The sequence below is a fragment of the Tribolium castaneum genome, chromosome 1, assembly GCF_031307605.1.
Source record: "Tribolium castaneum strain GA2 chromosome 1, icTriCast1.1, whole genome shotgun sequence".
NCBI classification, from domain to species: Eukaryota; Metazoa; Arthropoda; class Insecta; order Coleoptera; family Tenebrionidae; genus Tribolium; species Tribolium castaneum.
Genome location: NC_087394.1, coordinates 19,054,733 through 19,126,821, shown reverse-complemented (window position 1 = coordinate 19,126,821; position 72,089 = coordinate 19,054,733).

Here is a 72,089-nt window from a genome sequence, read left to right as displayed (position 1 = left end):
ATTGGACCCATTAAATTAAGTGTATTTTAAATCACAAGACATTTTCTGTTAAAGCACTTTTTTTTAATATTAATTATTTTCAAACTTATATCTCGCTTATGGTTAGTCCTACATGAAAAATGCAAATAACTATTTTGTAGGAAATTTTATCAGCTTTAGTTTTGAAAGAAAGATAAAAATTGATAGGAATAATAGTTTTCGAGATATAAGCAAAAAACCAAAGTGAAAACTGTTACAGTTACTAAACAAAAATGTAATTCAGTTTTCAATGTTTGAGACGAAGACGAAAATGCAGCATTTAAAAACGACTCTGAAGACTTCTGTGACTTTTAAGTCACCTCCTTTTTCTTCCAATAATGTATTGGACCCAATAAATTAAGTGTATTTTAGATCACAAGACATTTTCTGTTAAAGCACTTTTTTTTTAAATATTGATTAATTTCAAACTTATATCTCGCTTAAGGTTAGTCCTACATGAAAAATGCAAATAACTATTTTGTAAGAAATTTTATCGGCTTTAATTTTAGTAAACAGATAAAAATTGATAGGAGTAACTGTTTTCGAGATATAAGCAAGAAACCAAAAAACTGTTACCTTAATAAAGCGCTTGCATATAAACAAATTTAGTACTATTAGTATTATTATTATTAATGTTATTGTTATTAATATGACGACTAAAAACGACTCTGAAGACTTTGGTGACTTTTATGTCTTCTCCTTTTTCCTATACTAAAGTGTTAGACACAATTAATTTAGTTTAATTTCAGTATTTCAAACATTTTATTTTAAAGCAAAATTTTGTTAAAGATTATTTATATCCAACTCTATAACTCGCTTATGGTTGGTCCTACAAAAAAAATGCCAATAACTATTTTGTAGAAAATTTTATCAGCTTTGATTTTGAAAAAAGACAAAAATTGATAGGAGTAATTGTTTTCGAGATATAAGCAAAAAACCAAAGTAAAAACTGTTACAGTTACTGAACAAAAATGTAATTCAGTTTTCAATGTTTGAGACGAAGACGAAAATGCAGCATTTAAAAACGACTCTGAAGACTTCAGCGACTTTTATGTCACCTCCTTTTTCTTCTAATAAAGTATTGGACCCAATAAATTAAGTGTATTTTAAATCACAAGACATTTTCTGTTAAAGCACTTTTTTTTTAAATATTAATAATTTTTAAACTTATATCTCGCTTATGGTTAGTCTTACATGAAAAATGCAAATAACTATTTTGTAGAAAATTTTATCGGCTTTAATTTTAGTAATAAGATAAAAATTGATATAAGTAACTGTTTTCCAGATATAAGCAAGAAACCAAAAAACTGTTACCCTAATTAAGCGTTTGCATGTAAGCAAATTTAGTACTATTAGTATTATTATTAATGTTATTGTTATTAATATGACGACAAAAGACGACTCTGAAACCTTTAGTGACCTTTATGTCTTCTCCTTTTTTCTCTACTAAAGTGTTAGACACAATTAATTTAGTTTAATTTTAGTTTTTCAAACATTTTATTTTAAAGCAAGTTTTTGTTAAATATTATTTATATCCAACTCTATAACTCGCTTATGGTTGGTCCTACAAGAAAAATGCAAATAACTATTTTGTAGGAAATTTTATCAGCTTTAATTTTGAAAGAAAGATAAAAATTGATAGGAGTAACTGTTTTCGAGATATAAGCAAAAAACCAATAAGAAAACTGTAACTGTTACTGAACAAAAATGTAATTCAGTTTTCAATGTTTGAGACGAAGACGAAAATGCAGCATAATTATTATTATTAATGTTATTGTTATTAATATGACGACTAAAAACGACTTTGAAGACTTTGGTGACTTTTATGTCTTCTCCTTTTTCCTATACTAAAGTGTTAGACTCAATTTAATTTCGGTTTTTCAAACATTTTATTTTAAAGCAAATTTTTGTTAAAGATTATTTATATCCAACTCTATAACTCGCTTATGGTTGGTCTTACAAAAAAAATGCAAATAACTATTTTGTAGGAAATTTTATCGGCTTTAATTTTAGTAATAAGATAAAAATTGATATAAGTAACTGTTTTCCAGATATAAGCAAGAAACCAAAAAACTGTTACCCTAATTAAGCGTTTGCATGTAAGCAAATTTAGTACTATTAGTATTATTATTAATGTTATTGTTATTAATATGACGACAAAAGACGACTCTGAAACCTTTAGTGACCTTTATGTCTTCTCCATTTTTCTCTACTAAAGTGTTAGACACAATTAATTTAGTTTAATTTTAGTTTTTCAAACATTTTATTTTAAAGCAAGTTTTTGTTAAATATTATTTATATCCAACTCTAAAACTCGCTTATGGTTGGTCCTACAAGAAAAATGCAAATAACTATTTTGTAGGAAATTTTATCAGCTTTAATTTTGAAAGAAAGATAAAAATTGATAGGAGTAACTGTTTTCGAGATATAAGCCAAAAACCAATAAGAAAACTGTAACTGTTACTGAACAAAAATGTAATTCAGTTTTCAATGTTTGAGACGAAGACGAAAATGCAGCATTATTATTATTATTAATGTTATTGTTATTAATATGACGACTAAAAACGACTTTGAAGACTTTGGTGACTTTTATGTCTTCTCCTTTTTCCTATACTAAAGTGTTAGACTCAATTTAATTTCGGTTTTTCAAACATTTTATTTTAAAGCAAATTTTTGTTAAAGATTATTTATATCCAACTCTATAACTCGCTTATGGTTGGTCTTACAAAAAAAATGCAAATAACTATTTTGTAGGAAATTTTATCAGCTTTAATTTTGAAAGAAAGATAAAAATTGATAGGAGTAATTGTTTTCGAGATATAAGCAAAAAACCAAAGTAAAAACTGTTACAGTTACTGAACAAAAATGTAAGTTTTTGAGATATAAGCAAGAAACTGTTACCTTAATTAAGCGCTTGCATATAAGCAAATTTAGTACTATTAGTACTATTATTATTATTAATGTTATTGTTATTGATATGACGACTAAGAACGACTCTCAAGACTTTGGTGACTTTTATGTCACCTCCTTTTTCTTCTAATAAAGTATTGGACCCAATAAATTAAGTGTATTTTAAATCACAAGACATTTTCTGTTAAAGCACTTTTTTTTAAATATTAATTATTTTTAAACTTATATCTCGCTTATGATTAGTCCTACATGAAAAATGCAAATTACTATTTTGTAGGAAATTTTATCAGCTTTAATTTTAGTAAAAAGATAAAAATTGATAGGAGTAACTGTTTTCGAGATATAAGCAAGAAACCAAAAAACTGTTACCTTAATTAAGCGCTTGCATATAAGCAAATTTAGTACTAAAAACAACTCTGAAGACTTTGGTGATTTTTATGTTTTCTCCTTTTTCCTCTACTAAAGTGTTAGACCCAATTAATTTAGTTTAATATCAGTTTTTCAAACATTTTATTTTAAAGCAAATTTTTGTTAATGATTATTTATATCCAACTCTATAACTCGCTTATGGTTGGTCCTACAAAAAAATGGAAATAACTATTTTGTAGGAAATTTTATCAGCTTTAATTTTGAAAATAAGGTAAAAATTGATAGGAGTAACTGTTTTCGAGATATAAGCAAGAAACCAAAAAACTGTTACCTTAATAAAGCGCTTGCATATAAGCAAATTTAGTACTATTAGTATTATTATTATTAATGTTATTGTTATTAATATGACGACTAAAGACGACTCTGAAACATTTAGTGACTTTTATGTCTTCTCCTTTTTCCTATACTAAAGTGTTAGACCCAATTAATTTAGTTTAATTTCGGTTTTTCAAACATTTTATTTTAAAGCAAATTTTTGTTAAAGATTATTTATATCCAACTCTATAACTCGCTTATGGTTGGTCTTACAAAAGAAATGCAAATAACTATTTTGTAGGAAATTTTATCAGCTTTAATTTTGAAAGAAAGATAAAAATTGATAGGAGTAATTGTTTTCGAGATATAAGCAAAAAACCAAAGTGAAAACTGTTACAGTTACTGAACAAAAATGTAATTCAGTTTTCAATGTTAAGACGAAGACGAAAATGCAGCATTTAAAAACGACTCTGAAGACTTCAGTGACTTTTATGTCACCTCCTTTTTCTTCTAATAGAGTATTGGTCCCAATAAATTAAGTGTATTTTAAATCACAAGACATTTTCTGTTAAAGCACTTTTTTTTTAAATATTAATTATTTTCAAACTTCTATCTCGCTTATGGTTAGTCCTACATAAAAAATGCAAATAACTATTTTGTAGGAAATTTTAACAGCTTTAATTTTAGTAAAAAGATAAAAATTGATAGGAGTAACTGTTTTCGAGATATAAGCAAGAAACTGTTACCTTAATTAAGCGCTTGCATATAAGCAAATTTAGTAATATTTGTATTATTATTATTAATGTTATTGTTATTAATAGGGCGACTAAAGACGACTCTGAAACATTTAGTGACTTTTATGTCTTTTCCTTTTTCCTCTACTAAAGTGTTAGACACAATTAATTTAGTTTAATTCCGGTTTTTCAAGCATTTTATTTTAAAGCAAATTTTTGTTAAATATTATTTATATCTTACTCTATAACTCGTTTATGCTTGGTCCTACAAGAAAAATGTAAATAACTATTTTGTTGGAAATTGTATCGGCTTTAATTTTGAAAGAAAGGCGAAATTTGATAGGAGTAACTGTTTTCGAGATATAAGCAAAAAACCAATAAGAAAACTGTAACTGTTACTGAACAAAAATGTAACTCAGTTTTCAATGTTTGAGACGAAGACAAAAGTGCAGCATTTAAAAACGACTCTGAAGACGTCAGTGACTTTTATGTCACCTCCTTTTTCTTCTAATAAAGTATTGGACCCAATAAATTAAGTGTATTTTAAATCACAAGACATTTTCTGTTAAAGCACTTTTTTTTTAAATAATAATTATTTTCAAACTTATATCTCGCTTATGGTTAGTCCTACATGAAAAATGCAAATAACTATTTTGTAGGAAATTTTATCAGCTTTAATTTTAGTAAAAAGATAAAAATTGATAGGAGTAACTGTTTTCGAGATATAATCAAGAAACCAAAAAACTGTTACCTTAATTAAGCGTTTGCATATAAGCAAATTTAGTATTATTAGTATTATTATTATTAATGTTATTGTTATTAATATGACGATTAAAAACGACTCTTAAATAAATGCTACATTTTTGTCTTCGTCTCAAACATTGAAAACTGAGTTACATTTTTGTTCAGTAACAGTTACAGTTTTCTTATTGGTTTTTTGCTTATATCTCGAAAACAGTTACTCCTATCAAATTTTATCTTTCTTTCAAAATTAAAGCTGATAAAATTTCCTACAAAATAATTATATAAATAAAAATAAATATAATAAAAGGAGAAGACATAAATGTCATTAAAGGTTTCAGAGTCGTCTTTAGTCGTCATATTAATAACAATAACATTTGTTAAATATTATTTATATCTAACTCTATAACTCGCTTATGGTTGGTCTTACAAGAAAAATGCAAATAACTATTTTGTAGGAAATTTTATCAGCTTTAATTTTGAAAAAAAGATAAAAATTGATAGGAGTAACTGTTTTCGAGATATAAGCAAAAAACCAATAAGAAAACTGTAACTGTTACTGAACAAAAATGTAATTCAGTTTTCAATGTTTAAGACGAAGACGAAAATGCAGCGTTATTATTATTATTAATGTTATTGTTATTAATATGACGACTAAAAACAACTCTGAAGACTTTGGTGACTTTTATGTCTTCTCCTTTTTCCTATACTAAAGTGTTAGACTCAATTAATTTAGTTTAATTTCGGTTTTTCAAACATTATATTTTAAAGCAAATTTTTGTTAAAGATTATTTATATCCAACTCTATAACTCGCTTATGGTTGGTCTTACAAAAGAAATGCAAATAACTATTTTGTAGGAAATTTTATCAGCTTTAATTTTAAAAGAAAGATAAAAATTGATAGAAGTAACTGTTTTCGAGATATTAGCAAAAAACCAATAAGAAAACTGTAACTGTTACTGAACAAAAATGTAATTCAGTTTTCAATGTTTGAGACGAAGACGAAAATGCAGCATTTAAAATCGACTCTGAAGACTTCAGTGACTTATATGTCACCTCCTTTTTCTTCTAATAAAGTATTGGACCTAATAAATTAAGTGTATTTTAAATCACAAAACATTTTCTGTTAAAGCACTTTTTTTTTTAAATATTAATTATTTTCAAACTTATATCTCACTTATGGTTAGTCCTACATGAGAAATGCAAATAACTATTTTGTAGGAAATTTTATCAGCTTTAATTTTGAAAGAAAGATAAAAATTTATAGGAGTAATTGTTTTCGAGATATAAGCAAAAAACTAAAGTAAAAACTGTTACAGTTACTGAACAAAAATGTAATTCAGTTTTCAATGTTTGAGAGGAAGACGAAAATGCAGCATTTAAAAACGACTCTGAAGACTTTAGTGACTTTTATGTCTCCTTCTTTTTCCTCTACTAAAGTGTTAGACACAATTAATTTAGTTTAATTTCAGCTTTTCAAACATTTTATTTTAAAGCAAATTTTTGTTAAATATTAAAAACTATAAAATGGTTTAGATTGCCTAAAAACACACATCACACATGATCTTTTGCATAGAAATGAGAAAACGCTCATGTAACACACAAAATAAGCTCCATTTTTCCTTATTAAAAGTATTATTATTATTATTACTTTTGTTACTATTACTATTATTATTATTATTATTATTATTGTTATTATTATTATTATTAACTTTTGTATAGTAAATGATTTTATACCAGTTTTAAAATGAGTTATTAATTTTAGACAATTTCTTGCCTAAAAACACAGATCACAGATGATTTCTTGCATAGAAATGAGAAAACACTCATATAACACACAAAATAAGCTTCATTTTTGCTTAGAAAACTAAGCTTACTTTTATTACTATTATTATTATTTTTATTATTATTATTGTTATTATTATTATTATTATTATTATTATTATTGTTATTATTATTATTATTATTATTATTATTATTATTATTATTATTATTATTATTATTATTATTATTATTATTATTATTATTATTATTAAAAACCGATTTTAACTTTTGTATAGTATTGTTTTTATACCAGTTTTAAAATGAGTGATTAATTTTAGCCAATTTCTTGCCTAAAAACTATAAAATGGCTAAGATTGCCTAAAAACACTGATCACAGATGATCTTTTGCATAGAAATGAGAAAACGCTCATATAACACAAAATAAGCTTTATTTTTGCTTAGAAAACTAAGCTTACTTTTATTACTACTATTATTATTATTTTTATTATTATTATTATTATTATTATTATTATTATTATTATTATTATTATTATTATTATTATTATTATTATTATTATTATTATTATTATTATTATTATTATTATTATTATTATTATTATTATTATTATTATTATTATTATTAATAACCGATTATAACTTTTGTATAGTAAATGTTTTTATAACAGTTTTAAAATGAATTATTAGTTTTAGACAATTTCTTGCCTAAAAACACAGATCACAGATGATCTCTTGCATAGAAATGAGAAAACGCTCAGATAACACAAAATAAGCATCATTTTTGCTTAAAAAAACTAAGCTTTAATTTAGAAAGAAATTCATTATTATAAGTATTAATATCATTATTATTATTATTATTATTATTATTATTATTATTATTATTATTATTATTATTATTATTTTATTTATTACTATTATTATTATTATTATTATTATTATTATTATTATTATTATTATTATTATTAACTTTTGTATTGTAAATGTTTTTATACCAGTTTTAAAATGAGTTATTAATTTTAGACAATTTCTTGCCTAAAAACACAGATCAGATGATTTCTTGCATAGAAATGAGAAAACGCTCATATAACACAAAATAAGCTTCATTTTTGCTTAGAAAACTAAGCTTACTTTTATTACTATTATTATTTTTATTAATATTATTATTATTACTATTATTAGTATTATTATTTTTATTATTATTATTATTATTATTATTATTATTATTATTATTATTATTATTATTATTGTTATTATTATTATTATTATTATTAAAAACTTATATTAAACAGACAGAAAACGTCGTATTCTGACACAAAAAAACGAATTACGTTATAGACTTGACGAGAACGGCGTATCTCGGACTCTTATAGGACTTTTATAGAGTCAAAAAGTATCAGTTTGGATTAAAATAAATTATTTTTGTTGACTCTCAGTCTGAATTGTTCATCAGTTCAAACAAAAACGGCTTATTTTAGACGATCTTTTGCTTTGAACAAGAAAACTTACATCGAACAGACTAAAAACGTATTAATCTGGCATAAAAGAGCAATTTATGTATCACTTTAGATAAAGGCAGCTAATCCTATTCGTTTCATTGCTTAAAATAGACAAAATTGTTAATAAATCTAACAAAAACGCTGTATTCTAGCACAAAATACTAATTACATTATAGTTTCGACGAGAATAGCTTATTTGAAATGATTCTATGCTTCCAAACGAGTAAATTTTTATTAAACAGATGCCAAACATCATGTTTTGTCCTATGAAGACATTTTATATTGCAGTTTGTATTAAAACAAAATATTTTCGTTGATTCTTTGTTAGAAGCAGCAAACCTAACATTAAAGAATCTGAAAACTTTGTATTCGGACACAAACCACCGAATTTTGTATCAGTTTAGACAAAAACGGTTGATTTTCGACAATATTTTGCTTTGAACAAGAAAACTTATATCAAACTGACTAAAAACGTCTTATTTTAGCACAAAACAAAAGATTTGCGTTATAGTCTTAAAGCTGATTCATGCCACAGTTTGGATAAAAACCAAATATTTTTGTTAATTCATTGTTACAAACAAGAAACCTTACATCAAAGAAACTGAAAACACCTTATTCAGGCACAGAAATTCGAATTACGTTTCAGTCTGGACAAAAACTGCTTATTTTAGACGATCTTTTGTCTTGAACACGAAAACTTACATTAAAAAGATTAAAAACATCTTATTCTGGCTGAAAACTGCAAATTATATATTACTCTAGATAAAAGCAATTTATCCTGATTACTTCTTTACTTAGAATAGAGTAAATTTGTATAAAACTTAATGAAAACTTTAAATTTCGTCTCAAAGAAATAATTTACATTATAGTTTTGACCAGCACTGTTTATTTCAAACGAATTTATCATTCGAAACTAATGAACTTTTATGGGGCAGATGCAAAACCACATATAACCATATAAAGCGTTGTTTTAAAGCAAAGTATTTCCTTTTGCAACAAGAAATTTCACGTCAAAGAAACTGAAAACTTCGTATCCATGCATAAATATCGAATTACGTATCAGTTTAAGCAAATACAGCTTATTTTAAACGATTCCTTGCTATAAACAAGAAAAATTTTATCAAGCATATTGAAAACGTCTTATTCTCGAAAATAAGAGCAAATTATGTATCAGTTTTAACAAAAGCGGATTACTCTGTTTGATTCTATGCTTAGAGTAGAGTAAACTACTATAAAACGTAATGAAAACTCTATATTCAAGCTCAAAAGAACAAATTACGTTATAGTTTTGGCAAAAAAAAATATTTCGGACGATTACATACTTCGAAGTAAGCAAACTTTAATTGAACAAGTGCAAAAGCTGATACTTTGCTTTAAAATAACGATTTATGTGGTAATATGGTATTTTGCATCTGTCCTATAAAAGTTTACTCGTTTCGCTCCATTGAATCATTCGAAATAAATTATTTTAACACAACAACAGCGAAAATAATTTGTTTTTGTTTAAACTGTTACATAAGTCGCTTTTATAAAACGAACTAAGACGTTTGGCATTTGTTTAGTGAAAGTTTTCTCGTTTGGGGGCATAAAATCGTTTGAAATTAACAGTTCTGGTCAAAACTATAACGTAAATTATTTCTTTGAGACGAAATTTAAAGTTTTCATTAAGTTTTATACAAGTTTGCTCTATTCTAAGCAAAGGAGTAATCAGGATAAACTGCTTTTATCCAAAGTAATACATAATTTGCAGTTTTGAGCCAGAATAAGACGTTTTTAATCTTTTTAATGTAAGTTTTCGTCTTCAAAAGAAAGAATCGTCTAAAATAAGCAATTTGTGTCTAGACTGAAACGTAATTTGATTTTCTGGGCCTGAATAAGAGGTTTTCAGTTTCTTTGATGTAAGGTTTCTTGTTTGTAACAATGAATAAACGAAAATCATTGGTTTTAATCCAAACTGTGACATAAATCGTTTTTTAAAGGCGAAATCAGACGTTTTGCCTCTGTTCAGTGAAAGTATACTGGTTTCAAAGCATAGAATCGTTTGAAATTAACAGTTCTCGTCAAGACTATAACGCAAATCTTTAAAGTGATACAAAGAAATAATTTACGTTATAGTTTTGACCAGAACTAATAATTTCAAACGATTTTATGCCCCCAAACGAGAAAACTTTCAATAAACAGATGCCAAACGTCTTAGTTCGTTTTATAAAAGCGATTTATGTTACAGTTTAAACAAAAACAAATTATTTTCGTTGTTGTTGTGTCAAAATAATTTCTTTCGAATGATTCAATGGAGCGAAACGAGTAAACTTTTATAGGACAGATGCAAAATACCATATTACCACATAAATCGTTATTTTAAAGCAAAGTATTAGCTTTTGCACTTGTTCAATTAAAGTTTGCTTACTTCGAAGTATGTAATCGTCCGAAATATTTTTTTTTTGCCAAAACTATAACGTAATTTGTTCTTTTGAGCTTGAATATAGAGTTTTCATTACGTTTTATAGTAGTTTACTCTACTCTAAGCATAGAATCAAATAGAGTAATCCGCTTTTGTCAAAACTGATACATAATTTGCTTTTATTTTCGAGAATAAGACGTTTTCAGTATGCTTGATAAAATTTTTCTTGTTTATAGCAATGAATCGTTTAAAATAAGCTGTATTTGCCTAAACTGATACGTAATTCGATATTTATGCATGGATACGAAGTTTTCAGTTTCTTTGACGTGAAATTTCTTGTTGCAAAAGGTAATACTTTGCTTTAAAACAACGCTTTATATGGTAATATGTGGTTTTGCATCTGCCCCATAAAAGTTCATTAGTTTCGAATCATAAATTCGTTTGAAATAAACAGTGCTGGTCAAAACTATGACGTAAAGTATTTTTTTGAGACTAAATTTAAAGTTTTCATTAAATTTTATACAAGTTTACTCTATTCTAAGTAAAGGAGTAATCAGGATAAATTGCTTTTATCTAGAGTAATATATAATTTGCAGTTTTCAGCCAGAATAAGACGTTTTTAATCTTTTTAATGTAAGTTTTCGTGTTCAAAACAAAGGATCGTCTAAAATAAGCAGCTTTTGTCCAGACTGAAACGTAATTCGAATTTCTGTGCCTGAATAAGGGGTTTTCAGTTTCTTTGATGTAAGGTTTCTTGTTTGTAACAATGAATTAACAAAAATAATTGGTTTTTATCCAAACTGTGTCATGAATCAGCTTCAAGACTATAACGCAAATCTTTTGTTTTGTGCTAAAATAAGACGTTTTTAGTCAGTTTGATATAAGTTTTCTTGTTCAAAGCAAAATATTGTCGAAAATCAACCGTTTTTGTCTAAACTGATACAAAATTCGGTGGTTTGTGTCCGAATACAAAGTTTTCAGATTCTTTAATGTTAGGTTTGCTGCTTCTAACAAAGAATCAACGAAAATATTTTGTTTTAATACAAACTGCAATATAAAATGTCTTCATAGGACAAAACATGATGTTTGGCATCTGTTTAATAAAAATTTACTCGTTTGGAAGCATAGAATCATTTCAAATAAGCTATTCTCGTCGAAACTATAATGTAATTAGTATTTTGTGCTAGAATACAGCGTTTTTGTTAGATTTATTAACAATTTTGTCTATTTTAAGCAATGAAACGAATAGGATTAGCTGCCTTTATCTAAAGTGATACATAAATTTCTCTTTTATGCCAGATTAATACGTTTTTAGTCTGTTCGATGTAAGTTTTCTTGTTCAAAGCAAAAGATCGTCTAAAATAAGCCGTTTTTGTTTGAACTGATGAACAATTCAGACTGAGAGTCAACAAAAATAATTTATTTTAATCCAAACTGATACTTTTTGACTCTATAAAAGTCCTATAAGAGTCCGAGATACGCCGTTCTCGTCAAGTCTATAACGTAATTCGTTTTTTTGTGTCAGAATACGACGTTTTCTGTCTGTTTAATATAAGTTTTTAATAATAATAATAATAATAATAATAATAATAATAATAATAATAATAATAATAATAATAATAATAATAATAATAATAATAATAATAATAATAAAAATAATAATACTAATAATAGTAATAATAATAATAATAATAAAAATAATAATAGTAATAAAAGTAAGCTTAGTTTTCTAAGCAAAAATGAAGCTTATTTTGTGTTATATGAGCGTTTTCTCATTTCTATGCAAGAAATCATCTGTGATCTGTGTTTTTAGGCAAGAAATTGTCTAAAATTAATAACTCATTTTAAAACTGGTATAAAAACATTTACAATACAAAAGTTAATAATAATAATAATAATAATAATAATAATAATAATAATAATAATAATAATAATAATATAATAATAATAATAATAATAATAATAATAATAATAATAATAATAATAATAATAATAATAATAATAATAATAATAATAATAATAATAATAATAATGAATGAAGCTTATTTTGTGTGTTATATGAGCGTTTTCTCATTTCTATGCAAGAGATCATCTGTGATCTGTGTTGTTAGGCAAGAAATTGAATAAAATTAATAACTCATTTTAAAACTGGTATAAAAACATTTACTATACAAAAGTTAATAATAATAATAATAATAATAATAATAATAATAATAATAATAGTAATAAATAAAATAATAATAATAATAATAATAATAATAATAATAATAATGATAATAATACTTATAATAATGAATTTCTTTCTAAATTAAAGCTTAGTTTTTTTAAGCAAAAATGATGCTTATTTTGTGTTATCTGAGCGTTTTCTCATTTCTATGCAAGAGATCATCTGTGATCTGTGTTTTTAGGCAAGAAATTGTCTAAAACTAATAATTCATTTTAAAACTGTTATAAAAACATTTACTATACAAAAGTTATAATCGGTTAATAATAATAATAATAATAATAATAATTATAATAATAATAATAATAATAATAATAATAATAATAATAATAATAATAATAATAATAATAATAATAATAATAATAATAATAATAATAATAATAATAATAATAATAATAATAATAATAATAATAATAATAATAATAAAAATAATAATAATAGTAGTAATAAAAGTAAGCTTAGTTTTCTAAGCAGAAATAAAGCTTATTTTGTGTTATATGAGCGTTTTCTCATTTCTATGCAAAAGATCATGTGTGATCAGTGTTTTTAGGCAATCTTAGCCATTTTATAGTTTTTAGGCAAGAAATTGGCTAAAATTAATCACTCATTTTAAAACTGGTATAAAAACAATACTATACAAAAGTTAAAATCGGTTTTTAATAATAATAATTATAATAATAATAATAATAATAATAATAATAATAATAATAATAATAATAATAATAATAATAATAATAATAATAATAATAATAATAATAATAATAATAATAATAATAATAATAATAATAATAATAATAATAATAATAATAATAATAATAATAATAATAATAATAATAACAATATTAATAATAATAATAATAATAATAATAATAATAATAATAATAATAATAACAATAATAATAATAAAAATAATAATAATAGTAATAAAAGTAAGCTTAGTTTTCTAAGCAAAAATGAAGCTTATTTTGTGTGTTATATGAGTGTTTTCTCATTTCTATGCAAGAAATCATCTGTGATCTGTGTTTTTAGGCAAGAAATGGTCTAAAATTAATAACTCATTTTAAAACTGGTATAAAATCATTTACTATACAAAAGTTAATAATAATAATAATAACAATAATAATAATAATAATAATAATAGTAATAGTAACAAAAGTAATAATAATAATAATAATACTTTTAATAAGGAAAAATGGAGCTTATTTTGTGTGTTACATGAGCGTTTTCTCATTTCTATGCAAAAGATCATGTGTGATGTGTGTTTTTAGGCAATCTAAACCATTTTATAGTTTTTAATATTTAACAAAAATTTGCTTTAAAATAAAATGTTTGAAAAACTGAAATTAAACTAAATTAATTGTGTCTAACACTTTAGTAGAGAAAAAAGGAGGAGACATAAAAGTCACTAAAGTCTTCAGAGTCGTTTTTAAATGCTGCATTTTCGTCTTCCTCTCAAACATTGAAAACTGAATTACATTTTTGTTCAGTAACTGTAACAGTTTTTACTTTGGTTTTTTGCTTATATCTCGAAAACAATTACTCCTATCAATTTTTATCTTTCTTTCAAAATTAAAGCTGATAAAATTTCCTACAAAATAGTTATTTGCATTTCTCATGTAGGACTAACCATAAGCGAGATATAAGTTTGAAAATAATTAATATTTAAAAAAAAAAGTGCTTTAACAGAAAATGTTTTGTGATTTAAAATACACTTAATTTATTAGGTCCAATACTTTATTAGAAGAAAAAGGAGGTGACATATAAGTCACTGAAGTCTTCAGAGTCGATTTTAAATGCTGCATTTTCGTCTTCGTCTCAAACATTGAAAACTGAATTACATTTTTGTTCAGTAACAGTTACAGTTTTCTTATTGGTTTTTTGCTTATATCTCGAAAACAGTTACTTCTATCAATTTTTATCTTTCTTTTAAAATTAAAGCTGATAAAATTTCCTACAAAATAGTTATTTGCATTTTTTATGTAAGACTAACCATAAGCGAGATATAAGTTTAAAAATTATTAATATTTAAAAAAAAGTGCTTTAACAGAAAATGTCTTGTGATTTAAAATACACTTAATTTATTGGGTCCAATACTTTATTAGAAGAAAAAGGAGGTGACATAAAAGTCGCTGAAGTCTTCAGAGTCGTTTTTAAATGCTGCATTTTCGTCTTCGTCTCAAACATTGAAAATTGAATTACATTTTTGTTCAGTAACAGTTACAGTATTCTTATTGGTTTTTTGCTTATATCTCGAAAACAGTTACTCCTATCAATTTTTATCTTTCTTTCAAAATTAAAGCTGATAAAATTTCCTACAAAATAGTTATTTGCATTTCTTTTGTAAGACCAACCATAAGCGAGTTATAGAGTTGGATATAAATAATCTTTAACAAAAATTTGCTTTAAAATATAATGTTTGAAAATCCGAAATTAAACTAAATTAATTGAGTCTAACACTTTAGTATAGGAAAAAGGAGAAGACATAAAAGTCACCAAAGTCTTCAGAGTTGTTTTTAGTCGTCATATTAATAACAATAACATTAATAATAATAATAATAACGCTGCATTTTCGTCTTCGTCTCAAACATTGAAAACTGAATTACATTTTTGTTCAGTAACAGTTACAGTTTTCTTATTGGTTTTTTGCTTATATCTCGAAAACAGTTACTCCTATCAATTTTTATCTTTTTTTCAAAATTAAAGCTGATAAAATTTCCTACAAAATAGTTATTTGCATTTTTCTTGTAAGACCAACCATAAGCGAGTTATAGAGTTAGATATAAATAATATTTAACAAATGTTTTTGTTATTAATATGACGACTAAAGACGACTCTGAAACCTTTAATGACATTTATGTCTTCTCCTTTTATTATATTTATTTTTATTTATATAATTATTTTGTAGGAAATTTTATCAGCTTTAATTTTAAAAGAAAGATAAAAATTGATAGGAGTAACTGTTTTCGAGATATAAGCAAAAAACCAATAAGAAAACTGTAACTGTTACTGAACAAAAATGTAATTCAGTTTTCAATGTTTGAGACGAATTCGAAAATGCAGCATTTAAAATCGACTCTGAAGACTTCAGTGACTTATATGTCACCTCCTTTGTCTTCTAATAAAGTATTGGACCTAATAAATTAAGTGTATTTTAAATCACAAAACATTTTCTGTTAAAGCACTTTTTTTTTAAATATTAATTATTTTCAAACTTATATCTCGCTTATGGTTAGTCCTACATGAGAAATGCAAATAACTATTTTGTAGGAAATTTTATCAGCTTTAATTTTATTAAAAAGATAAAAATTGATAAGAGTAACTGTTTTCGAGATATAAGCAAGAAACCAAAAAACTGTTACCTTAATTAAGCGATTGCATATAAGCAAATTTAGTACTATTAGTATTATTATTAATGTTATTGTTATTAATATGACAACTAAAGACGACTCTGAAACCTTTAGGGACCTTTATGTCTTCTCCTTTTTCCTCTACTAAAGTGTTAGACACAATTAATTTAGTTTAATTTTAGTTTTTCAAACATTTTATTTTAAAGCAAGTTTTTGTTAAATATTATTTATACCCAACTCTATAACTCGCTTATGGTTGGTCCTACAAGAAAAATGTAAATAACTATTTTGTAGGAAATTTTATCAGCTTTAATTTTGAAAGAAAGATAAAAATTGATAGGAGTAACTGTTTTCGAGATATAAGCAAAAAACCAATAAGAAAACTGAAACTGTTACTGAACAAAAATGTAATTCAGTTTTCAATGTTTGAGACGAAGACGAAAATGCAGCATTATTATTATTATTAATGTTATTGTTATTAATATGACAACTAAAAACGACTCTGAAGACTTTGGTGACTTTTATGTCTTCTCCTTTTTCCTATACTAAAGTGTTAGACTCAATTAATTTAGTTTAATTTCGGTTTTTCAAACATTATATTTTAAAGCAAATTTTTGTTAAAGATTATTTATATCCAACTCTATAACTCGCTTATGGTTGGTCTTACAAAAGAAATGCAAATAACTATTTTGTAGAAAATTTTATCAGCTTTAATTTTGAAAGAAAGATAAAAATTGATAGGAATAATTGTTTTCGAGATATAAGCAAAAAACCAAAGTAAAAACTGTTACAGTTATTGAACAAAAATGTAAGTTTTCGAGATATAAGCAAGAAACTGTTACCTTAATTAAGCGCTTGCATATAAGCAAATTTAGTACTATTAGTATTATTATTATTAATGTTATTGTTATTGATATGACGACTAAGAACGACTCTCAAGACTTTGGTGACTTTTATGTCACCTCCTTTTTCTTCTAATAAAGTATTGGACCCAATAAATTAAGTGTATTTTAAATCACAAGACATTTTCTGTTAAAGCACTTTTTTTTTAAATATTAATTATTTTTAAACTTATATCTCGCTTATGGTTAGTCCTACATGAAAAATGCAAATTACTATTTTGTAGGAAATTTTATTTTTTAGTTTTTCAAACATTTTATTTTTTAGCAAGTTTTTGTTAAATATTATTTATATCCAACTCTATAACTCGCTTATGGTTGGTCCTACAAGAAAAATGCAAATAACTATTTTGTAGGAAATTTTATCGGCTTTAATTTTGAAAGAAAGATAAAAATTGATAGGAATAATTGTTTTCGAGATATAAGCAAAAAACCAAAGTGAAAACTGTTACAGTAACTAAACAAAAATGTAATTCAGTTTTCAATGTTTGAGACGAAGACGAAAATGCAGCATTTAAAAACGACTCTGAAGACTTCTGTGACTTTTAAGTCACCTCCTTTTTCTTCTAATAATGTATTGGACCCAATAAATTAAGTGTATTTTAAATCACAAGACATTTTCTGTTAAAGCACTTTTTTTTTAAATATTGATTATTTTCAAACTTATATCTTGCTTATGGTTAGTCCTACATGAAAAATGCAAATAACTATTTTGTAGGAAATTTTATCAGCTTTAATTTTAGTAAACAGATAAAAATTGATAGGAGTAACTGTTTTCGAGATATAAGCAAGAAACCAAAAAACTGTTACCTTAATAAAGCGCTTGCATATAAGCAAATTTAGTACTATTAGTATTATTATTATTAATGTTATTGTTATTAATATGACGACTAAAAACGACTCTGAAGACTTTGGTGACTTTTATGTCTTCTCCTTTTTTCTATACTAAAGTGTTAGTCTTAATTAATTTAGTTTAATTTCGGTTTTTCAAACATTTTATTTTAAAGCAAATTTTTGTTAAAGATTATTTATATCCAACTCTATAACTCGCTTATGGTTGGTCCTACAAAAAAAAATGCCAATAACTATTTTGTAGGAAATTTTATCAGCTTTGATTTTGAAAGAAAGATAAAAATTGATAGGAGTAACTGTTTTCGAGATATAAGCAAAAAACCAATAAGAAAACTGTAACTGTTACTAAACAAAAATGTAATTCAGTATTCAATGTTTGAGACAAAGACGAAAATGCAGCATTTAAAATCGACTCTGAAGACTTCAGTGACTTTTATGTCACCTCCTTTTTCTTCTAATAAAGTATTGGACCCATTAAATTAAGTGTATTTTAAATCACAAGACATTTTCTGTTAAAGCACTTTTTTTTTAAATATTAATTATTTTCAAACTTATATCTCGCTTATGGTTAGTCCTACATGAAAAACGCAAATTACTATTTTGTAGGAAATTTTATCAGCTTTAATTTTAGTAAAAAGATAAAAATTGATAGGAGTAACAGTTTTCGAGATATAAGCAAGAAACCAAAAAACTGTTACCTTAATTAAGCGCTTGCATATAAGCAAATTTAGTACTAAAAACAACTCTGAAGACTTTGGTGATTTTTATGTCTTTTCCTTTTTCCTCTACTAAAGTGTTAGACCCAATTAATTTAGTTTAATATCGGTTTTTCAAACATTTTATTTTAAAGCAAATTTTTGTTAAAGATTATTTATATCCAACACTATAACTCGCTTATGGTTGGTCCTACAAAAAAATGGAAATAACTATTTTGTAGGAAATTTTATCAGCTTTAATTTTGAAAAAAAGATAAAAATTGATACGAGTAACTGTTTTCGAGATATAAGCAAGAAACCAAAAAACTGTTACCTTAATAAAGCGCTTGCATATAAGCAAATTTAGTACTATTAGTATTATTATTATTAATGTTATTGTTATTAATATGACGACTAAGGACGACTCTGAAACATTTAGTGACTTTTATGTCTTCTCCTTTTTCCTATACTAAAGTGTTAGACCCAATTAATTTAGTTTAATTTCGGTTTTTCAAACATTTTATTTTAAAGCAAATTTTTGTTAAAGATTATTTATATCCAACTCTATAACTCGCTTATGGTTGGTCTTACAAAAGAAATGCAAATAACTATTTTGTAGGAAATTTTATCAGCTTTAATTTTGAAAGAAAGATAAAAATTGATAGGAGTAATTGTTTTCGAGATATAAGCAAAAAACCAAAGTGAAAACTGTTACAGTTACTGAACAAAAATGTAACTCAGTTTTCAATGTTTGAGACGAAGACAAAAATGTAGCATTTATTTAAGAGTCGTTTTTAATCGTCATATTAATAACAATAACATTAATAATAATAATACTAATAATACTAAATTTGCTTATATGCAAACGCTTAATTAAGGTAACAGTTTTTTGGTTTCTTGATTATATCTCGAAAACAGTTACTCCTATCAATTTTTATCTTTTTACTAAAATTAAAGCTGATAAAATTTCCTACAAAATAGTTATTTGCATTTTTCATGTAGGACTAACCATAAGCGAGATATAAGTTTGAAAATAATTATTATTTAAAAAAAAAGTGCTTTAACAGAAAATGTCTTGTGATTTAAAATACACTTAATTTATTGGGTCCAATACTTTATTAGAAGAAAAAGGAGGTGACATAAAAGTCACTGACGTCTTCAGAGTCGTTTTTAAATGCTGCACTTTTGTCTTCGTCTCAAACATTGAAAACTGAGTTACATTTTTGTTCAGTAACAGTTACAGTTTTCTTATTGGTTTTTTGCTTATATCTCGAAAACAGTTACTCCTATCAAATTTTACCTTTCTTTTAAAATTAAAGCTGATAAAATTTCCAACAAAATAGTTATTTACATTTTTCTTGTAGGACCAAGCATAAACGAGTTATATAGTTGGATATAAATAATATTTAACAAAAATTTGCTTTAAAATAAAATGCTTGAAAAACCGGAATTAAACTTAATTAATTGTGTCTAACACTTTAGTAGAGGAAAAAGGAAAAGACATAAAAGTCACTAAATGTTTCAGAGTCGTCTTTAGTCGCCCTATTAATAACAATAACATTAATAATAATAATACTAATATTACTAAATTTGCTTATATGCAAGCGCTTAATTAAGGTAACAGTTTCTTGCTTATATCTCGAAAACAGTTACTCCTATCAATTTTTATCTTTTTACTAAAATTAAAGCTGATAAAATTTCCTACAAAATAGTTATTTGCATTTTTCATGTAGGACTAACCATAAGCGAGATATAAGTTTGAAAATAATTATTATTTAAAAAAAAAGTGCTTTAACAGAAAATGTCTTGTGATTTAAAATACACTTAATTTATTGGGTCCAATACTTTATTAGAAGAAAAAGGAGGTGACATAAAAGTCACTGACGTCTTCAGAGTCGTTTTTAAATGCTGCACTTTTGTCTTCGTCTCAAACATTGAAAACTGAGTTACATTTTTGTTCAGTAACAGTTACAGTTTTCTTATTGGTTTTTTGCTTATATCTCGAAAACAGTTACTCCTATCAAATTTTACCTTTCTTTTAAAATTAAAGCTGATAAAATTTCCAACAAAATAGTTATTTACATTTTTCTTGTAGGACCAAGCATAAACGAGTTATAAAGTTGGATATAAATAATATTTAACAAAAATTTGCTTTAAAATAAAATGCTTGAAAAACCGGAATTAAACTTAATTAATTGTGTCTAACACTTTAGTAGAGGAAAAAGGAAAAGACATAAAAGTCACTAAATGTTTTTATTTGCATTTTTTATGTAGGACTAACCATAAGCGAGATAGAAGTTTGAAAATAATTAATATTTAAAAAAAAAGTGCTTTAACAGAAAATGTCTTGTGATTTAAAATACACTTAATTTATTGGGACCAATACTCTATTAGAAGAAAAAGGAGGTGACATAAAAGTCACTGAAGTCTTCAGAGTCGTTTTTAAATGCTGCATTTTCGTCTTCGTCTCAAACATTGAAAACTGAATTACATTTTTGTTCAGTAACTGTAACAGTTTTCACTTTGGTTTTTTGCTTATATCTCGAAAACAATTACTCCTATCAATTTTTATCTTTCTTTCAAAATTAAAGCTGATAAAATTTCCTACAAAATAGTTATTTGCATTTCTTTTGTAAGACCAACCATAAGCGAGTTATAGAGTTGGATATAAATAATCTTTAACAAAAATTTGCTTTAAAATAAAATGTTTGAAAAACCGAAATTAAACTTAATTAATTGGGTCTAACACTTTAGTATAGGAAAAAGGAGAAGACATAAAAGTCACTAAATGTTTCAGAGTCGTCTTTAGTCGTCATATTAATAACAATAACATTAATAATAATAATACTAATAGTACTAAATTTGCTTATATGCAAGCGCTTTATTAAGGTAACAGTTTTTTGGTTTCTTGCTTATATCTCGAAAACAGTTACTCCTATCAATTTTTACCTTTTTTTCAAAATTAAAGCTGATAAAATTTCCTACAAAATAGTTATTTCCATTTTTTTGTAGGACCAACCATAAGCGAGTTATAGAGTTGGATATAAATAATCTTTAACAAAAATTTGCTTTAAAATAAAATGTTTGAAAAACTGATATTAAACTAAATTAATTGGGTCTAACACTTTAGTAGAGGAAAAAGGAGAAGACATAAAAATCACCAAAGTCTTCAGAGTTGTTTTTAGTACTAAATTTGCTTATATGCAAGCGCTTAATTAAGGTAACAGTTTTTTGGTTTCTTGCTTATATCTCGAAAACAGTTACTCCTATCAATTTTTATCTTTTTACTAAAATTAAAGCTGATAAAATTTCCTACAAAATAGTAATTTGCATTTTTCATGTAGGACTAACCATAAGCGAGATATGCAAGCGCTTAATTAAGGTAACAGTTTCTTGCTTATATCTCAAAAACTTACATTTTTGTTCAGTAACTGTAACAGTTTTTACTTTGGTTTTTTGCTTATATCTCGAAAACAATTACTCCTATAAATTTTTATCTTTTTTTCAAAATTAAAGCTGATAAAATTTCCTACAAAATAGTTATTTGCATTTCTTTTGTAAGACCAACCATAAGCGAGTTATAGAGTTAGATATAAATAATCTTTAACAAAAATTTGCTTTAAAATATAATCATAAAGGAGGTGACATAAAAGTCACTGAAGTCTTCAGAGTCGTTTTTAAATGCTGCATTTTCGTCTTCGTCTCAAACATTGAAAACTGAATTACATTTTTGTTCAGTAACTGTAACAGTTTTCACTTTGGTTTTTTGCTTATATCTCGAAAACAATTACTCCTATCAATTTTTATCTTTCTTTCAAAATTAAAGCTGATAAAATTTCCTACAAAATAGTTATTTGCATTTCTTTTGTAAGACCAACCATAAGCGAGTTATAGAGTTGGATATAAATAATCTTTAACAAAAATTTGCTATAAAATAAAATGTTTGAAAAACCGAAATTAAACTAAATTAATTGGGTCTAACACTTTAGTATAGGAAAAAGGAGAAGACATAAAAGTCACTAAATGTTTCAGAGTCGTCTTTAGTCGTCATATTGATAACAATAACATTAATAATAATAATACTAATAGTACTAAATTTGCTTATATGCAAGCGCTTTATTAAGGTAACAGTTTTTTGGTTTCTTGCTTATATCTCGAAAACAGTTACTCCTATCAATTTTTACCTTTTTTTCAAAATTAAAGCTGATAAAATTTCCTACAAAATAGTTATTTCCATTTTTTTGTAGGACCAACCATAAGCGAGTTATAGAGTTGGATATAAATAATCTTTAACAAAAATTTGCTTTAAAATAAAATGTTTGAAAAACTGATATTAAACTAAATTAATTGGGTCCAACACTTTAGTAGAGGAAAAAGGAGAAGACATAAAAATCACCAAAGTCTTCAGAGTTGTTTTTAGTACTAAATTTGCTTATATGCAAGCGCTTAATTAAGGTAACAGTTTTTTGGTTTCTTGCTTATATCTCGAAAACAGTTACTCCTATCAATTTTTATATCTTTTTACTAAAATTAAAGCTGATAAAAATTCCTACAAAATAGTAATTTGCATTTTTCATGTAGGACTAACCATAAGCGAGATATAAGTTTAAAAATAATTAATATTTAAAAAAAAAGTGCTTTAACAGAAAATGTCTTGTGATTTAAAATACACTTAATTTATTGGGTCCAATAATTTATTAGAAGAAAAAGGAGGTGACATAAAAGTCACCAAAGTCTTGAGAGTCGTTCTTAGTCGTCATATCAATAACAATAACATTAATAATAATAATAATACTAATAGTACTAAATTTGCTTATATGCAAGCGCTTAATTAAGGTAACAGTTTCTTGCTTATATCTCGAAAACTTACATTTTTGTTCAGTAACTGTAACAGTTTTTACTTTGGTTTTTTGCTTATATCTCGAAAACAATTACTCCTATCAATTTTTATCTTTCTTTCAAAATTAAAGCTGATAAAATTTCCTACAAAATAGTTATTTGCATTTCTTTTGTAAGACCAACCATAAGCGAGTTATAGAGTTGGATATAAATAATCTTTAACAAAAATTTGCTTTAAAATATAATGTTTGAAAAACCGAAATTAAATTGAGTCTAACACTTTAGTATAGGAAAAAGGAGAAGACATAAAAGTCACCAAAGTCTTCAAAGTCGTTTTTAGTCGTCATATTAATAACAATAACATTAATAATAATAATAATGCTGCATTTTCGTCTTCGTCTCAAACATTGAAAACTGAATTACATTTTTGTTCAGTAACAGTTACAGTTTTCTTATTGGTTTTTTGCTTATATCTCGAAAACAGTTACTCCTATCAATTTTTGTCTTTCTTTCAAAATTAAAGCTGATAAAATTTCCTACAAAATAGTTATTTGCATTTTTCTTGTAGGACCAACCATAAGCGAGTTATAGAGTTGGATATAAATAATATTTAACAAAAACTTGCTTTAAAATAAAATGTTTGAAAAACTAAAATTAAACTAAATTAATTGTGTCTAACACTTTAGTAGAGAAAAAAGGAGAAGACATAAAGGTCACTAAAGGTTTCAGAGTCGTCTTTTGTCGTCATATTAATAACAATAACATTAATAATAATACTAATAGTACTAAATTTGCTTACATGCAAACGCTTAATTAGGGTAACAGTTTTTTGGTTTCTTGCTTATATCTGGAAAACAGTTACTTATATCAATTTTTATCTTTTTACTAAAATTAAAGCCGATAAAATTTTCTACAAAATAGTTATTTGCATTTTTCATGTAAGACTAACCATAAGCGAGATATAAGTTTAAAAATTATTAATATTTAAAAAAAAAGTGCTTTAACAGAAAATGTCTTGTGATTTAAAATACACTTAATTTATTGGGTCCAATACTTTATTAGAAGAAAAAGGAGGTGACATAAAAGTCGCTGAAGTCTTCAGAGTCGTTTTTAAATGCTGCATTTTCGTCTTCGTCTCAAACATTGAAAACTGAATTACATTTTTGTTCAGTAACTGTAACAGTTTTTACTTTGGTTTTTTGCTTATATCTCGAAAACAATTACTCCTATCAATTTTTATCTCTCTTTCAAAATTAAAGCTGATAAAATTTCCTACAAAATAGTTATTTGCATTTTTCATGTAGGACTAACCATAAGCGAGATATAAGTTTGAAAATAATTAATATTTAAAAAAAAAGTGCTTTAACAGAAAATGTCTTGTGATTTAAAATACACTTAATTTAATGGGTCCAATACTTTATTAGAAGAAAAAGGAGGTGACATAAAAGTCACTGAAGTCTTCAGAGTCGTTTTTAAATGCTGCATTTTCGTCTTCGTCTCAAACATTGAAAACTGAATTACATTTTTGTTCAGTAACTGTAACAGTTTTTACTTTGGTTTTTTGCTTATATCTCGAAAACAATTACTCCTATCAATTTTTGTCTTTTTTTCAAAATCAAAGCTGATAAAATTTCCTACAAAATAGTTATTGGCATTTTTTTTGTAGGACCAACCATAAGCGAGTTATAGAGTTGGATATAAATAATCTTTAACAAAAATTTGCTTTAAAATAAAATGTTTGAAATACTGAAATTAAACTAAATTAATTGTGTCTAACACTTTAGTATAGGAAAAAGGAGAAGACATAAAAGTCACCAAAGTCTTCAGAGTCGTTTTTAGTCGTCATATTAATAACAATAACATTAATAATAATAATACTAATAGTACTAAATTTGCTTATATGCAAGCGCTTTATTAAAGTAACAGTTTTTTGGTTTCTTGCTTATATCTCGAAAACAGTTACTCCTATCAATTTTTATCTGTTTACTAAAATTAAAGCTGATAAAATTTTTTACAAAATAGTTATTTGCATTTTTCATGTAGGACTAACCTTAAGCGAGATATAAGTTTGAAAATAATCAATATTTAAAAAAAAAGTGCTTTAACAGAAAATGTCTTGTGATTTAAAATACACTTAATTTATTGGGTCCAATACATTATTAGAAGAAAAAGGAGGTGACTTAAAAGTCACAGAAGTCTTCAGAGTCGTTTTTAAATGCTGCATTTTCGTCTTCGTCTCAAACATTGAAAACTGAATTACATTTTTGTTTAGTAACTGTAACAGTTTTCACTTTGGTTTTTTGCTTATATCTCGAAAACAATTATTCCTATCAATTTTTATCTTTCTTTCAAAATTAAAGCTGATAAAATTTCCTACAAAATAGTTATTTGCATTTTTCATGTAGGACTAACCATAAGCGAGATATAAGTTTGAAAATAATTAATATTAAAAAAAAGTGCTTTAACAGAAAATGTCTTGTGATTTAAAATACACTTAATTTAATGGGTCCAATACTTTATTAGAAGAAAAAGGAGGTGACATAAAAGTCACTGAAGTCTTCAGAGTCGATTTTAAATGCTGCATTTTCGTCTTTGTCTCAAACATTGAATACTGAATTACATTTTTGTTTAGTAACAGTTACAGTTTTCTTATTGGTTTTTTGCTTATATCTCGAAAACAGTTACTCCTATCAATTTTTATCTTTCTTTCAAAATCAAAGCTGATAAAATTTCCTACAAAATAGTTATTGGCATTTTTTTTGTAGGACCAACCATAAGCAAGTTATAGAGTTGGATATAAATAATCTTTAACAAAAATTTGCTTTAAAATAAAATGTTTGAAAAACCGAAATTAAACTAAATTAATTAAGACTAACACTTTAGTTGAGGAAAAAGGAGAAGACATAAAAGTCACCAAAGTTTTGAGAGTTGTTTTTAGTCGTCATATTAATAACAATAACATTAATAATAATAATACTAATAATACTAAATTTGCTTATATGCAAGCGCTTTATTAAGGTAACAGTTTATTGGTTTCTTGTTTATATCTCGAAAACAGTTACTCCTATCAATTTTTATCTTTTTACTAAAATTAAAGCTGATAAAATTTCCTACAAAATAGTTATTTGTATTTTTCTTGTAGGACCAAGCATAAGCGAGTTATAGAGATAGATATAAATAATATTTAACAAAAATTTGCTTTAAAATAAAATGTTTGAAATACTGAAATTAAACTAAATTAATTGTGTCTAACACTTTAGTATAGGAAAAAGGAGAAGACATAAAAGTCACCAAAGTCTTCAGAGTCGTTTTTAGTCGTCATATTAATAACAATAACATTAATAATAATAATACTAATAGTACTAAATTTGCTTATATGCAAGCGCTTTATTAAGGTAACAGTTTTTTGGTTTCTTGCTTATATCTCGAAAACAGTTACTCCTATCAATTTTTATCTGTTTACTAAAACTAAAGCTGATAAAATTTTCTACAAAATAGTTATTTGCATTTTTCATGTAGGACTAACCATAAGCGAGATATAAGTTTGAAAATAATCAATATTTAAAAAAAAGTGCTTTAACAGAAAATGTCTTGTGATTTAAAATACACTTAATTTATTGGGTCCAATACATTATTAGAAGAAAAAGGAGGTGACTTAAAAGTCACAGAAGTCTTCAGAGTCGTTTTTAAATGCTGCATTTTCGTCTTCGTCTCAAACATTGAAAACTGAATTACATTTTTGTTTAGTAACTGTAACAGTTTTCACTTTGGTTTTTTGCTTATATCTCGAAAACAATTATTCCTATCAATTTTTATCTTTCTTTTAAAATTAAAGCTGATAAAATTTCCTACAAAATAGTTATTTGCATTTTTCTTGTAGGACCAACCATAAGCGAGTTATAGAGTTGGATATAAATAATATTTAACAAAAACTTGCTTTAAAATAAAATGTTTGAAAAACTAAAAAATAAAATTTCCTACAAAATAGTAATTTGCATTTTTCATATAGGACTAACCATAAGCGAGATATAAGTTTAAAAATAATTAATATTTAAAAAAAAAGTGCTTTAACAGAAAATGTCTTGTGATTTAAAATACACTTAATTTATTGTGTCCAATACTTTATTAGAAGAAAAAGGAGGTGACATAAAAGTCACCAAAGTCTTGAGAGTCGTTCTTAGTCGTCATATCAATAACAATAACATTAATAATAATAATATTAATAGTACTAAATTTGCTTATATGCAAGCGCTTTATTAAGGTAACAGTTTATTGGTTTCTTGTTTATATCTCGAAAACAGTTACTCCTATCAATTTTTATCTTTTTACTAAAATTAAAGCTGATAAAATTTCCTACAAAATAGTTATTTGTATTTTTCTTGTAGGACCAAGCATAAGCGAGTTATAGAGATAGATATAAATAATATTTAACAAAAATTTGCTTTAAAATAAAATGATTGAAATACTGAAATTAAACTAAATTAATTGTGTCTAACACTTTAGTATAGGAAAAAGGAGAAGACATAAAAGTCACCAAAGTCTTCAGAGTCGTTTTTAGTCGTCATATTAATAACAATAACATTAATAATAATAATACTAATAGTACTAAATTTGCTTATATGCAAGCGCTTTATTAAGGTAACAGTTTTTTGGTTTCTTGCTTATATCTCGAAAACAGTTACTCCTATCAATTTTTATCTGTTTACTAAAATTAAAGCTGATAAAAATTCCTACAAAATAGTTATTTGCATTTTTCATGTAGGACTAACCATAAGCGAGATAAAAGTTTGAAAATAATCAATATTTAAAAAAAAGTGCTTTAACAGAAAATGTCATGTGATTTAAAATACACTTAATTTATTGGGTCCAATACATTATTAGAAGAAAAAGGAGGTGACTTAAAAGTCACAGAAGTCTTCAGAGTCGTTTTTGAATGCTGCATTTTCGTCTTCGTCTCAAACATTGAAAACTGAATTACATTTTTGTTTAGTAACTGTAACAGTTTTCACTTTGGTTTTTTGCTTATATCTCGAAAACAATTATTCCTATCAATTTTTATCTTTTTTTCAAAATTAAAGCTGATAAAATTTCCTACAAAATAGTTATTTGCATTTTTCTTGTAGGACCAACCATAAGCGAGTTATAGAGTTGGATATAAATAATATTTAACAAAAACTTGCTTTAAAATAAAATGTTTGAAAAACTAAAAAATAAAATTTCCTACAAAATAGTAATTTGCATTTTTCATATAGGACTAACCATAAGCGAGATATAAGTTTAAAAATAATTAATATTTACAAAAAAAGTGCTTTAACAGAAAATGTCTTATGATTTAAAATACACTTAATTTATTGGGTCCAATACTTTATTAGAAGAAAAAGGAGGTGACATAAAAGTCACCAAAGTCTTGAGAGTCGTTCTTAGTCGTCATATCAATAACAATAACATTAATAATAATAATACTAATAGTACTAAATTTGCTTATATGCAAGCGCTTTATTAAGGTAACAGTTTTTTGGTTTCTTGCTTATATCTCGAAAACAGTTACTCCTATCAATTTTTATCTGTTTACTAAAATTAAAGCTGATAAATTTTCCTACAAAATAGTTATTTGCATTTTTCATGTAGGACTAACCATAAGCGAGATAAAAGTTTGAAAATAATCAATATTTAAAAAAAAGTGCTTTAACAGAAAATGTCATGTGATTTAAAATACACTTAATTTATTGGGTCCAATACATTATTAGAAAAAAAGGAGGTGACTTAAAAGTCACTGAAGTCTTCAGAGTCGTTTTTAAATGCTGCATTTTCGTCTTCGTCTCAAACATTGAAAACTGAATTACATTTTTGTTCAGTAACTGTAACAGTTTTTACTTTGGTTTTTTGCTTATATCTCGAAAACAATTACTCCTATCAATTTTTGTCTTTTTTTCAAAATCAAAGCTGATAAAATTTCCTACAAAATAGTTATTGGCATTTTTTTTGTAGGACCAACCATAAGCGAGTTATAGAGTTGGATATAAATAATCTTTAACAAAAATTTGCTTTAAAATAAAATGTTTGAAATACTGAAATTAAACTAAATTAATTGTGTCTAACACTTTAGTATAGGAAAAAGGAGAAGACATAAAAGTCACCAAAGTCTTCAGAGTCGTTTTTAGTCGTCATATTAATAACAATAACATTAATAATAATAATACTAATAGTACTAAATTTGCTTATATGCAAGCGCTTTATTAAAGTAACAGTTTTTTGGTTTCTTGCTTATATCTCGAAAACAGTTACTCCTATCAATTTTTATCTGTTTACTAAAATTAAAGCTGATAAAATTTTTTACAAAATAGTTATTTGCATTTTTCATGTAGGACTAACCTTAAGCGAGATATAAGTTTGAAAATAATCAATATTTAAAAAAAAAGTGCTTTAACAGAAAATGTCTTGTGATTTAAAATACACTTAATTTATTGGGTCCAATACATTATTAGAAGAAAAAGGAGGTGACTTAAAAGTCACAGAAGTCTTCAGAGTCGTTTTTAAATGCTGCATTTTCGTCTTCGTCTCAAACATTGAAAACTGAATTAGATTTTTGTTTAGTAACTGTAACAGTTTTCACTTTGGTTTTTTGCTTATATCTCGAAAACAATTATTCCTATCAATTTTTATCTTTCTTTCAAAATTAAAGCTGATAAAATTTCCTACAAAATAGTTATTTGCATTTTTCATGTAGGACTAACCATAAGCGAGATATAAGTTTGAAAATAATTAATATTAAAAAAAGTGCTTTAACAGAAAATGTCTTGTGATTTAAAATACACTTAATTTAATGGGTCCAATACTTTATTAGAAGAAAAAGGAGGTGACATAAAAGTCACTGAAGTCTTCAGAGTCGATTTTAAATGCTGCGTTTTCGTCTTTGTCTCAAACATTGAATACTGAATTACATTTTTGTTTAGTAACAGTTACAGTTTTCTTATTGGTTTTTTGCTTATATCTCGAAAACAGTTACTCCTATCAATTTTTATCTTTTTTTCAAAATCAAAGCTGATAAAATTTCCTACAAAATAGTTATTGGCATTTTTTTTGTAGGACCAACCATAAGCGAGTTATAGAGTTGGATATAAATAATCTTTAACAAAAATTTGCTTTAAAATAAAATGTTTGAAAAACCGAAATTAAACTAAATTAATTAAGACTAACACTTTAGTTGAGGAAAAAGGAGAAGACATAAAAGTCACCAAAGTTTTGAGAGTTGTTTTTAGTCGTCATATTAATAACAATAACATTAATAATAATAATACTAATAATACTAAATGTGCTTATATGCAAGCGCTTTATTAAGGTAACAGTTTATTGGTTTCTTGTTTATATCTCGAAAACAGTTACTCCTATCAATTTTTATCTTTTTACTAAAATTAAAGCTGATAAAATTTCCTACAAAATAGTTATTTGTATTTTTCTTGTAGGACCAAGCATAAGCGAGTTATAGAGATAGATATAAATAATATTTAACAAAAATTTGCTTTAAAATAAAATGTTTGAAATACTGAAATTAAACTAAATTAATTGTGTCTAACACTTTAGTATAGGAAAAAGGAGAAGACATAAAAGTCACCAAAGTCTTCAGAGTCGTTTTTAGTCGTCATATTAATAACAATAACATTAATAATAATAATACTAATAGTACTAAATTTGCTTATATGCAAGCGCTTTATTAAGGTAACAGTTTTTTGGTTTCTTGCTTATATCTCGAAAACAGTTACTCCTATCAATTTTTATCTGTTTACTAAAACTAAAGCTGATAAAATTTTCTACAAAATAGTTATTTGCATTTTTCATGTAGGACTAACCATAAGCGAGATATAAGTTTGAAAATAATCAATATTTAAAAAAAAGTGCTTTAACAGAAAATGTCTTGTGATTTAAAATACACTTAATTTATTGGGTCCAATACATTATTAGAAGAAAAAGGAGGTGACTTAAAAGTCACAGAAGTCTTTAGAGTCGTTTTTAAATGCTGCATTTTCGTCTTCGTCTCAAACATTGAAAACTGAATTACATTTTTGTTTAGTAACTGTAACAGTTTTCACTTTGGTTTTTTGCTTATATCTCGAAAACAATTATTCCTATCAATTTTTATCTTTCTTTTAAAATTAAAGCTGATAAAATTTCCTACAAAATAGTTATTTGCATTTTTCTTGTAGGACCAACCATAAGCGAGTTATAGAGTTGGATATAAATAATATTTAACAAAAACTTGCTTTAAAATAAAATGTTTGAAAAACTAAAAAATAAAATTTCCTACAAAATAGTAATTTGCATTTTTCATATAGGACTAACCATAAGCGAGATATAAGTTTAAAAATAATTAATATTTAAAAAAAAGTGCTTTAACAGAAAATGTCTTGTGATTTAAAATACACTTAATTTATTGTGTCCAATACTTTATTAGAAGAAAAAGGAGGTGACATAAAAGTCACCAAAGTCTTGAGAGTCGTTCTTAGTCGTCATATCAATAACAATAACATTAATAATAATAATATTAATAGTACTAAATTTGCTTATATGCAAGCGCTTTATTAAGGTAACAGTTTATTGGTTTCTTGCTTATATCTCGAAAACAGTTACTCCTATCAATTTTTATCTTTTTACTAAAATTGAAGCTGATAAAATTTCCTACAAAATAGTTATTTGTATTTTTCTTGTAGGACCAAGCATAAGCGAGTTATAGAGATAGATATAAATAATATTTAACAAAAATTTGCTTTAAAATAAAATGTTTGAAATACTGAAATTAAACTAAATTAATTGTGTCTAACACTTTAGTATAGGAAAAAGGAGAAGACATAAAAGTCACCAAAGTCTTCAGAGTCGTTTTTAGTCGTCATATTAATAACAATAACATTAATAATAATAATACTAATAGTACTAAATTTGCTTATATGCAAGCGCTTTATTAAGGTAACAGTTTTTTGGTTTCTTGCTTATATCTCGAAAACAGTTACTCCTATCAATTTTTATCTGTTTACTAAAACTAAAGCTGATAAAATTTTCTACAAAATAGTTATTTGCATTTTTCATGTAGGACTAACCATAAGCGAGATATAAGTTTGAAAATAATCAATATTTAAAAAAAAGTGCTTTAACAGAAAATGTCTTGTGATTTAAAATACACTTAATTTATTGGGTCCAATACATTATTAGAAGAAAAAGGAGGTGACTTAAAAGTCACAGAAGTCTTTAGAGTCGTTTTTAAATGCTGCATTTTCGTCTTCGTCTCAAACATTGAAAACTGAATTACATTTTTGTTTAGTAACTGTAACAGTTTTCACTTTGGTTTTTTGCTTATATCTCGAAAACAATTATTCCTATCAATTTTTATCTTTCTTTTAAAATTAAAGCTGATAAAATTTCCTACAAAATAGTTATTTGCATTTTTCTTGTAGGACCAACCATAAGCGAGTTATAGAGTTGGATATAAATAATATTTAACAAAAACTTGCTTTAAAATAAAATGTTTGAAAAACTAAAAAATAAAATTTCCTACAAAATAGTAATTTGCATTTTTCATATAGGACTAACCATAAGCGAGATATAAGTTTAAAAATAATTAATATTTAAAAAAAAGTGCTTTAACAGAAAATGTCTTGTGATTTAAAATACACTTAATTTATTGTGTCCAATACTTTATTAGAAGAAAAAGGAGGTGACATAAAAGTCACCAAAGTCTTGAGAGTCGTTCTTAGTCGTCATATCAATAACAATAACATTAATAATAATAATATTAATAGTACTAAATTTGCTTATATGCAAGCGCTTTATTAAGGTAACAGTTTATTGGTTTCTTGCTTATATCTCGAAAACAGTTACTCCTATCAATTTTTATCTTTTTACTAAAATTGAAGCTGATAAAATTTCCTACAAAATAGTTATTTGTATTTTTCTTGTAGGACCAAGCATAAGCGAGTTATAGAGATAGATATAAATAATATTTAACAAAAATTTGCTTTAAAATAAAATGATTGAAATACTGAAATTAAACTAAATTAATTGTGTCTAACACTTTAGTATAGGAAAAAGGAGAAGACATAAAAGTCACCAAAGTCTTCAGAGTCGTTTTTAGTCGTCATATTAATAACAATAACATTAATAATAATAATACTAATAGTACTAAATTTGCTTATATGCAAGCGCTTTATTAAGGTAACAGTTTTTTGGTTTCTTGCTTATATCTCGAAAACAGTTACTCCTATCAATTTTTATCTTTTTACTAAAATTAAAGCTGATAAAATTTTCTACAAAATAGTTATTTGCATTTTTCATGTAGGACTAACCTTAAGCGAGATATAAGTTTGAAAATAATCAATATTTAAAAAAAAAGTGCTTTAACAGAAAATGTCTTGTGATTTAAAATACACTTAATTTATTGGGTCCAATACATTATTAGAAGAAAAAGGAGGTGACTTAAAAGTCACAGAAGTCTTCAGAGTCGTTTTTAAATGCTGCATTTTCGTCTTCGTCTCAAACATTGAAAACTGAATTACATTTTTGTTTAGTAACTGTAACAGTTTTCACTTTGGTTTTTTGCTTATATCTCGAAAACAATTATTCCTATCAATTTTTATCTTTCTTTCAAAATTAAAGCTGATAAAATTTCCTACAAAATAGTTATTTGCATTTTTCATGTAGGACTAACCATAAGCGAGATATAAGTTTGAAAATAATTAATATTAAAAAAAAGTGCTTTAACAGAAAATGTCTTGTGATTTAAAATACACTTAATTTAATGGGTCCAATACTTTATTAGAAGAAAAAGGAGGTGACATAAAAGTCACTGAAGTCTTCAGAGTCGATTTTAAATGCTGCATTTTCGTCTTTGTCTCAAACATTGAATACTGAATTACATTTTTGTTTAGTAACAGTTACAGTTTTCTTATTGGTTTTTTGCTTATATCTCGAAAACAGTTACTCCTATCAATTTTTATCTTTTTTTCAAAATCAAAGCTGATAAAATTTCCTACAAAATAGTTATTGGCATTTTTTTTGTAGGACCAACCATAAGCGAGTTATAGAGTTGGATATAAATAATCTTTAACAAAAATTTGCTTTAAAATAAAATGTTTGAAAAACCGAAATTAAACTAAATTAATTAAGACTAACACTTTAGTTGAGGAAAAAGGAGAAGACATAAAAGTCACCAAAGTTTTGAGAGTTGTTTTTAGTCGTCATATTAATAACAATAACATTAATAATAATAATACTAATAATACTATATGTGCTTATATGCAAGCGCTTTATTAAGGTAACAGTTTATTGGTTTCTTGTTTATATCTCGAAAACAGTTACTCCTATCAATTTTTATCTTTTTACTAAAATTAAAGCTGATAAAATTTCCTACAAAATAGTTATTTGTATTTTTCTTGTAGGACCAAGCATAAGCGAGTTATAGAGATAGATATAAATAATATTTAACAAAAATTTGCTTTAAAATAAAATGTTTGAAATACTGAAATTAAACTAAATTAATTGTGTCTAACACTTTAGTATAGGAAAAAGGAGAAGACATAAAAGTCACCAAAGTCTTCAGAGTCGTTTTTAGTCGTCATATTAATAACAATAACATTAATAATAATAATACTAATAGTACTAAATTTGCTTATATGCAAGCGCTTTATTAAGGTAACAGTTTTTTGGTTTCTTGCTTATATCTCGAAAACAGTTACTCCTATCAATTTTTATCTGTTTACTAAAACTAAAGCTGATAAAATTTTCTACAAAATAGTTATTTGCATTTTTCATGTAGGACTAACCATAAGCGAGATATAAGTTTGAAAATAATCAATATTTAAAAAAAAGTGCTTTAACAGAAAATGTCTTGTGATTTAAAATACACTTAATTTATTGGGTCCAATACATTATTAGAAGAAAAAGGAGGTGACTTAAAAGTCACAGAAGTCTTTAGAGTCGTTTTTAAATGCTGCATTTTCGTCTTCGTCTCAAACATTGAAAACTGAATTACATTTTTGTTTAGTAACTGTAACAGTTTTCACTTTGGTTTTTTGCTTATATCTCGAAAACAATTATTCCTATCAATTTTTATCTTTCTTTTAAAATTAAAGCTGATAAAATTTCCTACAAAATAGTTATTTGCATTTTTCTTGTAGGACCAACCATAAGCGAGTTATAGAGTTGGATATAAATAATATTTAACAAAAACTTGCTTTAAAATAAAATGTTTGAAAAACTAAAAAATAAAATTTCCTACAAAATAGTAATTTGCATTTTTCATATAGGACTAACCATAAGCGAGATATAAGTTTAAAAATAATTAATATTTAAAAAAAAGTGCTTTAACAGAAAATGCCTTGTGATTTAAAATACACTTAATTTATTGTGTCCAATACTTTATTAGAAGAAAAAGGAGGTGACATAAAAGTCACCAAAGTCTTGAGAGTCGTTCTTAGTCGTCATATCAATAACAATAACATTAATAATAATAATATTAATAGTACTAAATTTGCTTATATGCAAGCGCTTTATTAAGGTAACAGTTTATTGGTTTCTTGCTTATATCTCGAAAACAGTTACTCCTATCAATTTTTATCTATTTACTAAAATTGAAGCTGATAAAATTTCCTACAAAATAGTTATTTGTATTTTTCTTGTAGGACCAAGCATAAGCGAGTTATAGAGATAGATATAAATAATATTTAACAAAAATTTGCTTTAAAATAAAATGATTGAAATACTGAAATTAAACTAAATTAATTGTGTCTAACACTTTAGTATAGGAAAAAGGAGAAGACATAAAAGTCACCAAAGTCTTCAGAGTCGTTTTTAGTCGTCATATTAATAACAATAACATTAATAATAATAATACTAATAGTACTAAATTTGCTTATATGCAAGCGCTTTATTAAGGTAACAGTTTTTTGGTTTCTTGCTTATATCTCGAAAACAGTTACTCCTATCAATTTTTATCTTTTTACTAAAATTAAAGCTGATAAAATTTCCTACATAATAGTTATTTGTATTTTTCTTGTAGGAGTAAGCAAGCATAAGCGAGTTATAGAGATAGATATAAATAATATTTAACAAAAATTTGCTTTAAAATAAAATGTTTGAAATACTGAAATTAAACTAAATTAATTGTGTCTAACACTTTAGTATAGGAAAAAGGAGAAGACATAAAAGTCACCAAAGTCTTCAGAGTCGTTTTTAGTCGTCATATTAATAACAATAACATTAATAATAATAATACTAATAGTACTAAATTTGCTTATATGCAAGCGCTTTATTAAGGTAACAGTTTTTTGGTTTCTTGCTTATATCTCGAAAACAGTTACTCCTATCAATTTTTATCTGTTTACTAAAATTAAAGCTGATAAAATTTCCTACAAAATAGTTATTTGCATTTTTCATGTAGGACTAACCATAAGCGAGATATAAGTTTGAAAATAATCAATATTTAAAAAAAAGTGCTTTAACAGAAAATGTCATGTGATTTAAAATACACTTAATTTATTGGGTCCAATACATTATTAGAAGAAAAAGGAGGTGACTTAAAAGTCACAGAAGTCTTCAGAGTCGTTTTTAAATGCTGCATTTTCGTCTTCGTCTCAAACATTGAAAACTGAATTACATTTTTGTTCAGTAACAGTTACAGTTTTCTTATTGGTTTTTTGCTTATATCTCGAAAACAGTTACTCCTATTAATTTTTATCTTTTTTTCAAAATTAAAGCTGATAAAATTTCCTACAAAATAGTTATTTGCATTTTTCTTGTAGGACCAACCATAAGCGAGTTATAGAGTTGGATATAAATAATATTTAACAAAAACTTGCTTTAAAATAAAATGTTTAAAAAACTAAAAAATAAAATTTCCTACAAAATAGTAATTTGCATTTTTCATGTAGGACTAACCATAAGCGAGATATAAGTTTAAAAATAATTAATATTTAAAAAAAAGTGTTTTACAGAAAATGTCTTGTGATTTAAAATACACTTAATTTATTGGGTCCAATACTTTATTAGAAGAAAAAGGAGGTGACATAAAAGTCACCAAAGTTTTGAGAGTCGTTCTTAGTCGTCATATCAATAACAATAACATTAATAGTAATAATACTAATAGTACTAAATTTGCTTATATGTAAGCGCTTAATTAAGGTAACAGTTTCTTGCTTATATCTCGAAAACTTACATTTTTGTTCAGTAACTGTAACAGTTTTTACTTTGGTTTTTTGCTTATATCTCGAAAACAATTACTCCTATCAATTTTTATCTTTTTTTCAAAATTAAAGCTGATAAAATTTCCTACAAAATAGTTATTTGCATTTTTTTTGTAAGACCAACCATAAGCGAGTTATGGAGTTGGATATAAATAATCTTTAACAAAAATTTGCTTTAAAATATAATGTTTGAAAAACCGAAATTAAACTAAATTAATTGAGTCTAACACTTTAGTATAGGAAAAAGGAGAAGACATAAAAGTCACCAAAGACTTCAGAGTCGTTTTTAGTCGTCATATTAATAACAATAACATTAATAATAATAATACTAATAGTACTAAATTTGCTTATATGCAAGCGCTTAATTAATGTAACAGATTTTGGTTTCTAGCTTATATCTCGAAAACAGTTACACCTATCAAATTTTATCTTTCTTTCAAAATTAAAGCTGATAAAATTTCCAACAAAGTAATTATTTGCATTTTTCTTGTAGGACCAAGCATAAGCGAGTTATAGAGATGAATATAAATAATTTCTAACAAAAATTTGCTTTAAAATAAAATGTTTGAAAAACTGAAATTAAACTAAATTAATTGTGTCTAACACTTTAGTGGAGGAAAAAGGAGAAGACATAAAAGTCTTTAAAGGTTTCAGAATCGTCTTTAGTCGTCATATTAATAACAATAACATTAATAAACTAATAGTACTAAATTTGCATATATGCAAACGCTGCATTAAGGTAATAGTTTTTTGGTTTCTTGCTTATATCTCGAAAACAGTTACTCCTATCAATTTTTAACTTTTCACCAAAATTAAAGATGATAAAACTTCCTGCAAAATAGTTATTTGCATTTTTCATGTAGAACAAACCATAAGCGATATATAAGTTTGAAAATAATTAATAATTAAAAAAAAATGTGTTTTAACAGAAAATGTCTTGTGATTTAAAATACACTTAATTTATTGGGTCCAATACTTAATTAGAAGAAAAAGGAGGTGCAAATAACTATTTTGTTGGAAATTTTATTAGCTTTAATTGTGAAAGAAAGTTAAAATTTCATAGGAGTAACTGTTTTCGAGATATAAGCAAAAAACCAATAAGAAAACTGTAACTGTTACTGAACAAAAATGTAATTCAGTTTTCAATGTTTGAGACGAAGACAAAAATGCAGCATTTAAAAACGACTCTGAAAACTTCAGTGACTTTTATGTCACCTCCTTTTTCTTCTAATAAAGTATTGGACCCAATAAATTAAGTGTATTATAAATCACAAGACATTTTCTGTTAAAACACTTTTTTTTAATTATTAATTACTTTCAAACTTATATCTCGCTTATGGTTAGTTCTACATGAAAAATGCAAATAACTATTTTGTAGGAAATTTTATCACCTTTAATTTTGGTGAAAAAGTAAAAATTGATAGGAGTAACTGTTTTCGAGATATAAGCAAAGAACAAAAAAACTGTTACTTTAATTAAGCGCTTGCATATAAGCAAATTTAGTACTACTAGTATTGTTATTATAAATGTTATTGTTATTAATATGACGACTAAAGACAACTCTAAGACTTTAGTGACTTTTATGTCTCCTCCTTTTTCCTCTACTAAAGTGTTAGACACAATTAATTTAGTTTAATTTCAGTTTTTCAAACATTTTATTTTAAAGCAAATTTTTGTTAAATATTAAAAACTATAAAATGGCTTAGATTGCCTAAAACACACATCACACATGATCTTTTGCATAGAAATGATAAAACGCTCATATAACACAAAATAAGCTTCATTTTTGCTTAGAAAACTAAGCTTACTTTTATTACTACTATTATTATTATTTTTATTATTATTATTATTATTATTATAACTATTATTATTATTATTATTATAATTATTATTATTAATATTATTATTATTAATAACCGATTATAACTTTTGTATAGTAAATGTTTTTATACCAGTTTTAAAATGAGTTATTAATTTTAGACAATTTCTTGCCTAAAAACACAGATCACAGATGATCTCTTGCATAGAAATGAGAAAACGCTCATATAACACACAAAATAAGCTTCATTTTTGCTTAGAAAACTAAGCTTACTTTTATTACTATTATTATTTTTATTATTATTATTATTATTATTACTATTATTAGTATAATTATTTTTATTATTATTATTATTATTATTATTATTATTATTATTATTATTGTTATTATTATTATTATTATTATTAAAAACTTATATTAAACAGACAGAAAACGTCGTATTCTGACACAAAAAAACGAATTACGTTATAGACTTGACGAGAACGGCGTATCTCGGACTCTTATAGGACTTTTATAGAGTCAAAAAGTATCAGTTTGGATTAAAATAAATTATTTTTGTTGACTCTCAGTCTGAATTGTTCATCAGTTCAAACAAAAACGGCTTATTTTAGACGATCTTTTGCTTTGAACAAGAAAACTTACATCGAACAGACTAAAAACGTATTAATCTGGCATAAAAGAGCAATTTATGTATCACTTTAGATAAAAGCAGCTAATCCTATTCGTTTCATTGCTTAAAATAGACAAAATTGTTAATAAATCTAACAAAAACGCTGTATTCTAGCACAAAATACTAATTACATTATAGTTTCGACGAGAATAGCTTATTTGAAATGATTCTATGCTTCCAAGCGAGTAAATTTTTATTAAACAGATGCCAAACATCATGTTTTGTCCTATGAAGACATTTTATATTGCAGTTTGTATTAAAACAAAATATTTTCGTTGATTCTTTGTTAGAAGCAGCAAACCTAACATTAAAGAATCTGAAAACTTTGTATTCGGACACAAACCACCGAATTTTGTATCAGTTTAGAAAAAAACGGTTGATTTTCGACAATATTTTGCTTTGAACAAGAAAACTTATATCAAACTGACTAAAAACGTCTTATTTTAGCACAAAACAAAAGATTTGCGTTATAGTCTTAAAGCTGATTCATGCCACAGTTTGGATAAAAACCAAATATTTTTGTTAATTCATTGTTACAAACAAGAAACCTTACATCAAAGAAACTGAAAACCCCTTATTCAGGCACAGAAATTCGAATTACGTTTCAGTCTGGACAAAAACTGCTTATTTTAGACGATCTTTTGTCTTGAACACGAAAACTTACATTAAAAAGATTAAAAACGTCTTATTCTGGCTGAAAACTGCAAATTATATATTACTCTAGATAAAAGCAATTTATCCTGATTACTCCTTTACTTAGAATAGAGTAAACTTGTATAAAACTTAATGAAAACTTTAAATTTCGTCTCAAAGAAATAATTTACATTATAGTTTTGACCAGCTCTGTTTATTTCAAACGAATTTATCATTCGAAACTAATGAACTTTTATGGGGCAGATGCAAAACCACATATTACCATATAAAGCGTTGTTTTAAAGCAAAGTATTTCCTTTTGCAACAAGAAATTTCACGTCAAAGAAACTGAAAACTTCGTATCCATGCATAAATATCGAATTACGTATCAGTTTAAGCAAATACAGCTTATTTTAAACGATTCCTTGCTATAAACAAGAAAAATTTTATCAAGCATATTGAAAACGTCTTATTCTCGAAAATAAGAGCAAATTATGTATCAGTTTTAACAAAAGCGGATTACTCTGTTTGATTCTATGCTTAGAGTAGAGTAAACTACTATAAAACGTAATGAAAACTCTATATTCAAGCTCAAAAGAACAAATTACGTTATAGTTTTGGCAAAAAAAAATATTTCGGACGATTACATACTTCGAAGTAAGCAAACTTTAATTGAACAAGTGCAAAAGCTAATACTTTGCTTTAAAATAACGATTTATGTGGTAATATAGTATTTTGCATCTGTCCTATAAAAGTTTACTCGTTTCGCTCCATTGAATCATTCGAAATAAATTATTTTAACACAACAACAGCGAAAATAATTTGTTTTTGTTTAAACTGTTACATAAGTCGCTTTTATAAAACGAACTAAGACGTTTGGCATTTGTTTAGTGAAAGTTTTCTCGTTTGGGGGCATAAAATCGTTTGAAATTAACAGTTCTGGTCAAAACTATAACGTAAATTATTTCTTTGAGACAAAATTTAAAGTTTTCATTAAGTTTTATACAAGTTTGCTCTATTCTAAGCAAAGGAGTAATCAGGATAAACTGCTTTTATCCAAAGTAATACATAATTTGCAGTTTTGAGCCAGAATAAGACGTTTTTAATCTTTTTAATGTAAGTTTTCGTCTTCAAAAGAAAGAATCGTCTAAAATAAGCAATTTGTGTCTAGACTGAAACGTAATTTGATTTTCTGGGCCTGAATAAGAGGTTTTCAGTTTCTTTGATGTAAGGTTTCTTGTTTGTAACAATGAATAAACGAAAATCATTGGTTTTAATCCAAACTGTGACATAAATCGTTTTTTAAAGGCGAAATCAGACGTTTTGCCTCTGTTCAGTGAAAGTATACTGGTTTCAAAGCATAGAATCGTTTGAAATTAACAGTTCTCGTCAAGACTATAACGCAAATCTTTAAAGTGATACAAAGAAATAATTTACGTTATAGTTTTGACCAGAACTGATAATTTCAAACGATTTTATGCCCCCAAACGAGAAAACTTTCAATAAACAGATGCCAAACGTCTTAGTTCGTTTTATAAAAGCGATTTATGTTACAGTTTAAACAAAAACAAATTATTTTCGTTGTTGTTGTGTCAAAATAATTTCTTTCGAATGATTCAATGGAGCGAAACGAGTAAACTTTTATAGGACAGATGCAAAATACCATATTACCACATAAATCGTTATTTTAAAGCAAAGTATTAGCTTTTGCACTTGTTCAATTAAAGTTTGCTTACTTCGAAGTATGTAATCGTCCGAAATATTTTTTTTTTGCCAAAACTATAACGTAATTTGTTCTTTTGAGCTTGAATATAGAGTTTTCATTACGTTTTATAGTAGTTTACTCTACTCTAAGCATAGAATCAAATAGAGTAATCCGCTTTTGTCAAAACTGATACATAATTTGCTCTTATTTTCGAGAATAAGACGTTTTCATTATGCTTGATAAAATTTTTCTTGTTTATAGCAATGAATCGTTTAAAATAAGCTGTATTTGCCTAAACTGATACGTAATTCGATATTTATGCATGGATACGAAGTTTTCAGTTTCTTTGACGTGAAATTTCTTGTTGCAAAAGGTAATACTTTGCTTTAAAACAACGCTTTATATGGTAATATGTGGTTTTGCATCTGCCCCATAAAAGTTCATTAGTTTCGAATCATAAATTCGTTTGAAATAAACAGTGCTGGTCAAAACTATGACGTAAATTATTTTTTTGAGACTAAATTTAAAGTTTTCATTAAATTTTATACAAGTTTACTCTATTCTAAGTAAAGGAGTAATCAGGATAAATTGCTTTTATCTAGAGTAATATATAATTTGCAGTTTTCAGCCAGAATAAGACGTTTTTAATCTTTTTAATGTAAGTTTTCGTGTTCAAAACAAAGGATCGTCTAAAATAAGCAGCTTTTGTCCAGACTGAAACGTAATTCGAATTTCTGTGCCTGAATAAGGGGTTTTCAGTTTCTTTGATGTAAGGTTTCTTGTTTGTAACAATGAATTAACAAAAATAATTGGTTTTTATCCAAACTGTGTCATGAATCAGCTTCAAGACTATAACGCAAATCTTTTGTTTTGTGCTAAAATAAGACGTTTTTAGTCAGTTTGATATAAATTTTCTTGTTCAAAGCAAAATATTGTCGAAAATCAACCGTTTTTGTCTAAACTGATACAAAATTCGGTGGTTTGTGTCCGAATACAAAGTTTTCAGATTCTTTAATGTTAGGTTTGCTGCTTCTAACAAAGAATCAACGAAAATATTTTGTTTTAATACAAACTGCAATATAAAATGTCTTTATAGGACAAAACATGATGTTTGGCATCTGTTTAATAAAAATTTACTCGTTTGGAAGCATAGAATCATTCCAAATAAGCTATTCTCCTCGAAACTATAATGTAATTAGTATTTTGTGCTAGAATACAGCGTTTTTGTTAGATTTATTTACAATTTTGTCTATTTTAAGCAATGAAACGAATAGGATTAGCTGCCTTTATCCAAAGTGATACATAAATTGCTCTTTTATGCCAGATTAATACGTTTTTAGTCTGTTCGATGTAAGTTTTCTTGTTCAAAGCAAAAGATCGTCTAAAATAAGCCGTTTTTGTTTGAACTGATGAACAATTCAGACTGAGAGTCAACAAAAATAATTTATTTTAATCCAAACTGATACTTTTTGACCCTATAAGAGTCCTATAAGAGTCCGAGATACGCCGTTCTCGTCAAGTCTATAACGTAATTCGTTTTTTTGTGTCAGAATACGACGTTTTCTGTCTGTTTAATATAAGTTTTTAATAATAATAATAATAATAACAATAATAATAATAATAATAATAATAATAATAATAATAATAATAATAATAATAATAAAAATAATAATACTAATAATAATAATAATAATAATAATAATAATAATAGTAATAATAATAATAATAATAATAAAAATAATAATAGTAATAAAAGTAAGCTTAGTTTTCTAAGCAAACATGAAGCTCTTTTTGTGTTATATGAGCGTTTTCTCATTTCTATGCAAGAAATCATCTGTGATCTGTGTTTTTAGGCAAGAAATTGTCTAAAATTAATAACTCATTTTAAAATTGGTATAAAAACATTTACTATACAAAAGTTAATAATAATAATAATAATAATAATAATAATAGTAATAAAAAATAATAATAATAATAATAATAATAATAATAATAATAATAATAATGATAATAATACTTATAATATTGAATTTCTTTCTAAATTAAAGCTTAGTTTTTCTAAGCAAAAATGATGCTTATTTTGTGTTATCTGAGCGTTTTCTCATTTCTATGCAAGAGATCATCTGTGATCTGTGTTTTTAGGCAATAAATTGTCTAAATTAATATAACTCATTTTAAAACTGGTATAAAAACATTTACTATACAAAAGTTATAATCGGTTTTTAATAATAATAATATTAATAATAATAATAATAATAGTAATAATAATAATAATAATAATAATAAATATAATAATAATAGTAGTAATAAAAGTAAGCTTAGTTTTCTAAGCAAAAATGAAGCTTATTTTGTGTTATATGAGCGTTTTCTCATTTCTATGCAAAAGATCATGTGTGATCTGTGTTTTTAGGCAATCTAAGCCATTTTATAGTTTTTAGGCAAGAAATTGGCTAAAATTAACCACTCATTTTAAAACTGGTATAAAAACAATACTATACAAAAGTTATAATCGGTTTTTAATAATAATAATAATAATAATAATAATAATAATAATAATAATAACAATAATAATAATAATATTAATAATAATAACAATAATAATAATAATTAAAATAATAATAATAGTAATAAAAGTAAGCTTAGTTTTCTAAGCAAAAATAAAGCTTATTTTGTGTGTTATATGAGCGTTTTTAGGCAAGAAATTGTTTAAAATTAATAACTCATTTTAAAACTGGTATAAAAACATTTACTATACAAAAGTTAATAATAATAATAATAATAATAATAATAATAATAATAATAATAATAGTAATAAAAGAAATAATAATAATAATAATAATAATAATAATAATAATAATAATAATAATGATAATAATACTTATAATAATGAATTTCTTTCTAAATTAAAGCTTAGTTTTTCTAAGCAAAAATGATGCTTATTTTGTGTTATCTGAGCGTTTTCTCATTTCTATGCAAGAGATCATCTGTGATCTGTGTTTTTAGACAAGAAATTGTCTAAAATTAATAACTCATTTTAAAACTGGTATAAAAACATTTACTATACAAAAGTTATAATCGGTTTTTAATAATAATAATATTAATAATAATAATAATAATAATAATAATAATAATAATAATAATAATAGTAATAATAATAATAATAATAATAATAAAAATAATAATAATAGTAGTAATAAAAGTAAGCTTAGTTTTCTAAGCAAAAATGAAGCTTATTTTGTGTTATATGAGCGTTTTATCATTTCTATGCAAAAGATCATGTGTGATGTGTGTTTTAGGCAATCTAAGCCATTTTATAGTTTTCAATATTTAACAAAAATTTGCTTTAAAATAAAATGTTTGAAAAACTGAAATTAAACTAAATTAATTGTGTCTAACACTTTAGTAGAGGAAAAAGGAGGAGACATAAAAGTCACTAAAGTCTTAGAGTTGTCTTTAGTCGTCATATTAATAACAATAACATTTATAATAACAATACTAGTAGTACTAAATTTGCTTATATGCAAGCGCTTAATTAAAGTAACAGTTTTTTTGTTTTTTGCTTATATCTCGAAAACAGTTACTCCTATCAATTTTTACTTTTTCACCAAAATTAAAGGTGATAAAATTTCCTACAAAATAGTTATTTGCATTTTTCATGTAGAACTAACCATAAGCGAGATATAAGTTTGAAAGTAATTAATAATTAAAAAAAAGTGTTTTAACAGAAAATGTTTTGTGATTTATAATACACTTAATTTATTGGGTCCAATACTTTATTAGAAGAAAAAGGAGGTGACATAAAAGTCACTGAAGTTTTCAGAGTCGTTTTTAAATGCTGCATTTTTGTCTTCGTCTCAAACATTGAAAACTGAATTACATTTTTGTTCAGTAACAGTTACAGTTTTCTTATTGGTTTTTTGCTTATATCTCGAAAACAGTTACTCCTATCAAATTTTATCTTTCTTTCACAATTAAAGCTAATAAAATTTCCAACAAAATAGTTATTTGCACCTCCTTTTTCTTCTAATTAAGTATTGGACCCAATAAATTAAGTGTATTTTAAATCACAAGACATTTTCTGTTAAAACACATTTTTTTTTTAATTATTAATTATTTTCAAACTTATATCTCGCTTATGGTTTGTTCTACATGAAAAATGCAAATAACTATTTTGCAGGAAATTTTATCATCTTTAATTTTGGTGAAAAGTTAAAAATTGATAGGAGTAACTGTTTTCGAGATATAAGCAAGAAACCAAAAAACTATTACCTTAATGCAGCGTTTGCATATAAGCAAATTTAGTACTATTAGTTTATTAATGTTATTGTTATTAATATGACGACTAAAGACGATTCTGAAACCTTTAAAGACTTTTATGTCTTCTCCTTTTTCCTCCACTAAAGTGTTAGACACAATTAATTTAGTTTAATTTCAGTTTTTCAAACATTTTATTTTAAAGCAAATTTTTGTTAAAAATTATTTATATTCATCTCTATAATTCGCTTATGCTTGGTCCTACAAGAAAAATGCAAATAATTACTTTGTTGGAAATTTTATCAGCTTTAATTTTGAAAGAAAGATAAAATTTGATAGGTGTAACTGTTTTCGAGATATAAGCTAGAAACCAAAAAACTGTTACCTTAATAAAGCGCATGCATATAAGCAAATTTAGTACTATTAGTATTATTATTATTAATGTTATTGTTATTAATATGACGACTAAAAACGACTCTGAAGACTTTGGTGACTTTTATGTCTTCTCCTTTTTCCTATACTAAAGTGTTAGACACAATTAATTTAGTTTAATTTCAGTATTTCAAACATTTTATTTTAAAGCAAATTTTTGTTAAATATTATTTATATCTATCTCTATAACTCGCTTATGCTTGGTCCTACAAGAAAAATACAAATAACTATTTTGTAGGAAATTTTATCAGCTTTAATTTTAGTAAAAAGATAAAAATTGATAGGAGTAACTGTTTTCGAGATATAAGCAAGAAACCAATAAACTGTTACCTTAATAAAGCGCTTGCATATAAGCAAATTTAGTACTATTAGTATTATTATTATTAATGTAATTGTTATTGATATGACGACTAAGAACGACTCTCAAGACTTTGGTGACTTTTATGTCACCTCCTTTTTCTTCTAATAAAGTATTGGACCCAATAAATTAAGTGTATTTTAAATCACAAGACATTTTCTGTTAAAGCACTTTTTTTGTAAATATTAATTATTTTTAAACTTATATCTCGCTTATGGTTAGTCCTATATAAAAAATGCAAATTACTATTTTGTAGGAAATTTTATTTTTTAGTTTTTCAAACATTTTATTTTAAAGCAAGTTTTTGTTAAATATTATTTATATCCAACTCTATAACTCGCTTATGGTTGGTCCTACAAGAAAAATGCAAATAACTATTTTGTAGGAAATTTTATCAGCTTTAATTTTGAAAGAAAGATAAAAATTGATAGGAATAATTGTTTTCGAGATATAAGCAAAAAACCAAAGTGAAAACTGTTACAGTTACTAAACAAAAATGTAATTCAGTTTTCAATGTTTGAGACGAAGACGAAAATGCAGCATTCAAAAACGACTTTGAAGACTTCTGTGACTTTTAAGTCACCTCCTTTTTCCTCTAATAATGTATTGGACCCAATAAATTAAGTGTATTTTAAATCACATGACATTTTCTGTTAAAGCACTTTTTTTTAAATATTGATTATTTTCAAACTTATATCTCGCTTATGGTTAGTCCAACATGAAAAATGCAAATAACTATTTTGTAGGAAATTTTATCAGCTTTAATTTTAGTAAACAGATAAAAATTGATAGGAGTATCTGTTTTCGAGATATAAGCAAGAAACCAAAAAACTGTTACCTTAATAAAGCGCTTGCATATAAGCAAATTTAGTACTATTAGTATTATTATTATTAATGTTATTGTTATTAATATGACGACTAAAAACGACTCTGAAGACTTTGGTGACTTTTATGTCTTCTCCTTTTTCCTATACTAAAGTGTTAGACACAATTAATTTAGTTTAATTTCAGTATTTCAAACATTTTATTTTAAAGCAAATTTTTGTTAAATATTATTTATATCTATCTCTATAACTCGCTTATGCTTGGTCCTACAAGAAAAATACAAATAACTATTTTGTAGGAAATTTTATCAGCTTTAATTTTAGTAAAAAGATAAAAATTGATAGGAGTAACTGTTTTCGAGATATAAGCAAGAAACCAATAAACTGTTACCTTAATAAAGCGCTTGCATATAAGCAAATTTAGTACTATTAGTATTATTATTATTAATGTTATTGTTATTGATATGACGACTAAGAACGACTCTCAAGACTTTGGTGACTTTTATGTCATCTCCTTTTTCTTCTAATAAAGTATTGGACCCAATAAATTAAGTGTATTTTAAATCACAAGACATTTTCTGTTAAAGCACTTTTTTTTTAAATATTAATTATTTTTAAACTTATATCTCGCTTATGGTTAGTCCTATATGAAAAATGCAAATTACTATTTTGTTGGAAATTTTATTTTTTAGTTTTTCAAACATTTTATTTTAAAGCAAGTTTTTGTTAAATATTATTTATATCCAACTCTATAACTCGCTTATGGTTGGTCCTACAAGAAAAATGCAAATAACTATTTTGTAGGAAATTTTATCAGCTTTAATTTTGAAAGAAAGATAAAAATTAATAGGAATAATTGTTTTCGAGATATAAGCAAAAAACCAAAGTGAAAACTGTTACAGTTACTAAACAAAAATGTAATTCAGTTTTCAATGTTTGAGACGAAGACGAAAATGCAGCATTTAAAAACGACTCTGAAGACTTCTGTGACTTTTAAGTCACCTCCTTTTTCTTCTAATAATGTATTGGACCCAATAAATTAAGTGTATTTTAAATCACAAGACATTTTCTGTTAAAGCACTTTTTTTTAAATATTGATTATTTTCAAACTTATATCTCGCTTATGGTTAGTCCTACATGAAAAATGCAAATAACTATTTTGTAGGAAATTTTATCAGCTTTAATTTTAGTAAACAAATAAAAATTGATAGGAGTAACTGTTTTCGAGATATAAGCAAGAAACCAAAAAACTGTTACCTTAATAAAGCGCTTGCATATAAGCAAATTTAGTACTATTAGTATTATTATTATTAATGTTATTGTTATTAATATGACGACTAAAAACAACTCTCAAAACTTTGGTGACTTTTATGTCTTCTCCTTTTTCCTCAACTAAAGTGTTAGTCTTAATTAATTTAGTTTAATTTCGGTCTTTCAAACATTTTATTTTAAAGCAAATTTTTGTTAAAGATTATTTATATCCAACTCTATAACTCGCTTATAGTTGGTCCTACAAAAAAAATGCCAATAACTATTTTGTAGGAAATTTTATCAGCTTTGATTTTGAAAGAAAGATAAAAATTGATAGGAGTAACTGTTTTCGAGATATAAGCAAAAAACCAATAAGAAAACTGTAACTGTTACTAAACAAAAATGTAATTCAGTATTCAATGTTTGAGACAAAGACGAAAACGCAGCATTTAAAATCGACTCTGAAGACTTCAGTGACTTTTATGTCACCTCCTTTTTCTTCTAATAAAGTATTGGACCCATTAAATTAAGTGTATTTTAAATCACAAGACATTTTCTGTTAAAGCACTTTTTTTTAATATTAATTATTTTCAAACTTATATCTCGCTTATGGTTAGTCCTACATGAAAAATGCAATTAACTATTTTGTAGGAAATTTTATCAGCTTTAATTTTGAAAGAAAGATAAAAATTGATAGGAATAATAGTTTTCGAGATATAAGCAAAAAACCAAAGTGAAAACTGTTACAGTTACTAAACAAAAATGTAATTCAGTTTTCAATGTTTGAGACGAAGACGAAAATGCAGCATTTAAAAACGATTCTGAAGACTTCTGTGACTTTTAAGTCACCTCCTTTTTCTTCTAATAATGTATTGGACCCAATAAATTAAGTGTATTTTAAATCACAAGACATTTTCTGTTAAAGCACTTTTTTTTAAATATTGATTATTTTCAAACTTATATCTCGCTTAAGGTTAGTCCTACATGAAAAATGCAAATAACTATTTTGTAAGAAATTTTATCAGCTTTAATTTTAGTAAACAGATAAAAATTGATAGGAGTAACTGTTTTCGAGATATAAGCAAGAAACCAAAAAACTGTTACCTTAATAAAGCGCTTTCATATAAGCAAATTTAGTACTATTAGTATTATTATTATTAATGTTATTGTTATTAATATGACGACTAAAAACGACTCTGAAGACTTTGGTGACTTTTATGTCTTCTCCTTTTTCCTATACTAAAGTGTTAGACACAATTAATTTAGTTTAATTTCAGTATTTCAAACATTTTATTTTAAAACAAATTTTTGTTAAAGATTATTTATATCCAACTCTATAACTCGCTTATGGTTGGTCCTACAAAGAAAATGCCAATAACTATTTTGTAGGAAATTTTATCAGCTTTGATTTTGAAAAAAAGACAAAAATTGATAGGAGTAATTGTTTTCGAGATATAAGCAAAAAACCAAAGTAAAAACTGTTACAGTTACTGAACAAAAATGTAATTCAGTTTTCAATGTTTGAGACGAAGACGAAAATGCAGCATTTAAAAACGACTCTGAAGACTTCAGTGACTTTTATGTCACCTCCTTTTCCTTCTAATAAAGTATTGGACCCATTAAATTAAGTGTATTTTAAATCACAAGACATTTTCTGTTAAAGCACTTTTTTTTTAAATATTAATTATTTTCAAACTTATATCTCGCTTATGGTTAGTCCTACATGAAAAATGCAAATAACTATTTTGTAGGAAATTTTATCAGCTTTAATTTTGAAAGAGAGATAAAAATTGATAGGAGTAATTGTTTTCGAGATATAAGCAAAAAACCAAAGTAAAAACTGTTACAGTTACTGAACAAAAATGTAATTCAGTTTTCAATGTTTGAGACGAAGACGAAAATGCAGCATTTAAAAACGACTCTGAAGACTTCAGCGACTTTTATGTCACCTCCTTTTTCTTCTAATAACGTATTGGACCCAATAAATTAAGTGTATTTTAAATCACAAGACATTTTCTGTTAAAGCACTTTTTTTTTAAATATTAATAATTTTTAAACTTATATCTCGCTTATGGTTAGTCTTACATGAAAAATGCAAATAACTATTTTGTAGAAAATTTTATCGGCTTTAATTTTAGTAAAAAGATAAAAATTGATATAAGTAACTGTTTTCCAGATATAAGCAAGAAACCAAAAAACTGTTACCCTAATTAAGCGTTTGCATGTAAGCAAATTTAGTACTATTAGTATTATTATTAATGTTAGTGTTATTAATATGACGACAAAAGACGACTCTGAAACCTTTAGTGACCTTTATGTCTTCTCCTTTTTCCTCTACTAAAGTGTTAGACACAATTAATTTAGTTTAATTTTAGTTTTTCAAACATTTTATTTTAAAGCAAGTTTTTGTTAAATATTATTTATATCCAACTCTATAACTCGCTTATGGTTGGTCCTACAAGAAAAATGCAAATAACTATTTTGTAGGAAATTTTATCAGCTTTAACTTTGAAAGAAAGATAAAAATTGATAGGAGTAATTGTTTTCGAGATATAAGCAAAAAACCAAAGTAAAAACTGTTACAGTTACTGAACAAAAATGTAAGTTTTCGAGATATAAGCAAGAAACTGTTACCTTAATTAAGCGCTTGCATATAAGCAAATTTAGTACTATTAGTATTATTATTATTATTAATGTTATTGTTATTGATATGACGACTAAGAACGACTCTCAAGACTTTGGTGACTTTTATGTCACCTCCCTTTTCTTCTAATAAAGTATTGGACCCAATAAATTAAGTGTATTTTAAATCACAAGACATTTTCTGTTAAAGCACTTTTTTTTTAAATATTAATTATTTTTAAACTTATATCTCGCTTATGGTTAGTCCTACATGAAAAATGCAAATTACTATTTTGTAGGAAATTTTATCAGCTTTAATTTTAGTAAAAAGATAAAAATTGATAGGAGTAACTGTTTTCGAGATATAAGCAAGAAACCAAAAAACTGTTACCTTAATTAAGCGCTTGCATATAAGCAAATTTAGTACTAAAAACAACTCTGAAGACTTTGGTGATTTTTATGTCTTCTCCTTTTTCCTCTACTAAAGTGTTAGACCCAATTAATTTAGTTTAATATCAGTTTTTCAAACATTTTATTTTAAAGCAAATTTTTGTTAAAGATTATTTATATCCAACTCTATAACTCGCTTATGGTTGGTCCTACAAAAAAATGGAAATAACTATTTTGTAGGAAATTTTATCAGCTTTAATTTTGAAAAAAAGGTAAAAATTGATAGGAGTAACTGTTTTCAAGATATAAGCAAGAAACCAAAAAACTGTTACCTTAATAAAGCGCTTGCATATAATCAAATTTAGTACTATTAGTATTATTATTATTAATGTTATTGTTATTAATATGACGACTAAAGACGACTCTGAAACATTTAGTGACTTTTATGTCTTCTCCTTTTTCCTATACTAAAGTGTTAGACCCAATTAATTTAGTTTAATTTCGGTTTTTCAAACATTTTATTTTAAAGCAAATTTTTGTTAAAGATTATTTATATCCAACTCTATAACTCGCTTATGGTTGGTCTTACAAAAGAAATGCAAATAACTATTTTGTAGGAAATTTTATCAGCTTTAATTTTGAAAGAAAGATAAAAATTGATAGGAGTAATTGTTTTCGAGATATAAGCAAAAAACCAAAGTGAAAACTGTTACAGTTACTGAACAAAAATGTAATTCAGTTTTCAATGTTTGAGACGAAGACGAAAATGCAGCATTTAAAAACGACTCTGAAGACTTCAGTGACTTTTATGTCACCTCCTTTTTCTTCTAATAGAGTATTGGTCCCAATAAATTAAGTGTATTTTAAATCACAAGACATTTTCTGTTAAAGCACTTTTTTTTTAAATATTAATTATTTTCAAACTTCTATCTCGCTTATGGTTAGTCCTACATAAAAAATGCAAATAACTATTTTGTGGGAAATTTTATCAGCTTTAATTTTAGTGAAAAGATAAAAATTGATAGGAGTAACTGTTTTCGAGATATAAGCAAGAAACTGTTACCTTAATTAAGCGCTTGCATATAAGCAAATTTAGTAATATTAGTATTATTATTATTAATGTTATTGTTATTAATAGGGCGACTAAAGACGACTCTGAAACATTTAGTGACTTTTATGTCTTTTCCTTTTTCCTCTACTAAAGTGTTAGACACAATTAATTTAGTTTAATTCCGGTTTTTCAAGCATTTTATTTTAAAGCAAATTTTTGTTAAATATTATTTATATCCAACTCTATAACTCGTTTATGCTTGGTCCTACAAGAAAAATGTAAATAACTATTTTGTTGGAAATTTTATCAGCTTTAATTTTAAAAGAAAGGTAAAATTTGATAGGAGTAACTGTTTTTGAGATATAAGCAAAAAACCAATAAGAAAACTGTAACTGTTACTGAACAAAAATGTAACTCAGTTTTCAATGTTTGAGACGAAGACAAAAGTGCAGCATTTAAAAACGACTCTGAAGACGTCAGTGACTTTTATGTCACCTCCTTTTTCTTCTAATAAAGTATTGGACCCAATAAATTAAGTGTATTTTAAATCACAAGACATTTTCTGTTAAAGCACTTTTTTTTTAAATAATAATTATTTTCAAACTTATATCTCGCTTATGGTTAGTCCTACATGAAAAATGCAAATAACTATTTTGTAGGAAATTTTATCAGCTTTAATTTTAGTAAAAAGATAAAAATTGATAGGAGTAACTGTTTTCGAGATATAAGCAAGAAACCAATAAACTGTTACCTTAATAAAGCGCCTGCATATAAGCAAATTTAGTACTATTAGTATTATTATTATTAATGTTATTGTTATTAATATGACGACTAAAAACAACTCTCAAAACTTTGGTGACTTTTATGTCTTCTCCTTTTTCCTCAACTAAAGTGTTAGTCTTAATTAATTTAGTTTAATTTCGGTTTTTCAAACATTTTATTTTAAAGCAAATTTTTGTTAAAGATTATTTATATCCAACTCTATAACTCGCTTATGGTTGGTCCTACAAAAAAAATGCCAATAACTATTTTGTAGGAAATTTTATCAGCTTTGATTTTGAAAGAAAGATAAAAATTAATAGGAGTAACTGTTTTCGAGATATAAGCAAAAAACCAATAAGAAAACTGTAACTGTTACTAAACAAAAATGTAATTCAGTATTCAATGTTTGAGACAAAGACGAAAATGCAGCATTTAAAATCGACTCTGAAGACTTCAGTGACTTTTATGTCACCTCCTTTTTCTTCTAATAAAGTATTGGACCCATTAAATTAAGTGTATTTTAAATCACAAAACATTTTCTGTTAAAGCACTTTTTTTTAATATTAATTATTTTCAAACTTATATCTCGCTTATTGTTAGTCCTACATGAAAAATGCAAATAACTATTTTGTAGGAAATTTTATCAGCTTTAATTTTGAAAGAAAAATAAAAATTGATAGGAATAATAGTTTTCGAGATATAAGCAAAAAACCAAAGTGAAAACTGTTACAGTTACTAAACAAAAATGTAATTCAGTTTTCAATGTTTGAGACGAAGACGAAAATGCAGCATTTAAAAACGACTCTGAAGACTTCTGTGACTTTTAAGTCACCTCCTTTTTCTTCTAATAATGTATTGGACCCAATAAATTAAGTGTATTTTAAATCACAAGACATTTTCTGTTAAAGCACTTTTTTTTAAATATTGATTATTTTCAAACTTATATCTCGCTTAAGGTTAGTCCTACATGAAAAATGCAAATAACTATTTTGTAAGAAATTTTATCAGCGTTAATTTTAGTAAACAGATAAAAATTGATAGGAGTAACTGTTTTCGAGATATAAGCAAGAAACCAAAAAACTGTTACCTTAATAAAGCGCTTGCATATAAGCAAATTTAGTACTATTAGTATTATTATTATTAATGTTATTGTTATTAATATGACGACTAAAAACGACTCTGAAGACTTTGGTGACTTTTATGTCTTCTCCTTTTTCCTATACTAAAGTGTTAGACACAATTAATTTAGTTTAATTTCAGTATTTCAAACATTTTATTTTAAAGCAAGTTTTTGTAAAAGATTATTTATATCCAACTCTATAACTCGCTTATGGTTGGTCCTACAAAAAAAATGCCAATAACTATTTTGTAGGAAATTTTATCAGCTTTGATTTTGAAAAAAAGACAAAAATTGATAGGAGTAATTGTTTTCGAGATATAAGCAAAAAACCAAAGTAAAAACTGTTACAGTTACTGAACAAAAATGTAATTCAGTTTTCAATGTTTGAGACGAAGACGAAAATGCAACATTTAAAAACGACTCTGAAGATTTCAGTGACTTTTATGTCACCTCCTTTTTCTTCTAATAAAGTATTGGACCCATTAAATTAAGTGTATTTTAAATCACAAGACATTTTCTGTTAAAGCACTTTTTTTTTAAATATTAATTATTTTCAAACTTATATCTCGCTTATAGTTAGTCCTACATGAAAAATGCAAATAACTATTTTGTAGGAAATTTTATCAGCTTTAATTTTGAAAGAGAGATAAAAATTGATAGGAGTAATTGTTTTCGAGATATAAGCAAAAAACCAAAGTAAAAACTGTTACAGTTACTGAACAAAAATGAAAGTTTTCGAGATATAAGCAAGAAACTGTTACCTTAATTAAGCGCTTGCATATAAGCAAATTTAGTACTATTAGTATTATTATTATTATTAATGTTATTGTTATTGATATGACGACTAAGAACGACTCTCAAGACTTTGGTGACTTTTATGTCACCTCATTTTTCTTCTAATAAAGTATTGGACCCAATAAATTAAGTGTATTTTAAATCACAAGACATTTTCTGTTAAAGCACTTTTTTTTTAAATATTAATTATTTTTAAACTTATATCTCGCTTATGGTTAGTCCTACATGAAAAATGCAAATTACTATTTTGTAGGAAATTTTATCAGCTTTAATTTTAGTAAAAAGATAAAAATTGATAGGAGTAACTGTTTTCGAGATATAAGCAAGAAACCAAAAAACTGTTACCTTAATTAAGCGCTTGCATATAAGCAAATTTAGTACTAAAAACAAGTCTGAAGACTTTGGTGATTTTTATGTCTTCTCCTTTTTCCTCTACTAAAGTGTTGGACCCAATTAATTTAGTTTAATATCAGTTTTTCAAACATTTTATTTTAAAGCAAATTTTTGTTAAAGATTATTTATATCCAACTCTATAACTCGCTTATGGTTGGTCCTACAAAAAAATGGAAATAACTATTTTGTAGGAAATTTTATCAGCTTTAATTTTGAAAAAAAGGTAAAAATTGATAGGAGTAACTGTTTTCGAGATATAAGCAAGAAACCAAAAAACTGTTACCTTAATAAAGCGCTTGCATATAAGCAAATTTAGTACTATTAGTATTATTATTATTAATGTTATTGTTATTAATATGACGACTAAAAACGACTCTGAAGACTTTGGTGACTTTTATGTCTTCTCCTTTTTCCTATACTAAAGTGTTAGACACAATTAATTTAGTTTAATTTCAGTATTTCAAACATTTTATTTTAAAGCAAATTTTTGTTAAATATTATTTATATCTATCTCTATAACTCGCTTATGCTTGGTCCTACAAGAAAAATACAAATAACTATTTTGTAGGAAATTTTATCAGCTTTAATTTTAGTAAAAAGATAAAAATTGATAGGAGTAACTGTTTTCGAGATATAAGCAAGAAACCAATAAACTGTTACCTTAATAAAGCGCCTGCATATAAGCAAATTTAGTACTATTAGTATTATTATTATTAATGTTATTGTTATTAATATGACGACTAAAAACAACTCTCAAAACTTTGGTGACTTTTATGTCTTCTCCTTTTTCCTCAACTAAAGTGTTAGTCTTAATTAATTTAGTTTAATTTCGGTTTTTCAAACATTTTATTTTAAAGCAAATTTTTGTTAAAGATTATTTATATCCAACTCTATAACTCGCTTATGGTTGGTCCTACAAAAAAAATGCCAATAACTATTTTGTAGGAAATTTTATCAGCTTTGATTTTGAAAGAAAGATAAAAATTAATAGGAGTAACTGTTTTCGAGATATAAGCAAAAAACCAATAAGAAAACTGTAACTGTTACTAAACAAAAATGTAATTCAGTATTCAATGTTTGAGACAAAGACGAAAATGCAGCATTTAAAATCGACTCTGAAGACTTCAGTGACTGTTATGTCACCTCCTTTTTCTTCTAATAAAGTATTGGACCCATTAAATTAAGTGTATTTTAAATCACAAAACATTTTCTGTTAAAGCACTTTTTTTTAATATTAATTATTTTCAAACTTATATCTCGCTTATTGTTAGTCCTACATGAAAAATGCAAATAACTATTTTGTAGGAAATTTTATCAGCTTTAATTTTGAAAGAAAAATAAAAATTGATAGGAATAATAGTTTTCGAGATATAAGCAAAAAACCAAAGTGAAAACTGTTACAGTTACTAAACAAAAATGTAATTCAGATTTCAATGTTTGAGACGAAGACGAAAATGCAGCATTTAAAAACGACTCTGAAGACTTCTGTGACTTTTAAGTCACCTCCTTTTTCTTCTAATAATGTATTGGACCCAATAAATTAAGTGTATTTTAAATCACAAGACATTTTCTGTTAAAGCACTTTTTTTTAAATATTGATTATTTTCAAACTTATATCTCGCTTAAGGTTAGTCCTACATGAAAAATGCAAATAACTATTTTGTAAGAAATTTTATCAGCGTTAATTTTAGTAAACAGATAAAAATTGATAGGAGTAACTGTTTTCGAGATATAAGCAAGAAACCAAAAAACTGTTACCTTAATAAAGCGCTTGCATATAAGCAAATTTAGTACTATTAGTATTATTATTATTAATGTTATTGTTATTAATATGACGACTAAAAACGACTCTGAAGACTTTGGTGACTTTTATGTCTTCTCCTTTTTCCTATACTAAAGTGTTAGACACAATTAATTTAGTTTAATTTCAGTATTTCAAACATTTTATTTTAAAGCAAATTTTTGTAAAAGATTATTTATATCCAACTCTATAACTCGCTTATGGTTGGTCCTACAAAAAAAATGCCAATAACTATTTTGTAGGAAATTTTATCAGCTTTGATTTTGAAAAAAAGACAAAAATTGATAGGAGTAATTGTTTTCGAGATATAAGCAAAAAACCAAAGTAAAAACTGTTACAGTTACTGAACAAAAATGTAATTCAGTTTTCAATGTTTGAGACGAAGACGAAAATGCAACATTTAAAAACGACTCTGAAGATTTCAGTGACTTTTATGTCACCTCCTTTTTCTTCTAATAAAGTATTGGACCCATTAAATTAAGTGTATTTTAAATCACAAGACATTTTCTGTTAAAGCACTTTTTTTTTAAATATTAATTATTTTCAAACTTATATCTCGCTTATAGTTAGTCCTACATGAAAAATGCAAATAACTATTTTGTAGGAAATTTTATCAGCTTTAATTTTGAAAGAGAGATAAAAATTGATAGGAGTAATTGTTTTCGAGATATAAGCAAAAAACCAAAGTAAAAACTGTTACAGTTACTGAACAAAAATGTAATTCAGTTTTCAATGTTTGAGACGAAGACGAAAATGCAGCATTTAAAAACGACTCTGAAGACTTCAGCGACTTTTATGTCACCTCCTTTTTCTTCTAATAAAGTATTGGACCCAATAAATTAAGTGTATTTTAAATCACAAGACATTTTCTGTTAAAGCACTTTTTTTTTAAATATTAATAATTTTTAAACTTATATCTCGCTTATGGTTAGTCTTACATGAAAAATGCAAATAACTATTTTGTAGAAAATTTTATCGGCTTTAATTTTAGTAAAAAGATAAAAATTGATATAAGTAACTGTTTTCCAGATATAAGCAAGAAACCAAAAAACTGTTACCCTAATTAAGCGTTTGCATGTAAGCAAATTTAGTACTATTAGTATTATTATTAATGTTATTGTTATTAATATGACGACAAAAGACGACTCTGAAACCTTTAGTGACCTTTATGTCTTCTCCTTTTTCCTCTACTAAAGTGTTAGACACAATTAATATAGTTTAATTTTAGTTTTTCAAACATTTTATTTTAAAGCAAGTTTTTGTTAAATATTATTTATATCCAACTCTATAACTCGCTTATGGTTGGTCCTACAAGAAAAATGCAAATAACTATTTTGTAGGAAATTTTATCAGCTTTAATTTTGAAAGAAAGATAAAAATTGATAGGAGTAACTGTTTTCGAGATATAAGCAAAAAACCAATAAGAAAACTGTAACTGTTACTGAACAAAAATGTAATTCAGTTTTCAATGTTTGAGACGAAGACGAAAATGCAGCATTATTATTATTATTAATGTTATTGTTATTAATATGACGACTAAAAACGACTTTGAAGACTTTGGTGACTTTTATGTCTTCTCCTTTTTCCTATACAAAAGTGTTAGACTCAATTTAATTTCGGTTTTTCAAACATTATATTTTAAAGCAAATTTTTGTTAAAGATTATTTATATCCAACTCTATAACTCGCTTATGGTTGGTCTTACAAAAGAAATGCAAATAACTATTTTGTAGGAAATTTTATCAGCTTTAATTTTGAAAGATAAAAATTGATAGGAGTAATTGTTTTCGAGATATAAGCAAAAAACCAAAGTAAAAACTGTTACAGTTACTGAACAAAAATGAAAGTTTTCGAGATATAAGCAAGAAACTGTTACCTTAATTAAGCGCTTGCATATAAGCAAATTTAGTACTATTAGTATTATTATTATTATTAATGTTATTGTTATTGATATGACGACTAAGAACGACTCTCAAGACTTTGGTGACTTTTATGTCACCTCATTTTTCTTCTAATAAAGTATTGGACCCAATAAATTAAGTGTATTTTAAATCACAAGACATTTTCTGTTAAAGCACTTTTTTTTTAAATATTAATTATTTTTAAACTTATATCTCGCTTATGGTTAGTCCTACATGAAAAATGCAAATTACTATTTTGTAGGAAATTTTATCAGCTTTAATTTTAGTAAAAAGATAAAAATTGATAGGAGTAACTGTTTTCGAGATATAAGCAAGAAACCAAAAAACTGTTACCTTAATTAAGCGCTTGCATATAAGCAAATTTAGTACTAAAAACAAGTCTGAAGACTTTGGTGATTTTTATGTCTTCTCCTTTTTCCTCTACTAAAGTGTTGGACCCAATTAATTTAGTTTAATATCAGTTTTTCAAACATTTTATTTTAAAGCAAATTTTTGTTAAAGATTATTTATATCCAACTCTATAACTCGCTTATGGTTGGTCCTACAAAAAAATGGAAATAACTATTATGTAGGAAATTTTATCAGCTTTAATTTTGAAAAAAAGGTAAAAATTGATAGGAGTAACTGTTTTCGAGATATAAGCAAGAAACCAAAAAACTGTTACCTTAATAAAGCGCTTGAATATAAGCAAATTTAGTACTATTAGTATTATTATTATTAATGTTATTGTTATTAATATGACGACTAAAGACGACTCTGAAACATTTAGTGACTTTTATGTCTTCTCCTTTTTCCTATACTAAAGTGTTAGACCCAATTAATTTAGGTTAATTTCGGTTTCTCAAACATTTTATTTTAAAGCAAATTTTTGTTAAAGATTATTTATATCCAACTCTATAACTCGCTTATGGTTGGTCTTACAAAAGAAATGCAAATAACTATTTTGTAGGAAATTTTATCAGCTTTAATTTTGAAAGAAAGATAAAAATTGATAGGAGTAATTGTTTTCGAGATATAAGCAAAAAACCAAAGTGAAAACTGTTACAGTTACTGAACAAAAATGTAATTCAGTTTTCAATGTTTGAGACGAAGACGAAAATGCAGCATTTAAAAACGACTCTGAAGACTTCAGTGACTTTTATGTCACCTCCTTTTTCTTCTAATAGAGTATTGGTCCCAATAAATTAAGTGTATTTTAAATCACAAGACATTTTCTGTTAAAGCACTTTTTTTTAAATATTAATTATTTTCAAACTTCTATCTCGCTTATGGTTAGTCCTACATAAAAAATGCAAATAACTATTTTGTAGGAAATTTTATCAGCTTTAATTTTAGTAAAAAGATAAAAATTGATAGGAGTAACTGTTTTCGAGATATAAGCAAGAAACTGTTACCTTAATTAAGCGCTTGCATATAAGCAAATTTAGTAATATTAGTATTATTATTATTAATGTTATTGTTATTAATAGGGCGACTAAAGACGACTCTGAAACATTTAGTGACTTTTATGTGTTTTCCTTTTTCCTCTACTAAAGTGTTAGACACAATTAATTTAGTTTAATTCCGGTTTTTCAAGCATTTTATTTTAAAGCAAATTTTTGTTAAATATTATTTATATCCAACTCTATAACTCGTTTATGCTTGGTCCTACAAGAAAAATGTAAATAACTATTTTGTTGGAAATTTTATCAGCTTTAATTTTGAAAGAAAGGCAAAATTTGATAGGAGTAACTGTTTTCGAGATATAAGCAAAAAACCAATAAGAAAACTGTAACTGTTACTGAACAAAAATGTAACTCAGTTTTCAATGTTTGAGACGAAGACAAAAGTGCAGCATTTAAAAACGACTCTGAAAACGTCAGTGACTTTTATGTCACCTCCTTTTTCTTCTAATAAAGTATTGGACCCAATAAATTAAGTGTATTTTAAATCACAAGACATTTTCTGTTAAAGCACTTTTTTTTTAAATAATAATTATTTTCAAACTTATATCTCGCTTATGGTTAGTCCTACATGAAAAATGCAAATAACTATTTTGTAGGAAATTTTATCAGCTTTAATTTTAGTAAAAAGATAAAAATTGATAGGAGTAACTGTTTTCGAGATATAATCAAGAAACCAAAAAACTGTTACCTTAATTAAGCGTTTGCATATAAGCAAATTTAGTATTATTAGTATTATTATTATTAATGTTATTGTTATTAATATGACGATTAAAAACGACTCTTAAATAAATGCTACATTTTTGTCTTCGTCTCAAACATTGAAAACTGAGTTACATTTTTGTTCAGTAACAGTTACAGTTTTCTTATTGGTTTTTTGCTTATATCTCGAAAACAGTTACTCCTATCAAATTTTATCTTTCTTTCAAAATTAAAGCTGATAAAATTTCCAACAAAATAGTTATTAACATTTTTCTTGTAGGACCAAGCATAAACGAGTTATAGAGTTGGATATAAATAATATTTAACAAAAATTTGCTTTAAAATAAAATGCTTGAAAAACCGGAATTAAACTAAATTAATTGTGTCTAACACTTTAGTAGAGAAAAAAGGAGAAGACATAAAAGTCACTAAATGTTTCAGTGTCGTCTTTAGTCGTCCTATTAATAACAATAACATTAATAATAATAATACTAATATTACTAAATTTGCATATATGCAAGCGCTTAATTAAGGTAACAGTTTCTTGCTTATATCTCGAAAACAGTTACTCCTATCAATTTTTATCTTTTCACTAAAATTAAAGCTGATAAAATTTCCTACAAAATAGTTATTTGCATTTTTTCTGTAGGACTAACCATAAGCGAGATAGAAGTTTGAAAATAATTAATATTTAAAAAAAAAGTGCTTTAACAGAAAATGTTTTGTGATTTAAAATACACTTAATTTATTGGGACCAATACTCTATTAGAAGAAAAAGGAGGTGACATAAAAGTCACTGAAGTCTTCAGAGTCGTTTTTAAATGCTGCATTTTCGTCTTCGTCTCAAACATTGAAAACTGAATTACATTTTTGTTCAGTAACTGTAACAGTTTTCACTTTGGTTTTTTGCTTATATCTCGAAAACAATTACTCCTATCAATTTTTATCTTTCTTTCAAAATTAAAGCTGATAAAATTTCCTACAAAATAGTTATTTGCATTTCTTTTGTAAGACCAACCATAAGCGAGTTATAGAGTTGGATATAAATAATCTTTAACAAAAATTTGCTTTAAAATAAAATGTTTGAAAAACCGAAATTAAACTAAATTAATTGGGTCTAACACTTTAGTATAGGAAAAAGGAGAAGACATAAAATTCACTAAATGTTTCAGAGTCGTCCTTAGTCGTCATATTAATAACAATAACATTAATAATAATAATACTAATAGTACTAAATTTGCTTATATGCAAGCGCTTTATTAAGGTAACAGTTTTTTGGTTTCTTGCTTATATCTCGAAAACAGTTACTCGTATCAATTTTTATCTTTTTTTCAAAATTAAAGCTGATAAAATTTCCTACAAAATAGTTATTTCCATTTTTTTGTTGGACCAACCATAAGCGAGTTATAGAGTTGGATATAAATAATCTTTAACAAAAATTTGCTTTAAAATAAAATGTTTGAAAAACCGATATTAAACTAAATTAATTGGGTCTAACACTTTAGTAGAGGAAAAAGGAAAAGACATAAAAATCACCAAAGTCTTCAGAGTTGTTTTTAGTACTAAATTTGCTTATATGCAAGCGCTTAATTAAGGTAACAGTTTTTTGGTTTCTTGCTTATATCTCGAAAACTGTTACTCCTATCAATTTTTATCTTTTTACTAAAATTAAAGCTGATAAAATTTCCTACAAAATAGTAATTTGCATTTTTCATGTAGGACTAACCATAAGCGAGATATAAGTTTGAAAATAATTAATATTTAAAAAAAAGTGCTTTAACAGAAAATGTCTTGTGATTTAAAATACACTTAATTTAATGGGTCCAATACTTTATTAGAAGAAAAAGGAGGTGACATAAAAGTCACTGAAGTCTTCAGAGTCGATTTTAAATGCTGCATTTTCGTCTTTGTCTCAAACATTGAATACTGAATTACATTTTTGTTTAGTAACAGTTACAGTTTTCTTATTGGTTTTTTGCTTATATCTCGAAAACAGTTACTCCTATCAATTTTTATCTTTCTTTCAAAATCAAAGCTGATAAAATTTCCTACAAAATAGTTATTGGCATTTTTTTTGTAGGACCAACCATAAGCGAGTTATAGAGTTGGATATAAATAATCTTTAACAAAAATTTGCTTTAAAATAAAATGTTTGAAAAACCGAAATTAAACTAAATTAATTAAGACTAACACTTTAGTATAGGAAAAAGGAGAAGACATAAAAGTCACCAAAGTCTTCAGAGTCGTTTTTAGTCGTCATATTAATAACAATAACATTAATAATAATAATACTAATAGTACTAAATTTGCTTATATGCAAGCGCTTTATTAAGGTAACAGTTTTTTGGTTTCTTGCTTATATCTCGAAAACAGTTACTCCTATCAATTTTTATCTGTTTACTAAAATTAAAGCTGATAAAATTTCCTACAAAATAGTTATTTGCATTTTTCATGTAGGACTAACCATAAGCAAGATATAAGTTTGAAAATAATCAATATTTAAAAAAAAGTGCTTTAACAGAAAATGTCTTGTGATTTAAAATACACTTAATTTATTGGGTCCAATACATTATTAGAAGAAAAAGGAGGTGACTTAAAAGTCACAGAAGTCTTCAGAGTCGTTTTTAAATGCTGCATTTTCGTCTTCGTCTCAAACATTGAAAACTGAATTACATTTTTGTTTAGTTACTGTAACAGTTTTCACTTTGGTTTTTTGCTTATATCTCGAAAACAATTATTCCTATCAATTTTTATCTTTCTTTCAAAATTAAAGCTGATAAAATTTCCTACAAAATAGTTATTTGCATTTTTCTTGTAGGACCAACCATAAGCGAGTTATAGAGTTGGATATAAATAATATTTAACAAAAACTTGCTTTAAAATAAAATGTTTGAAAAACTAAAAAATAAAATTTCCTACAAAATAGTAATTTGCATTTTTCATGTAGGACTAACCATAAGCGAGATATAAGTTTTAAAATAATTAATATTTAAAAAAAAAGTGCTTTCACAGAAAATGTCTTGTGATTTAAAATACACTTAATTTATTGGGTCCAATACTTTATTAGAAGAAAAAGGAGGTGACATAAAAGTCACCAAAGTCTTGAGAGTCGTTCTTAGTCGTCATATCAATAACAATAACATTAATAATAATAATACTAATAGTACTAAATTTGCTTATATGCAAGCGCTTAATTAAGGTAACAGTTTCTTGCTTATATCTCGAAAACTTACATTTTTGTTCAATAACTGTAACAGTTTTTACTTTGGTTTTTTGCTTATATCTCGAAAACAATTATTCCTATCAATTTTTATCTTTCTTTCAAAATTAAAGCTGATAAAATTTCCTACAAAATAGTTATTGGCATTTTTTTTGTAAGACCAACCATAAGCGAGTTATAGAGTTGGATATAAATAATCTTTAACAAAAATTTGCTTTAAAATAAAATGTTTGAAAAACCGATATTAAACTAAATTAATTGGGTCTAACACTTTAGTAGAGGAAAAAGGAAAAGACATAAAAATCACCAAAGTCTTCAGAGTTGTTTTTAGTACTAAATTTGCTTATATGCAAGCGCTTAATTAAGGTAACAGTTTTTTGGTTTCTTGCTTATATCTCGAAAACTGTTACTCCTATCAATTTTTATCTTTTTACTAAAATTAAAGCTGATAAAATTTCCTACAAAATAGTAATTTGCATTTTTCATGTAGGACTAACCATAAGCGAGATATAAGTTTGAAAATAATTAATATTTAAAAAAAAGTGCTTTAACAGAAAATGTCTTGTGATTTAAAATACACTTAATTTAATGGGTCCAATACTTTATTAGAAGAAAAAGGAGGTGACATAAAAGTCACTGAAGTCTTCAGAGTCGATTTTAAATGCTGCATTTTCGTCTTTGTCTCAAACATTGAATACTGAATTACATTTTTGTTTAGTAACAGTTACAGTTTTCTTATTGGTTTTTTGCTTATATCTCGAAAACAGTTACTCCTATCAATTTTTATCTTTCTTTCAAAATCAAAGCTGATAAAATTTCCTACAAAATAGTTATTGGCATTTTTTTTGTAGGACCAACCATAAGCGAGTTATAGAGTTGGATATAAATAATCTTTAACAAAAATTTGCTTTAAAATAAAATGTTTGAAAAACCGAAATTAAACTAAATTAATTAAGACTAACACTTTAGTATAGGAAAAAGGAGAAGACATAAAAGTCACCAAAGTCTTCAGAGTCGTTTTTAGTCGTCATATTAATAACAATAACATTAATAATAATAATACTTATAGTACTAAATTTGCTTATATGCAAGCGCTTTATTAAGGTAACAGTTTTTTGGTTTCTTGCTTATATCTCGAAAACAGTTACTCCTATCAATTTTTATCTGTTTACTAAAATTAAAGCTGATAAAATTTCCTACAAAATAGTTATTTGCATTTTTCATGTAGGACTAACCATAAGCAAGATATAAGTTTGAAAATAATCAATATTTAAAAAAAAAGTGCTTTAACAGAAAATGTCTTGTGATTTAAAATACACTTAATTTATTGGGTCCAATACATTATTAGAAGAAAAAGGAGGTGACTTAAAAGTCACAGAAGTCTTCAGAGTCGTTTTTAAATGCTGCATTTTCGTCTTCGTCTCAAACATTGAAAACTGAATTACATTTTTGTTTAGTTACTGTAACAGTTTTCACTTTGGTTTTTTGCTTATATCTCGAAAACAATTATTCCTATCAATTTTTATCTTTCTTTCAAAATTAAAGCTGATAAAATTTCCTACAAAATAGTTATTTGCATTTTTCTTGTAGGACCAACCATAAGCGAGTTATAGAGTTGGATATAAATAATATTTAACAAAAACTTGCTTTAAAATAAAATGTTTGAAAAACTAAAAAATAAAATTTCCTACAAAATAGTAATTTGCATTTTTCATGTAGGACTAACCATAAGCGAGATATAAGTTTTAAAATAATTAATATTTAAAAAAAAAGTGCTTTCACAGAAAATGTCTTGTGATTTAAAATACACTTAATTTATTGGGTCCAATACTTTATTAGAAGAAAAAGGAGGTGACATAAAAGTCACCAAAGTCTTGAGAGTCGTTCTTAGTCGTCATATCAATAACAATAACATTAATAATAATAATACTAATAGTACTAAATTTGCTTATATGCAAGCGCTTAATTAAGGTAACAGTTTCTTGCTTATATCTCGAAAACTTACATTTTTGTTCAATAACTGTAACAGTTTTTACTTTGGTTTTTTGCTTATATCTCGAAAACAATTATTCCTATCAATTTTTATCTTTCTTTCAAAATTAAAGCTGATAAAATTTCCTACAAAATAGTTATTGGCATTTTTTTTGTAAGACCAACCATAAGCGAGTTATAGAGTTGGATATAAATAATCTTTAACAAAAATTTGCTTTAAAATATAATGTTTGAAAAACCGAAATTAAACTAAATTAATTGAGTCTAACACTTTAGTATAGGAAAAAGGAGAAGACATAAAAGTCACCAAAGTCTTCAGAGTCGTTTTTAGTTGTCATATTAATAACAATAACATTAATAATAATACTAATAGTACTAAATTTGCTTACATGCAAACGCTTAATTAAGGTAACAGTTTTTTGGTTTCTTGCTTATATCTGGAAAACAGTTACTTATATCAATTTTAATCTTTTTACTAAAATTAAAGCTGATAAAATTTTCTACAAAATAGTTATTTGCATTTTTCATGTAAGACTAAGCATAAGCGAGATATAAGTTTAAAAATTATTAATATTTAAAAAAAAAGTGCTTTAACAGAAAATGTTTTGTGATTTAAAATACACTTAATTTATTAGGTCCAATACTTTATTAGAAGAAAATGGAGGTGACATATAAGTCACTGAAGTCTTCAGAGTCGATTTTAAATGCTGCATTTTCGTCTTCCTCTCAAACATTGAAAACTGAATTACATTTTTGTTCAGTAACAGTTACAGTTTTCTTATTGGTTTTTTGCTTATATCTCGAAAACAGTTACTCCTATCAATTTTTATCTTTCTTTTAAAATTAAAGCTGATAAAATTTCCTACAAAATAATTATATAAATAAAAACAAATATAATAAAAGGAGAAGACATAAATGTCACTAAAGGTTTCAAAGTCGTCTTTAGTCGTCATATTCATAACAATAACATTAATAATAATAATACTAATAGTACTAAATTTGCTTATATGCAATCGCTTAATTAAGGTAACAGTTTTTTGGTTTCTTGCTTATATCTCGAAAACAGTTACTCTTATCAATTTTTATCTTTTTACTAAAATTAAAGCTGATAAAATTTCCTACAAAATAGTTATTTGCATTTCTCATGTAGGACTAACCATAAGCGAGATATAAGTTTGAAAATAATTAATATTTAAAAAAAAGTGCTTTAACAGAAAATGTTTTGTGATTTAAAATACACTTAATTTATTAGGTCCAAAACTTTATTAGAAGAAAAAGGAGGTGACATATAAGTCACTGAAGTCTTCAGAGTCGATTTTAAATGCTGCATTTTCGAATTCGTCTCAAACATTGAAAACTGAATTACATTTTTGTTCAGTAACAGTTACAGTTTTCTTATTGGTTTTTTGCTTATATCTCGAAAACAGTTACTCCTATCAATTTTTATCTTTCTTTTAAAATTAAAGCTGATAAAATTTCCTACAAAATAATTATATAAATAAAAATAAATATAATAAAAGGAGAAGACATAAATGTCATTAAAGGTTTCAGAGTCGTCTTTAGTCGTCATATTAATAACAATAACATTTGTTAAATATTATTTATATCTAACTCTATAACTCGCTTATGGTTGGTCTTACAAAGAAATGCAAATAACTATTTTGTAGGAAATTTTATCAGCTTTAATTTTGAAAGAAAGATAACAATTGATAGGAGTAACTGTTTTCGAGATATAAGCAAAAAACCAATAAGAATACTGTAACTGTTACTGAACAAAAATGTAATTCAATTTTCAATGTTTGAGACGAAGACGAAAATGCAGCATTTAAAAACGACTCTGAAGACTTCAGCGACTTTTATGTCACCTCCTTTTTCTTCTAATAAAGTATTGGACCCAATAAATTAAGTGTATTTTAAATCACAAGACATTTTCTGTTAAAGCACTTTTTTTTTAAATATTAATAATTTTTAAACTTATATCTCGCTTATGGTTAGTCTTACATGAAAAATGCAATTAACTATTTTGTAGGAAATTTTATCAGCTTTAATTTTAAAAGAAAGATAAAAATTGATAGAAGTAACTGTTTTCGAGATATAAGCAAAAAACCAATAAGAAAACTGTAACTGTTACTGAACAAAAATGTAATTCAGTTTTCAATGTTTGAGACGAAGACGAAAATGCAGCATTTAAAATCGACTCTGAAGACTTCAGTGACTTATATGTCACCTCCTTTTTCTTCTAATAAAGTATTGGACCTAATAAATTAAGTGTATTTTAAATCACAAAACATTTCCTGTTAAAGCACTTTTTTTTTAAATATTAATTATTTTCAAACTTATATCTCGCTTATGGTTAGTCCTACATGAGAAATGCAAATAACTATTTTGTAGGAAATTTTATCAGCTTTAATTTTGAAAGAAAGATAAAAATTGATAGGAGTAATTGTTTTCGAGATATAAGCAAAGAACCAAAGTAAAAACTGTTACAGTTACTGAACAAAAATGTAATTCAGTTTTCAATGTTTGAGAGGAAGACGAAAATGCAGCATTTAAAAACGACTCTGAAGACTTTAGTGACTTTTATGTCTCCTCCTTTTTCCTCTACTAAAGTGTTAGACACAATTAATTTAGTTTAATTTCACTTTATCAAACATTTTATTTTAAAGCAAATTTTTGTTAAATATTAAAAACTATAAAATGGTTTAGATTGCCTAAAAACACACATCACACATGATCTTTTGCATAGAAATGAGAAAACGCTCATGTAACACGCAAAATAAGCTCCATTTTTCCTTATTAAAAGTATTATTATTATTATTATTAGTTTTGTTACTATTACTATTATTATTATTATTATTATTATTATTATTATTGTTATTATTATTATTATTAACTTTTGTATAGTAAATGATTTTATACCAATTTTATAATGAGTTATTAATTTTAGACAATTTCTTGCCTAAAAACACAGATCACAGATGATTTCTTGCATAGAAATGAGAAAACACTCATATAACACACAAAATAAGCTTCATTTTTGCTTAGAAAACTAAGCTTACTTTTATTACTATTATTATTATTTTTATTATTATTATTGTTATTATTATTATTATTATTATTATTATTATTATTATTATTATTATTATTATTATTATTATTATTATTATTATTATTATAATTATTATTATTAAAAACCGATTTTAACTTTTGTATAGTATTGTTTTTATACCAGTTTTAAAATGAGTGATTAATTTTAGCCAATTTCTTGCCTAAAAACTATAAAATGGCTAAGATTGCCTAAAAACACTGATCACACATGATCTTTTGCATAGAAATGAGAAAACGCTCATATAACACAAAATAAGCTTTATTTTTGCTTAGAAAACTAAGCTTACTTTTATTACTACTATTATTATTATTATTATTATTATTATTATTATTATTATTATTATTATTATTATTATTATTATTATTATTATTATAATTATTATTATTATTATTATTATTATTATTATTATTAATAACCGATTATAACTTTTGTATAGTAAATGTTTTTATAACAGTTTTAAAATGAATTATTAGTTTTAGACAATTTCTTGCCTAAAAACACAGATCACAGATGATCTCTTGCATAGAAATGAGAAAACGCTCAGATAACACAAAATAAGCATCATTTTTGCTTAAAAAAACTAAGCTTTAATTTAGAAAGAAATTCATTATTATAAGTATTATTATCATTATTATTATTATTATTATTATTATTATTATTATTATTATTATTATTATTATTATTATTATTATTATTATTATTATTATTATTATTATTATTATTATTATTATTAACTTTTGTATAGTAAATGTTTTTATACCAGTTTTAAAATGAGTTATTAATTTTATTCAATTTCTTGCCTGACAACACAGATCACAGATGATCTCTTGCATAGAAATGAGAAAACGCTCATATAACACACAAAATAAGCTTCATTCATTATTATTATTATTATTATTATTATTATTATTATTATTATTATTATTATTATTATTATTATTATTATTATTATTATTATTATATTATTATTATTAT